Consider the following 72,089-nt stretch of genomic DNA (forward strand, 5'->3'; position numbering starts at 1 on the left):
GGTGTTACATACGTTACTTATCAAAATCACAATCGAACACACTACGCAAACTATTTGAACGCTAACCATTATGCATGTATTACGTGACTAAATGAATGCTTGTTGATTGGGTTTACACGTGGAATGCTGTCTACCTGCCTTAACAACGTAGTACTATAGTTTGGACTCAGCACCCGTTCTCACGGGGGTTGTTAAGGACAATTACTTGCATGGATTACGGTGGTAATCATGTATTGCAAACCGTCTCGGACGGTCAACCCGCAGTCATTGGTATCGATAGGTCCATGTCGATAATTAACATGCTTCGTTTTCGTCTGTGTACGTGCTGGTTATGCGTAAACTATTTCGAATTCTATATGCTAATATCAAACTTGTATGCTCACCTTTACATTATATGTATTGACTTTATTTTAACGTATGTGACAGGTGTTTAAAATGTTTGCTTGCTAGGAAAGCGAGGCTAGAATAAAGCTCTAGAGGCCCCCAACAAATAGTTGTTTGTCAGGAACGAGCGACTAGAGCATAGTTGTCTGTAGATCTTGTCAGGCTGGGTCTTTAGGAGCATTTGAACAATATTTATGTATTTATTTAAATCTGAGTTGTCGGAATAATTGATTGTATTATTTGGGATACGGTATGGGACGTATCATTTAACTGAATAGTATTAATAGTTGTTGTAGAAACTTCTGGACGATCTGTTTCGCTCAGTGCCATGCCCCGATGATTCCGCCATCGGTTGGGGTGTGACATCAAGCAGCTCTTACTCCTGCTACTCACGCACGAGCCTGCTTCACATGTGGTGATCCTAACCACTTCACAAACGTCTGCCCGAATCGAGTGGTGAAGCAAGAGCCATAGCAGCAACCAGCGCAGCAACAACACCAACAGCAGCAGCCTCAGCAACAACAGCCAGCAGCCCGCGGAAGAGCATTCAACATCAATGTCCGCCAGGCTCAAAAGGACAACAATGTTGTCAATGGTACGTTACTTGTCAACGGTATTTATGCTTCGTGTTTATTTGATACTGGTGCCGATAACTGTTATGTGTCGTTAGAATTCTAAAAGCTCCTAAAATGTAAACTCGCTAACCTCCCAACGACGTTCGACATAGAAATTGCCACCGGAAGAACCGTCATCGTTAGTTCTGTTCTCCGTGATTGTACTCTTGAGCTCAACAATCACGTCTTCCCGATCGACCTTATCCCGATGCAGCTTGGTAGTTTCGATATCATAGTAGGCATAGATTTTCTTCGCGAAAATCGTGCTGAAGTGGCTTGTTTCGATAAGATGATTCGTTTCTCTCTCACAAATGGCGACCAACTCTGTGTTTATGGTAAAGTATCATCAAAGGACCTGAAACTCATGTCGTGCATCCAAGCAAGCAAGTATCCTCGCAAGGAATACAAAGCTTTCTTGGCACACATCGTAGTAGCAGAGGAAAAGGAAAAGAAGTCAATGGAAAAGGTACTTGTGGTTCGTGATTTTCCGGCTGTCTTTCCTGACGATTTACCTGGTCTACCCCCGAGTCGTGATATTGATTTTCGCATTGACCTCATTCCTGGAGCTAACCCTGTTACTAAAGCCCCTTATCGGCTCGCTCCGTCTGAAATGCGCGAACTCTCGAGTCAAATCCAAGAATTGCTTGATAAAGGCTTTATACGCCCTAGCACATCTCCTTGGGGTGCACCTGTCCTTTTCGTCAAAAAGAAGGATGGATTGTTCCGAATGTGCATCGATTATTGGGAACTCAACAAGCTAACTATCAAGAACCATTATCCCTTACCCCGAATCGACGATTTGTTTGACCAATTGCAAGGCGCTACGTGTTTCTCGAAGATCGATTTACGCTCTGGTTATCATCAGTTATGAATTCAGGAGGAAGATATACCTAAAACCGCTTTCTGAACCCGTTACGACCACTATGAATTTGTCATTACGCCCTTTGGACTTACCAACGCACCCGCGGTTTTCATGGATCTGATGAATCGCGTGTGTAAGCCTTTTCTCGACCGCTTCGTCATCGTGTTTATCGATGATATCCTTATCTATTCGAAATTGAAAGCCGAACATGCGCAACATCTATGCTTGGTTCTCGAATTACTCCAAGAGAATCGACTCTATGCCAAGTTCTCCAAGTGTGAGTTTTGGCTAGAGGAGGTTCAATTCCTCGGTCACATCGTCAATAGTCAAGGTATTCACGTCGATCCCGCGAAGATTGAGGCAGTTAAGAGTTGGATTACACCAAAATCTCCGTCTGAAGTTCGTTCTTTCCTCGGATTGGCGGGTTATTACCGCCGATTCATCGCAGACTTCTCTAAAATCGTCGTTCCGCTTACCTCTCTGACACATAAAGACAAGCCTTTTGTTTGGGGAACTGAATAAGAGACTGCCTTTCAAACTCTCAAGCATATGCTCTGCAATTCTCCTACCCTCACGTTACCTGACGGAAACGACTACTTTGTGGTCTATTGCGATGCCTCTAACCTCGGTCTTGGTTGCGTTCTCATGCAACGGGACAAGGTTATCGCGTACGCCTCTCGTCAGCTCAAGATCCACAAGAAAAACTACACAACCCATGATCTCGAGCTTGGTGCAGTTGTTTTTGCGTTAAAGATTTGGTGACAGTACCTTTACGGTACTAAGTGTACGGTCTTCACCGACCATAAGAGCCTACAACACATCTTAAACCAGATGGAACTGAATATGCGCCAACGCCGATGGGTTAAACTTCTCAACGATTACGACTGCGAGATTCGTAGCAAATGTCGTTACCGACGCTCTCAGCCGGCGAAGCTATTTGCATAGCATTCGTGATGTTCAAGCCCAGCACGACCTCGAAGCTCTAATTCATGACGCCCAGCACGCCTGCTTCATTGAGAACACCTTGAAAGAGGAAATGAAGAAGTACGGTGCTAAAACCCAACTTGTCACCAAATGAAACGGTATCTATTACTATCTCGATTGCATCTGGATTCCAAGTCGTAATAACCTTCGGGAGATATTATTGACTGAAGCCCACAAGTCTCGATATTCCATTCATCCCGGTGCCGACAAGATGTACCATGACCTTCGTCTTCGGTATTGGTGCCCTGGAATGAAGAAGGATATCGCCATCTATGTTTCGAACTGCCTAATTTGTTCGAAAGTCAAGGCTGAGCAACAGCGACCCTCTAGCTTACTCGTACAACCCGAGATCCCCATGTGGAAATGTGAGAGTATAGTTATGGATTTCATTACGAAACTTCCGCGCACACCATCAGGTCATGATAGCATTTGGGTTATCGTTGATCGTCTTACTAAATCTGCTCATTTTTTGCCGATACGGGAAGACTTTAAGGTTGAACGATTAGCACGAATCTACACCGACGAAGTCATTTGTCCACATAGGACACCTCGTGATATCATCGCTGACCGCGATGGTCGGTTTACCTCACGCCTTTGGAGATATGCTTCGCTCGTGTGTTATAGATTTTGGTGGTAATTGGGATTCGCATTTACCTTTAGTCGAATTCTATACAACAACTGTTATCACTCTAGCATTCAAATGGCACCATTTGAGGCATTATATGGAAGAAAATATCGATCGCCTATTGTATGGCACGAGATTGGAGATGCGCAAATTACCGGTTCTGAGTTATTGCAAGAAATGATTGACAAGATCCTCCAGATACGAGACAATCTCTTAAAAGCTCGGAGTCGTCAAAAGAGTTACGCCGATAAACGCCATAACTCCCTTGAATTTTACGTTGGCGATTACGTACTCCTAAATGTTTCCCCTTGGAAGGGAGTGATCCGATTCGGCAAGAAAGGAAAGCTCGCGCCTCGATACGTTGGACCCTTTAAGATTCTGGAAAGAATTGGCAAAGTGGCCTACAGACTCGAATTACCGGAGGAACTCAGCAACGTACACCTGACTTTACATGTTTAGAACCTCAAAAAGTGTCTAGCCGAGCAGAATTTACATGTACCTCTTGAGGATCTACAAGTGGACGAAACATTACGCTTCGTGGAAAAGCTAGTCGAGATCATGGACCGAGAGACCAAGAAACTCCGACGCTCACGCATTCCTATAGTGAAGGTTTGCTGGGAAGGCAAACACGGCGTCGAGTTCACTTGGCAACTCGAAAGTGATATGAAGGCTAAATACCCACAGCTTTTCGTTATGCATGCGCCTTAATTTCAGGATGAAATTCCATAAAGTTGGGGAAGCTATAACAACCCGATTGCTTATCGCACGTTTGGGTGTTACATACGTACCTATATCAAATCACCTGGACACACAACGCAAACACTTTTGAACGCTAACCGCTCTCGCATGTTATACGTGTTATTCGATGAATGCTTGTATGTTATGTTTACACAATGATTGTTGCCTGACACCTTTGCAACGATAGTACTATAGTTTGGACTCGGCACCTGTCGTGGACGGGGGTTGTTAAGGGTTTTACTTCACGTGTCACAATGGTGATATGTGTTGCGTATTCTACAACTCGCAGTCATGTCTATGCATATTTCATTGTCCATAAAGGTAGTGTCGCCATATCTTCAAGGCAAAAACAACTGCACCAAGTTCAAGGACGAGCGTAGTGTAGTTCTTCTCATGCATATTGAGTTGCCTTGACGTGTAAGTGATAACCTTCTCTCGTTGCATAAGGACACAACCAAGGCCAAGGTTTGAAGCATCGCAATACACGACGAATTCGTCGTTACCATCAGGAAGAGCTAGGATAGGAGCATTGCAAAACATGTCCTTGAGCGTTTGGAAAGACTCCTCTAGTTCAGGACCCCAAACAAAAGGTTTATCTTTTTGAGTCAAGGAGGTAAGAGGGACGGCGATTTTCGAGAAGTTGGAAATGAAACGACGATAATAACCAGCTAGACCAAGAAACGAATGAATTTCAGACGCAGACTTAGGAGCAATCCAGTTCTTCACTGCTTAAATCTTTGCAGGGTCAAAGTGAATACCAAGTTCGTTAATAATGTGACCAAAGAATTGAACCTCTTTTAACTAAAATTCACCCTTGGAGAATTTGGCGTAAAGACGTTCAGCGCATAGAAGTTGAAGGATAAGACGCAAGTGTCGCTCGTGCTCTTCTTGAGTCTTGGAGTAGATGAGAATATCGTCGATGAAGACGATCACGAAACGATCAGAGTACGCTTTGCACAAGCGGTTTATCAAATCCATGAAAACTGCAGGTGCGTTGGTCAGACCAAAGGGCATGACCACAAACTCATAATGATCATAGCATGTTCGAAAGGCGGTTTTGGGTATATCTTCTTTGAGGACTCGAAGTTGATGATAACCGGAATGGAGATCAATCTTAGAAAAGCAAGTTGCCCCTTGTAATTGATCGAAGAGATCATCAATACGTGGAAGAGGATATCGGTTTTTGACAGTAAGCTTGTTGAGCTCACAATATTCAATACACATTCGGAATGATCCATCCTTCTTCTTGACGAATAAAACGGGAGCGCCCCAAGGAGAAGTACTAGGGTGTATAAAGCCTTTATCAAGAAGCTCTTGAAGTTGGCTCGAAAGTACTTGGATCTCAGAGGTTGCTAGACGATAAGGAGACTTAGTGACAGGCATAGCCATAGGCACTAAATCAATGAGAAAGTCAACAGAATGAGCAGGAGACGGACCAGGAAGATCATCGGGAAAAACATCGGGAAAATGATGTACAACAGGAACGTCACTTATGCATGGGCCTTTGTCCTTCTTTTCCACAATGTGAGCGAGAAAGGAGAAGGTACCCTTGCGCAAGCACTTGTTCGCTTGAGTACATGACATGACTTTGAGACCTTGAGAAGGTTTCTCGCCATATACGTGTAGAGAATCACCATTTGGAAGAGGAAGACGAATGAACTTGTCAGGACAAACAACTTTAGTACGAACTCGCCTAAGCCAGTCCATACCTACTATGACGTCGAAACTACCCATTTGCATAGGTATGAGGTCAATGTGAAACGTATGATCATTGAGTTTCAATGAACACTTAGAGAGAACGGAATTGATAGTGACGAATTTACCATTTGGCGACTTCGACAGTGAATGATCTAGTCAACTTAGAGCGTTTACACTTAAGCATAGGTTTGAATTCAATAGATAAAAAACTCTTATCTACGCCAGTATCAAATAAACACAAAGCATAGACATGGTTGACAAGAAACGTACCAGTTATAACATCGTTGGCATTGATGACGAAAGCTATACCTCGAGGTTGTTGTGGATGATGCTGCTGGTGTTGTTGTGGTGGTTGCTGAGGTTGATTGCGTTGGGGGCAAACATTGGCAAGATGATTAAGATCGACACACTTGAAACATGCTCGCACAGGGGCGGCTTGGGGTTGAGCTTGGTTCGGGGCAGGGTTTGCAACAATAGCTTGGTCTTGGGTAGGCATTAGGTTAAAGTGACATCAATTGGCGAAATGCCCGAACCTGTTACAGGTTGCGCATTTTGCGACACGGGGTGTTAGCGAGATAGTGGTAAGAGCATTGGTTACACTTGGGCCACGACCCAGTGGAGTTCCTCTTTGATGGTTCAGGGTTTGAGGTAGGAGGAACAGACTGTAAAAGTATCGGGTTTTGCGGAGTGATGACCACACAGTTTTGACTAGAAGCCTTCCGCTTCTATTTCTTGTTTTTCTTGGGTGGTTGAGAGGGTGAGGGTTCAACGGTGGTGATGTCGGTGGTAGCTTGGTGTGCATTCTTCGTTGAAACCTTGTCGAAGGTTCCATGAAGAATACAATTGTTGTTGAGTTCAACGGATATACAGAATACATCCTCGAGGGTTTTGGGGCAGGCATACGCAACATGGTTCATCAAGGCGAGTGGAAGGCAGCGAATGTATTTGGCAACGGCTTTGGGGATGGTGTCGACTTGACCAGGGGCAGAGAACACTGAGTTGTTTGAAGCGTGCTGTTAGACTAGCGTTGTTGCTCCCAACTTGCTTCAAATTCCAAAACTCTTTTTCGAGTTTTTGAAGCTTGTGGGGAGGACAAAACTCGTCCTTCATTAGTTGCTTCAGTTCATCCCATGGCAAGGTGTGAGCTGCGTCGTTACCTTGTTTGTTACGCTCGGAGGTCCACCATTCGAGAGCCCTCGAACGGAATACCCCTGTAGCGTCCAGGGTTCGCAGGTTGTCAGGACACCCGCTTTGGAGGAAGGTGAGTTCGATAGCATCGAACTAGTTCATCATGGCGGTGGCACCATCTTTCCCATTGAACTCGAGAAGCTTACAAGCCATAAACTATTTGAACTGGAACGTCATTCTAGGTGTTTCCACCTTCGAGTCGACGGAACCATGGGGTGAGTCATCGTTGGATTGGATTTTACTAACAATGTCAGGTAGGATCTTGGCCATTTGCTTGGCCATAAACTTCATACAATCCTTCTTAGACATCGTGTTGGAGTTGGAACCCTTCTTGGTCTTCTTGGACGTATCGTTGGACGACATCTAAAGAATCGAAAGAGATGAAAAGGATGAGACTTGATCATAACTTAAAATAAAGTTTTGCATGTATAAGCATGTAAGTATCATGTATCACGTAAGATTCACATAAATTGCAAGAATTTAACAAGTATTCACAAGTATAGACACATAAGAATGCGTAAAAGAGTATAAATTTAGTTTGTTCACGAGAATTATTATTGTTTTTGATTGCGAGAGACGTGTGAATCGTGTAACGGTTTTCGAAATGAACGAGGTAACAAATATAAAATCACATATAAATTGAGATAACATAAAAGAGAGGCTCATAAAACATTGGATTGTTTCGGGTTTAGAAACGTCGACTATTCCAAAGTGAATCGAAAGTTCTTTCAAATTAGGGAAACGTGCTTTGGCCTATAGGTAAGATACTCTCATCGATAAGCGATCAACGGTATCTTACCCTTCCAGTTACTACACGTCCCTAATTGATTGAAACAATCGAAACTTTGGCGGGATTGAAAATCGAGGAATGGGACTTAATCGACAAAATGCGGGTTTCACCCCTAACTTGATGATTTCGTACCCTAGGTGTGGTTGGTACTCGTCGGGTCAAAATTTAATTTCGACCCTTTGACTAGGGTCCACTAGAATTTGAATTGGAAATTTACCATCAAGATGTGGATTTCACTCCTAACTTGATGGCGTAATTTCATGCAAAATAAAGCATAAGCGGAATGAGAGTCATTTACCAAATTACGGGTTTCACGCCTATTTTGGTAAACTCGTCTTGTTTGTATTATGAGTGTCTTCAAGTGTATTGTGTAAAATGTCTTAGGAAAGACATGTTGTAAATATTAAGACAAAAAGAAGAGAAAGAAGCAAGTAGGAAGAAATAATAATTTTAACAAGTAGCAAGAATGGTCAAAAATAAGGTACTTACTATAGACTAGGTCGAACATGGCAATTCTACCTAATTCCCTATAGTTATGGCTCTGATACCAATCTGTCACACCCCAACCGATGCCGGAATCATCAGAGTGAGACGAAATAGATTGCTCATCACACATAACACTATTTTAGACAATAATTAAGTTCAAAACCGATTTCATCGATAATCAAAATTGTCAATAACATTACAAGGAATTCAAATTACAACAACAAAAGACAAGTACAACATGTTTAACATAACAAAATAATCAAATCTAGTATTTCAAGCGTGTTTCTAAGTCTTCCCTACTAGATTCGTCATAACATCATCAACCACCTGTAACATGTTAAAAATAAAGTCTCAACGCAAAAGCATTGGCGAGTACACAAGTTTGTAAATATATAGCATAAGTATAAAAGAATTTACTCGAATCCACATGGAAATTGTATACAAGGTAAACTAGCATGCAATACTAAATGTCAAACCCAAGTGTCCACAAGAATTATAAGTGTCCCTCGCCACAAAAGTAACAAGACTATTTATAAATAAAAAGCTTAACAATACCCCGACGGGCGGCGTGCTACTCCTATAGCGCTATAAATGTTAAGTTTGGGCTAGATAAGTTAATGACAAGTAGCAAAGTATGAATCTAGCATTAACCTAAGTATAACCAGTAGCATGTATAACGGACTGAGAATATAAAGTATGTTTGTGTGTGTTTTGTGTAATTTGTAAGTTAACATGTTACAACCCAAATTGTGTAAAAAGGAAAATGGGTCAAGTGTACTCACGGTTTTGCAAGCTTCCACTTGGTAATTCCGTGAAGAGTTAGTTGTTTGAGGATGGAACACCGAGTTCTCCTACATGAGGAAACATAGGTGTGTGAGTATTCGGATGTTAATGGAGGATTCAGATTCGGAATTTAAAGAACACAAAAGTATGTATATGAGAAAGTAATCATCTAGGTTTAAACACTCGTTTTTGACACTATGAATCCCGTATGGGTTAAAGTGATTTCATGGGTTAAGATACCCATTAGAATCGTAACGAGAGTAAGTCCTTAGATAATATAACTTATTAACATGACAAATAATCAATTGATTATTATCAAGGGTTCGGTTATGTATATATATTATACAGTGTATGTAATATGTCCAACATGTTTATCATGGATTTCATAGAAGTCATGCATGTAGGTAGGAGGATAACCTTCCTTAACCTCTTTCGTAAGATTCACCAATGCACAAGTTGTCACAAGGACAACTCGGATGGTCATGAATGAAATGGAGAGGAAATGTACATACTATACTATGAGGAAATCATCAAATGAGGTGGTGGATTGAAAGTAGGATTGTCACACCCCCAAAATCCACCTGCGGAGTATCACCGCTTGGGAGCGTGACATGACCAGGATCAAGCCACCAATCATATAGAACCATGTATAAAGTAAAAGTAATTGTATTAAACCAAACCCATCCATATGAAAGGTGTTCCAAAACATAAGTATCATATCAAAGTTTAGCGGAAGCAAATGCATAACAGCCCAATCATAAATAAAGTGTGTATTTGTCAAAATGTTCAAATCAAAGTAAACACGATCCTTGTCCACAACGACCGCGCCTCCCTGTGCAAGCTCCAAGTACCTAACGTCCTGCAAGGCATGTAACAGAGGATCAACAACTAGTTGAGCGAGTTCACAGAAAGTAAATGCGTAAAAGTAAGTTCATGAGTATCAGGTGGCTCTACTGGGCCGATATTGGTTTCTATTGGTGGGGGCTTCTCATGTTATTTATCCACTAGACTATGCGTAACTATAAGTGTTCTTCACAACCGAGAACAGTAGCGCGTATGGGGTTTACGTAGGTTTTACGTAAGTATCCTTCACAACCGAGGATAGGAGTACGCGGGGGTTTACGTAGGTTTTACGTAAGTGCCTGACACAACTGAGGCAGTAGTGAGTATAATAAGTTCACGTAGGTTTTACGTGAGTATCCTTCACAACCGAGGATAGCGAGTGGCATAAGTATACGTAGGTTTTACGTATGTGTCCTGCACAACCGAGGACGATGGTATGGTAGTCTAGTAGTAGTGTATGTACGAATCTCGTCAGTCACATTCCTTTAATCCCATTCCCAAGCCCTTGGGAATCCCATGCCTTAGTAAGGGTGTGAACTCACCTTGGTTTGCTCGGTATGCTAGGTTATGCACTCACAAGTAATCAATCAAGTCCTATTGTATGCACATATAATAATCAGTTTCGAATTTGCAATATTTCACATGTAATCTATGTTTCACACAAATGTTCATCACAGTTTGTACTATCATGATCATTGATTCACCTTCTTGGGAGAGTCGCAGTCTTAACGATGTTAGCAACTTATCAGAGTTTACAAACATAACAGGAATGATACAGTCACGCCGTTAACTAACTAGCAGGATATACTAATTGAGTTAACAACAGTTAACCACCTACATAGTCATGCACGTAACTTAACAATGTTAACAACTTAACAGGTTCAATCTTATATTCACAGTTGTCACATATATCATATAACAACTTAACACATATTCGTGGTTCCCTTTTTTTTTAACAACACACAAATTGGACAGAGGCTTGCCCTATAAAAGAACTCGGACGGACAAGCAACAAAGAGCTCGGACCCTCTTTCATTCACGTTTAACTTCGGACAAGGGGGGGTAGGGTTCAAAACTCGGACCTCTTGTGCTCTAGGGATAAAGGTCGGACAAGTAGTCATGGGGGTCAAAAGTCGGACCCCTTATCACTGCCAAAACTCGGACCAAAAGGTTGGGGGGGGGGGGTTTCCTTCATAACATTCGGACAAGAGCCAGGCCCAAAAACTCAGACATCCCTTAAGATCACAATCGGACTCCCTTTATTGTGGATAAAGTCGGACTAGGGCTTCAAGCCCAATACTCGGACCAATAACACAACAGAACTCGGACATATCATGAAGAAACTCGGACCTTGTGTGGATGGATTAGAAAAACTCGGACATGGGGAGGGGGTTAAAAACTCGGACCCCTCACCCATTCCTTAACAAAGTCGGACTAAGAGTTTTGCTCTTAAAACTCGGACAAGCATTAAATGAAATTCGGACAAGATACAAGTGAATCACTCAGACTCTATGTTTATATCATGAACTCGGATCTAATTGTTTTCATTACAAACTCAGACAACTATATGTTTACAAAGTTCGGACTAGGTACATCATAACAAACTCGGATTACATGATAACAAAACTCAGACTTTTGAGGTATTTATATAAAACTCGGATGGCATGATAACTTGTTTAAAATTCGGACTAACATGCTATTATAAAACTCAGACAAGAGTGTTCAATAAAACTCTGACTAAAAACAACATACATACGAATGTTCAAGTTCAACGTGATTATATCAGTTACGTTCCTATATTCATACGATCTTAAAAACCCTAATTACATTGTGGCAGTCTAGCATCAATCCGATTATCATTCAACAGTTATAGCATGTAAAGCATCTTGACATTAAGCAGACGATTACACCACTGATCAATATTATTTCACAACAATCAGATTTCAATCGGTAGCCACAGAACTATCATATATGAAGAACTAGGGTTTTTAACATGAATCACATAATCAAGAATCAAGAACAACAACAATTCATTAACAATTACCTTGGATTGTTTCTAGATGGATTGGTAATCAACTTGATGCAAAAGAACTTGTGAATCCAAGATTGATGAGAAGATGGTTGTAGAGAGGATTAGGGGAGGTGAAAGTACGTGTTTTGATTCTTTGTGAATGATTAGTGAATGATTAGGGAAGGGAATTAGGGTTATGAGTTGTTAAGGTTTCACTATTAACCCTAAACACCCTTAAGTATTATTTATTATAGTTTCAACACCACATTCCATTATTTGACAAATCTTTTACAAGTAGCACATAACCATGCACAACCACAAAACACTTTATTGTATCAAAACGTATACAGTTTCATAGCAAACCAATTGTGCAAGTAAACAACTAAACAATAACAGAACGTGCAATAAATGCGAAATAGAAATCTTGGAAATTCGAGTTGTCACATTATCCCCAACTTGAAAGAAATTTCGTCCCGAAATTTAGCATGCAGTTACTGAGGAAGCTAGATAAGCTGTATTGTTCACTGGTTTTCCTGGGGTGTCACATCATCCCCCCGTTGATTTGGAATTTCGTCCCGAAATTCCGCAGTAGTAGCTTCAGTCTCAGTAGTGGATGCGTTGGTTCCGAATAACTGGGGGTACTTTTCTTTCATTTGGTCTTCGCATTCCCAGGTATACTCTGGGCCACGTCGGGAGTTCCAACGAACTCGAACAAAAGGGATTCTCTTGCTTTTGAGGACCTTAACATCCCGGTCCGTGATTTCAACTGGCTCCTCGACGAACTGCAACCGCTCGTCGATAGTGAGTTCCTTAAAAGGAACTATGAGGGTCTCATCTGACAGGCACTTCTTCAGATTCGACACGTGGAATACGTTGTGAACTGCACCGAGTTCAGCTGGTAGGTTTAACTTGTAGGCCACTTTGCCTATTTTCTCAATGATCTCGAACGGTCTGACATACCGCGGATTGAGCTTGCCTCGTTTACCAAATCGAACCACACCCTTCCAGGGTGAGACTTTTAATAAAACCCGGTCCCCGACCTGAAATTCCAAAGGCTTCCTACGCTTGTCCGCGTAGGCTTTCTGACGGTCGTGTGCTGCCGCCATGCGTTGTCGTATTTGCGCAATCTTTTCTGTGGCGTCCACTACAATCTCCGGACCCGTGATCTGACTATCCCCCACCTCTGCCCAACAGAGAGGTGACCGGCATTTACGTCCGTACAATGCCTCGAATGGAGCGGCTTGTATGCTGGTGTGATAACTGTTATTATACGAAAACTCCACCAAAGGGAGATGCTTTTCCCAGCCGTTACCGAAATCAATAACACATGCCCGAAGCATGTCTTCAAGAGTTTGGATTGTTCGTTCAGATTGCCCATCCGTCTGAGGATGATATGCTGTGCTCATGTCTAATCGTGAGCCAAAAGATTTGTGCATTGCTTGCCATAGCTCTGACGTGAATCGTGCATCCCGATCCGAAATGATGGAGGTGGGCACCCCGTGCCTCGAAACAACTTCTTTAAGATAAATGTCTGCGAGAGTGGAGAACTTATCCGTTTCCTTTATAGCCAGGAAGTGTGCAGACTTGGTGAGTCGATCCACGATCACCCATATGGTATCATTCCCACGCTGAGATCTAGGTAGGCCTGTAACAAAATCCATGGAAATCTCTTCCCATTTCCACTGTGGTATCCTGGGTTGTTGAAGTAGGCCCGCTGGTTTCTGATATTCCACTTTGAGCTTGGCACATGTCAAACACTTGCCGACGTAAGTAGCAATGTGGGCTTTCATGCTAGGCCACCAATATGTTGTTTTGAGATCGTGGTACATCTTATCCGACCCTGGAAGTACCGAGTAGCGGGACTTGTGAGCTTCGTCCATTACCAGCTCGCGTAAACCGCCAAAAAGTGGGACCCAAATACGCCCCGTTACATAGTAGGCGCCGTCTTCCTTTTGTTCCATTCGTTGCCTTGAGCCGCGTAAGGCTTCAGCTTTGACGTTTTCGGGCTTCAATGCTTCCATCTGAGCAGTTCGTATCTGTGCGGGAAGATCAGACTGAATAGTGAGCTGCAAAGCTCGTACACGCCTAGGTAGAGTGTCTTTCCGACTGACAGCGTCAGCCACAACATTGGCCTTGCCTGGATGGTACTTGATGGCGCATTCATAATCATTAAGTAACTCGACCCATCGTCGTTGACGCATATTCAATTCCTTCTGCTTGAAGATATGCTCGAGACTCCTGTGATCGGTGTAAATTATGCACTTGGTACCGTACAGGTAGTGTCGCCATATCTTAAGTGCAAAAACAACAGCTCCCAGCTCTAAATCGTGAGTCGTGTAGTTCCGTTCATGAACCTTGAGTTGACGAGAGGTGTAGGCAATAACTTTATCCCGCTGCATCAATACACAACCAAGCCCCTGTATCGATGCATCACAATAGACGACGAAATCATCCGTGCCCTCTGGCAATGAGAGAATAGGTGCGCTGCATAGTCTATCCTTCAGATACTGAAAAGCCGTTTCTTGTGTATTACCCCAACGATAGGTAACACCTTTCTGTGTCAACATTGTGAGCGGCTGTGCGATCTTCGAAAAGTCTTTGATGAATCGTCTGTAATACCCCGCCAAACCCAAGAATTGGCGTATTTCTGTTGGTGTACGCGGTGCAGGCCAGTTCCTGATCGAATCTACCTTGGATGGATCGACATGAATCCCATCCCTGTTCACCACATGGCCTAGAAAGTGGACTTCACGAAGCCAGAAGTCGCATTTAGAAAACTTGGCGTACAATTGCTCCTTTCGAAGAAGTTCCAAGATAAGACGTAAGTGCTGCTCGTGTTCCTCCTGACTCTTGGAGTAGATCAGAATGTCGTCGATGAAAACGATGACGAACTTGTCAAGATAAGGTTTGCACACCCTGTTCATAAGATCCATGAAGACTGCAGGCGCGTTCGTAAGCCCGAATGGCATGACAAGAAACTCGTAATGACCGTAGCGAGTTCTGAATGCTGTCTTGGAGACGTCCTCATCCCGGACTCTCAGCTGATGATACCCTGACCTTAGATCAATCTTGGAATAGTAACTCGACCCTTGCAACTGGTCGAATAAGTCGTCAATACGAGGAAGGGGATAACGGTTCTTCACTGTGACTTTGTTCAGTTCGCGGTAATCGATGCACATCCTGAATGTGCCATCCTTCTTCTTCACGAATAGCATTGGAGCTCCCCAAGGCGAAGAGCTTGGACGAATAAAGCCCTTATCCAAGAGCTCTTGCAGTTGCTTTGATAGCTCTTCCAGTTCTGATGGAGCTAAACGATACGGTGCGCGAGCTATAGGTGCTGCTCCTGGAGCTAGCTCGATTTGAAACTCGACCTGGCGATGAGGCGGTAGACCAGGTAAATCTTCAGGGAACACCTGAGGAAATTCGCGTACAACTGGAATATCCTCTATTCTTTTCTCCTTCGAAGCTGCATCAGTAACTAGTGCCAAGATAGCCGAATGACCCTTTCGTAAACATTTCTGAGCCTTCAGGAAAGAGATGATGCCAACCACTGCACCACTCTTGTCGCCTTGAACTTCGAGAGGTTCCTTACCCGAACGAGGAATACGAATGATTTTCTCCTTACATAGAATCTCTGCCTGCTGCTTAGATAACCAATCCATGCCGATGACAATATCGAAACTACCCAGAACTATAGGAATAAGATCGATGGAGAAAGTCTGACCAGCTAAGACAATGCTACAACCCTTAACTATCTGTGTGGCCTCTACACTTTTACCGTTTACTAACTCTACAACATGCTTGGTGTTTAGGGGTGTGGGTGCACGTTTTAACAATTTACTCATTTTCAAAGACATATAACTCGTATCCGCACCCGAATCAAATAAAACTGTAACATAAATATCGTCGAGAAGACACTTACCCATAACGACGTTGGGATCATTTCTGGCATCACCCTGCCCCAACACAAACGCACGTCCCCTTGCTTCATTGCCATTGTTGTTCCCACCGCTGTTGTTGTTACCAATCTGTCACACCTCCAAAATCCACCTGCGGAGTATCACCGCTTGGGAGCGTGACATGACCAGGATCAAGCCACCAATCATATAGAACCATGTATAAAGTAAAAGTAATTGTATTAAACCAAACCCATCCATATGAAAGGTGTTCCAAAACATAAGTATCATATCAAAGTTTAGCGGAAGCAAATGCATAACAGCCCAATCATAAATAAAGTGTGTATTTGTCAAAATGTTCAAATCAAAGTAAACACGATCCTTGTCCACAACGACCGCGCCTCCCTGTGCAAGCTCCAAGTACCTAACGTCCTGCAAGGCATGTAACAGAGGATCAACAACTAGTTGAGCGAGTTCACAGAAAGTAAATGCGTAAAAGTAAGTTCATGAGTATCAGGTGGCTCTACTGGGCCGATATTGGTTTCTATTGGTGGGGGCTTCCCATGTTATTTATCCACTAGACTATGCGTAACCATAAGTGTTCTTCACAACCGAGAACAGTAGCGCGTATGGGGTTTATGTAGGTTTTACGTAAGTATCCTTCACAACCGAGGATAGGAGTACGCGGGGGTTTACGTAGGTTTTACGTAAGTGCCTGACACAACTGAGGCAGTAGTGAGTATAATAAGTTCACGTAGGTTTTACGTGAGTATCCTTCACAACCGAGGATAGCGAGTGGCATAAGTATACGTAGGTTTTACGTATGTGTCCTGCACAACCGAGGACGATGGTATGGTAGTCTAGTAGTAGTGTATGTACGAATCTCGTCAGTCACATTCCTTTAATCCCATTCCCAAGCCCTTGGGAATCCCATGCCTTAGTAAGGGTGTGAACTCACCTTGGTTTGCTCGGTATGCTAGGTTATGCACTCACAAGTAATCAATCAAGTCCTATTGTATGCACATATAATAATCAGTTTCGAATTTGCAATATTTCACATGTAATCTATGTTTCACACAAATGTTCATCACAGTTTGTACTATCATGATCATTGATTCACCTTCTTGGGAGAATCGCAGTCTTAACGATGTTAGCAACTTATCAGAGTTTACAAACATAACAGGAATGATACAGTCACGCCTTAACTAACTAGCAGGATATACTAATTGAGTTAACAACAGTTAACCACCTACATAGTCATGCACGTAACTTAACAATGTTAACAACTTAACAGGTTCAATCTTATATTCACAGTTGTCACATATATCATATAACAACTTAACACATATTCGTGGTTCCCTTTTTTTTTTAACAACACACAAATTGGACAGAGGCTTGCCCTATAAAAGAACTCGGACGGACAAGCAACAAAGAGCTCGGACCCTCTTTCATTCACGTTTAACTTCGGACAAGGGGGGGTAGGGTTCAAAACTCGGACCTCTTGTGCTCTAGGGATAAAGGTCGGACAAGTAGTCATGGGGGTCAAAAGTCGGACCCCTTATCCTTGCCAAAACTCGGACCAAAAGGTTGGGGGGGGGGTTTCCTTCGTAACATTCGGACAAGAGCCAGGCCCAAAAACTCAGACATCCCTTAAGATCACAATCGGACTCCCTTTATTGTGGATAAAAGTCGGACTAGGGCTTCAAGCCCAATACTCGGACCAATAACACAACAGAACTCGGACATATCATGAAGAAACTCGGACCTTGTGTGGATGGATTAGAAAAACTCGGACATGGGGAGGGGGTTAAAAACTCGGACCCCTCACCCATTCCTTAACAAAGTCGGACTAAGAGTTTTGCTCTTAAAACTCGGACAAGCATTAAATGAAATTCGGACAAGATACAAGTGAATCACTCGGACTCTATGTTTATATCATGAACTCGGATCTAATTGTTTTCATTACAAACTCAGACAACTATATGTTTACAAAGTTCGGACTAGGTACATCATAACAAACTCGGATTACATGATAACAAAACTCAGACTTTTGAGGTATTTATATAAAACTCGGATGGCATGATAACTTGTTTAAAATTCGGACTAACATGCTATTATAAAACTCAGACAAGAGTGTTCAATAAAACTCTGACTAAAAACAACATACATACGAATGTTCAAGTTCAACGTGATTATATCAGTTACGTTCCTATATTCATACGATCTTAAAAACCCTAATTACATTGTGGCAGTCTAGCATCAATCCGATTATCATTCAACAGTTATAGCATGTAAAGCATCTTGACATTAAGCAGACGATTACACCACTGATCAATATTATTTCACAACAATCAGATTTCAATCGGTAGCCACAGAACTATCATATATGAAGAACTAGGGTTTTTAACATGAATCACATAATCAAGAATCAAGAACAACAACAATTCATTAACAATTACCTTGGATTGTTTCTAGATGGATTGGTAATCAACTTGATGCAAAAGAACTTGTGAATCCAAGATTGATGAGAAGATGGTTGTAGAGAGGATTAGGGGAGGTGAAAGTACGTGTTTTGATTCTTTGTGAATGATTAGTGAATGATTAGGGAAGGGAATTAGGGTTATGAGTTGTTAAGGTTTCACTATTAACCCTAAACACCCTTAAGTATTATTTATTATAGTTTCAACACCACATTCCATTATTTGACAAATCTTTTACAAGTAGCACATAACCATGCACAACCACAAAACACTTTATTGTATCAAAACGTATACAGTTTCATAGCAAACCAATTGTGCAAGTAAACAACTAAACAATAACAGAACGTGCAATAAATGCGAAATAGAAATCTTGGAAATTCGAGTTGTCACAAGGATAGCCAAGGCTTCCAAGTAATCACACTCATACCAAGCACAAGTCTTGTTACAAGAACAAGCTTGGAAGGTTACAACGCTTGTGGGTTAAAAACCCTTACAAAACATAAAGTTTGGGGCAATAAACACCTCCGAATTTGTGTGAAACAACCTTGGTTAAGCTCACTAATCATGGGTTTGATTAGTGGCATAAGAAAACAAGTTTGTTTGAAGAAAAATCAAGTTTAAAGAATGTTTATAAAGATTTCTTCCAAAACAGAAAGTTTGGGCCTCAAAATGGTGATGTTCCACCTTGGTTTTCCATGGAAAACCTGTGGAAACACTCCTAGAGGTGTTCCAAGCTTTGTAGAGGAAGAAGAAGTGAAGAAAATGGAAGAAAGGTGAGTATGAACTCACTTTTGTAATCTGCCTTGAAGCTGACTTTAATATGAGAATTTGCTGCTGATTTAGAGTGTTTTGAGTAAGGGTTGAAGTGTTTGTAAAGTGGAAAATGAGTGGGAATGAGGTGGGTTTTATAGTTGAGGTTTAGGGGAGTTAGGTGGTGTTTAAATGCAAGAAAAACAACTAAACAAACACATTTTCGGCCAATCCATGAGCTGCCAACGAGATTCTATGAATTGTGGGGGGGGGGGGTTGCGGGCCACGACAAGGGAAGGGGGAGCCAGTCGCGGGGCGCGACGGCTTGCCTCCGAGAAACTTTGTTATTTTTTTGTCATTTTTAGCCCCTAGAGTTTATGTATGTTATGATTTAAGGGTATTAAGTGTGTTATAAGGTGTTTTTAAGTATATAAACATATGATTAAGTATAATATAAGTATGTGAATCGTAAGTAAGTATCACTGATGTATAAACGTGGATAAAAGCATGCAAGTTGGGGGTACGCATGACATGTATTTGTAATTTCATCACTTGTTTTCAAGAATCATGAACAAGATATCAATGTAATAAGAATTCAAGTCGTATAAGCATGCACGAATATACAAGGTATAATTTGTATGAAATAAAGAATTTTATTATGATCCAAGTCTCGGATTTTACAATGATACAACGAAATACGTTTACAAGGAAATACAAGCTTTCAAAAATAGAAATACAAGACAAGCTTTCTAATTAAGGAAAGTTACAAAAAAGCAGGGTGTTACAATGTCACCCCTAACATACGCCTCTCGGACAATTTCTCCACTCGATATGTGTACAATCGATGCTACCGAGCATCCCTGGAAAATGCCACTAGCCTCATGTGCGGCGTAAATACGTGAGATGTCGTGTCTCATCGGTTTACGTAAAAACTCTTTACCAAACAATTTAATGACCACGTTACAAAAAAAATTGCAGACATGCACGTGAAGTTTTGTCCGACATAGCTAAGTATTCATCAACTTGATCGGGAGGGTTACCTGTCGCTAGTTGGCGAATGGCGGACGTGCATTTTTGTATCGGCGTGAAACTTCGTTTGCCCCTCGCGTCGTAACGTTCTTGAAACCGTTCTTCAGTTAGTTGGTTCGATGTCTCCAACAATCTTTAAAAATAATTCTTTTGGTAAATGAAACCGATCTCTAAACGTTTCGGCATTGTAGACCGGATTCTTCACAAAATAATCGTTCATTAACACTTCTTTGGCATTTTCACGATCATGATCTACCATTTTCTTCTTTGGGCGGTTCGAACTTGCTTCAAGTTCGTTATACACCGACTCGAAAAATTCAACCGTCTCATTGTCGGAAGATGATTGGCTATCGCTATCGCTGTCAATTGGAAACGAAGAAGTAGGAAAATCTATTTGTGAAATATGTAGAATGTGTGATATGTGTTTGTGTTTTGGTGTGGGTGAAATGGTATAAAAATGTGAAGTATATATAGATTGTTTAAAGGGTTTTTTTTATTTATCAACGGTCAAAAGCACAACGGTCAACACAAACAACGGTCGAATTTGAAAAGTTTAACGCGTGAAAAATACAACGCGTTGTAACATTGACGCGTGATACTTTGGGGGTGGCGGCGGTGTTTTGTTTCAAACCACGCGTGATCCGGGCTTATAACGGACCGCCCCGGGTCCTCTTATATATTTTAGATCAAACCAACACATTTTTTGTAATCAATTAATACACATTTAGATGTACATAAAATGCACCAATATTATTCTTCTATCTCTTTCTCATTTATTTAAATATTCTCTTGAATTGTTATAAAAATTGGCAATAAGTTTTATACAATTAAAGGAACCTATACACTCTAGGTGGATGTTCAATAATTGTTGAAACCATCCAAACCAAGCAAAAACACAAAACATTTTAGCGAAATAACGGCATTTATTTGGAAGTATGTAGGTTTTGTATACGTTTCTCGTACTTATATAGCATACCATTTACATAACTGAACTAAGGTGACATTTTAGGGGGTGTATAACAAACCTCTTTACCTATACAACAATGAGGGATTCGACTAGATGTCGCTGCGATTGAATCTGTATTTGTTTCATCACCTAAGAATGGCGTATACGAAGCCTTTTTAGCTTTTAACAAACTCAGTTTTCCATCTATGTAGTTCATCTTATCAAAGAGTGTGTGCCTTGCACTTACAATGCCTGAGAATCCCAATGGCATCGGTGAGTTAGGATCGACAGCTTCATCCTCGTGACAAATGTCTCCAATTCTAGCGAGTATGTTAAATGCCAAGTTTCCAAGAACCCGAGAATATGCTTCTAAAATCGCGTAGGCGATATCCTGTATACACGTCATGACTAATTAGTAATTCAAAAGCTAGAGGTGGCAATTTCAACCTATTTGCTTGTGCCAGTCAATTTGGTAAAATAAGAAAATGTAGCTAAAAGTGGAAGGTCAAATGGGTCAAACAATAAGAATGTCGTCTAAACCTATTTTTAAGACATTATGCTTTCAAATCATGCTTAAGAAAATAATTAGTTGTAAAATTCATAAAAAGGGGTGACAATTTCTAATACAGCCCATTTAACTAAACATGTCGACCTGTTTAATTAAAGAGGATGCCCGCCAACCTGTTTACGCGCTGTTTAATCCATCCACCAACCCATTTAACACATTTACAACTTGATTAGAAGTCATTTACAACGCGCTTGACTTGCCGTGTCCAGGTTCAACGATTCAACCAGACACGATTGACCCCCCCCCCCCCCCCATATAAAATCGAATCAAAAAGTGTTCACGGGTCAACACAACCTATATGGCTTGTTTTCAACCCCCAACTAAAAAGTGACATATTTCAACCCAACCCCATTTTGACCCGTTACCCAGCCCGTCCATCTTGCCACCTCTACGAACCAAGCAAAATAAAAAACGTTGCATGTGGATGATTTGCTCACCTTTCCGTATTGGATTTTCATGACATGGAGAAAGGATTGAGGAAGGTTTGGGTATCGGTTTCTAATTTGCTGCATAAGAACTTCAGCTCGGTTTATCAGAAACTCGATCTTATTGAGCTCCGAAGGATCTTTGAAGGACCATACTGTTCTTGCTGGAGATTTAGTGCTGGTTTTTTGTATCGAGACTCTTTCTTTCCATGCGTATATTGCGGCTTCTAGTCTGTTAATGGTTACCAGGGCATTGTGTTCAGACTTTATGTTAAGTGAATTCAGCATTCCTACAGCTGAGTAAGAGGCTGTATTTAGAGTCCTATAAAGATCATCACCAAGGTTTGCCTTTCCAGACTGTAAATGAAAAATGAAGCCGTTATTATAATTGATTATCAAGCACTTTCAACCCGTTTGACTGGGTCAACCAATTCTCCCTCCCGCTATATTTTTCTATTTGAACCCGTTTGAGATTAAACACAACCCAAATCAACATATTCATATGCTAAAGGATGGTGAGTGAGGATAACTAACCTTAGGAAGTGCCTGTCCAATGATCTTTGGTATAGGCATTTCAGCCAGGATGGTTTCATTTATAGATTTGGCAGCCTTGAATATTTGGTGAACCAATTTCGCCTGATTCAGCAACCTTTTCCTCTCGCCAACAGAGAGTCCACCTACGGGTACTCGTGGCATTGGAAGCCACCATCTTTCGCCTTCTTCAACACTCTTGTTTTTTCCTTCTGATCGGCTACCTTCTTCATACCAATGCTCGGTATTTGTCATTGTATCTAGCATTTCCTGTCAGCGTGTGTATGTCAAGTTGTCAACTCAACGATTTACGCAAATGGCTAAACTGGCATTTCGAACGAGTTGAATCATATTGTTTTTAGCATGGTTGAGTTGACCCGTAATTTTTTTCTGTTTGTCTACCTTTTGTGAATAGCAATCTAATTATTAAATTGAGTAGAGTACACGGATGATCCCTGAGGTTTATCAAAATTTTGGATTTGATCCATAGCTTTCCAAAAGTACACGGATGGTCCTTGTGGTTTGCACTTTGTAACGCATTTAGTCCTCAACCAACAAAGGTAATGGTTTTAGCAGGTCTAAGTTAGAGACTAAATGCGTTACAAAATGCAAATCACAGGGACCATCCATGTACTTTTGGCAAAGTTGGGGACTAAATACGTTACATAGTGTAAACCACTGGACCATCCATATACATTTGGAAAACTAGGGACCAAATCAAAAATTTTGGTAAATTACAAACACCATCAGTGTACTTTACTATTTTAAATTAGAAGGATTTAATAGGCTCTTTACAAATAGTTTTTTGCTCTCTTTACAAACCAGTAGATACTACAATAGAAATCATTGGACTTTTGTCACAAGAGGTTTCTAGCATGAGCTGCATATGCCAGACGCCTCTCTTATGCGTTTTATTCTTGATTTATACCATGTTGAAATAATTTGGGTATAGGGACATGGGTGGCAAAATGGCCAACTGGGTAACATGTCAAATTTGGTAAAATGTTGAAATATTTTGGGTCCGTGAGAACATGTTTTTATTGAAATTTGTAAACGAAATAGCGGAGTAATTTAATGAAAAACAAAAACAAATCAACTCTACATTTACTATACTACTCTTATAATAAAATAAACAGTAATTAAAAGAAAAGAAAATTCATTGGTTAAATTTTGTTCTTTTTAATATAATGTCAGCAACATAAGAGTGAATAAATAAAACATTAAAACAAAAACATAAAGATATGTTCAACATTAAAATTGGAAACATAAATAGTGAAATAAGTTAAACATTAAAGAAAAACAAAACATGCATCATTCTTGAAACAATTGCCTTCAAAACATAAGTGTATCTAGATATTATCCTTTTCCCAATCAAGAACACCCCGTTTTCCACCGTGTAGACAAGCAAACTTGCTTCTTTCTATTACACGTACAATATCATCCTCTTCCCAATCATCGTCATAACTAACAATCTCAATCACCTCGTACCATTTCTAGTTCCTTAGTGCTTTAGACATCTTGTTGCTTCTTTCAACCTTGCGAACCTAAGAAAAAAACATGTCATTAAAGTCAGGGTCGGGTCAAAGCGTTTGAAGGCCTAAGGCAAAATTTAAATGTGAGCGCCTTTCCGGTTACTAACTGATATTTAGATATTTTAAGTACACATGAATGAAATAGATACCTCATCACATGCCGGTCCATTTTTTATTAATGTTTTCTACTCCTCATCAACCAAACTGTTAAGGCTCATTTCCTATAATAAGAATTCAATCAAAAGTGTTGTCCATGGAGATATCGAGAATAATTAATTTAAAGTAATAGTATCAACCTGATCACATGCAGGTCCATTTTGTATCAACGTTTTCTGCTCCTTGTCTACCAAAGTGCTAAGTTCCATTTCCTGAAATAAGAAATCAATCAAAATTGTTGATCATAGAAATATCAAGATTAATAAGTTTACACTAAGAGTATCAAATAAAAACCTGATAACAACATTCTGATCCATTTTTATCAACGTATTTTGCTCCTCATCAACCAAACTGTTTAACTAGATTTCCTGAAATAACAAATCAATTCAAATGTTTATGATAGAGATAGCGACAGTAGCAATTTCGTAAACAAATACTTTTACTAACCTTTGTTGAAGTGCGTGATATAGTTGCTGATGGAATTTGATTTTCATTGCTAGAACACCCTAGGTTGCTAGAATTAATGAAAGCTATACTTTGCTTCTTTTTTGCCAAATGCTTGACAGAATTAGCTTTAGAAATTAATGATTGAATTTGTTAAATGCAAGTGCATTATATAGCAATACATCCTCTCAACTGACCCATATTTTTAGGAGTTAGTTGGAGATAATGGGTCTTAAAATAAGGAGATAACATGCTGAGAAGTGGAGATCATGGGCATAAAAATGTAAAGCAAAACCACCAGCTGAGAAACTGCAAATAACTGCCCTGAACTGTCATGGGAGCAGTTTTTTTTTGTGAGTTTAAACGACTCAGATTTCATCTCAGCAAAACCACTACACCCATGCCCTAAATAATTGGTAAATTGGTAATTTTGTTGTAGTAGTAGTTTTTTTTTTTTTTAATCTGGAACATGGGGTAGATGATGATAACATATGTAAATAATAGTATTTTGTTAAAATTATGATTTCTACTATATATATTTTATATAACACATCCCTTTACGTTATACATAGAAATTAATGTATAGTTTCTAAAAATTATTATTTTTACTGTATATGATAATTAGTCTTTTTGATAATAATATAAAAACTGATAATAATCATAAAACTTTACCCAAATCAGAACTAGGGTTTCAAGATTTATATGTTGTAAATTATTCTCACGCTTGAATGCTTATATTTTCCCATATGTTTTTAAAATTTTCGGGTTTCAAGATTTATATGTTGTAAATTATTCTCACGCTTGAATGCTTACATTTTCCCAATGTTTTTAAAATTTTCACATTTTTTACATGTTTTATTAACATTTTCATTTTTATATTTTCAAGTTTTTAATGTTTACATTTTCCCAAGCCGACAGTATATATTCTAGGTTGTATTTATCACATGTTTTTTATGCTTTTCCATATCTAGGTTATAGATTTTAATCTTCGTTATGTAAAGTTCACATGTTTTTTATGCTTCTTCATTTTCCAGGTTGTAATTATATATAATTATCACTGCTTGTAAACATAACTGCAATTTTTTTTCTAATTTTGTTTAGATTGAAATTAGAAAGTGGTTTGATTTTTAGTTCAAAAGCAAAATGGGTTGTTAATGAGATAGTAGTGGAGTAGTTGGGGAAAGACTTGTTATTCCTTGTGACCCAGGTTTGACTCCCACTCTCCCTATTATTTTCTGCGGCATCCAGCTGAAGGGAAAATACGGGTGGCGCCGGTTCGTCTTGGATGGGAGACGAGGTTTTACCGATTATTCAACTGTCGTGCCTTCGGGCGAGTGGAGGTCGGGTTTCCGTGCATCTAGGAGAGCCAAGGGGCTGGCGGTGGTCGAGTAGTCGATCTTGGCCACAACGCCCAGTGTCACGGTGGTTGGCTCGTCGTTCCTTGGCGTTAAAAAAAGCAAAATGTGTTTTTAAAAAGTCAGCTTTCCACCTTAGTAACTGCTCCTAATTTATGATGGACTTATAAATCCCCCCTTTTCAATAACTACAACATAACCGGTAACCGTGCCTATTGAAATTCAGGAGAGAGTAAAAGTGGGATTTTAACTTATATGGAAGTGGAGATCATGAACAGAAAAATGTGGAGCAAAACACTAGCTGTGAAACTGCAATTAACTGCTCTGAACTGCTATCGGAGCAATTTTTGTGAGTTTAAACAGCTCAGATTCATCTCAGCAAGATCTAATGGTGAATATTAATTTGGAAAGTGATTAGACTTAATGGGCTTAATATATATAATTCGTATGCCTTGCCTTTATTCCCATTTCCCACCAAACAATCCTGTTTGTGGGCCCATTGTCACAGAGTTATTCTTGAACTCTCGTGCGGCATTTAGAATACTTCTAAGTTCAGCCTTTTGGATGAGTTTGGTTATGTATAACAGCGGAAGTCTTTGCTTGTGAGGATCACAAGTATGATTTTGTAGTGCGATACTACAACAAAGATGGTTATGTATTACTTGAACAAAGTTACAAGTACAAAGTGTTTACAAGAAGTTGGTTATGAATAAGTTATGAGGGGGTTGTGTGGGGTGAGTACAAATGTGGCCTCACATCCCTATTTATACTAGTTGGGAGCTGATCTAGATAGTTTTATATCTAGATCATTCCCTTACAACATTCTACATAATATTATCTAGATAGTTCTTCATAAATATCATGCTTCATTGATGAATTTCTAAAGTCTTCTAGGCTGAATTTGAAGGCTGCTTTGACCAGCCCTTCCCAGCATTTTCTAGAGCTTTCTTGGTTTGAAGTTGGTCTTTATTATGCTTCCATGGTGTTGGAACAATGTGGGTTGTTCCGAATCCTTCCGGGTGACTCTAGACGTGACTAGATGACCCCTGAAAGTTCTAGAAAGCTGAAATTTTGTGCTGAATTTTGACGGGACGTGACACCATGGTCATTTAATTCTCAACCTTTCAACTATTTTCTTCTTGTATAATAAGAGCCCATTACTTTGTAGTCTCATTTTAACTCTCGAATGATCTGCACAAAGTATTCAAACAATATCTTTTTAGTTTTCTTTTAATTCTGATTTATCAATTACAATATCTAATGAAACTAATTTAATCCATTCTAACCAATTCATTTAATTATTCACTCTGAGTTTTGCAACCTAAACAAATTCAGCACCATTAATATGTTAATGTAATCCACAATTATAAATAGGTAAATTTTTTTTTGAAAGGTTTATAAATAGGTAAATTGGATTTAAATAATCTCAACTTTCTCAATTTGGCTGATAATAATCCCAATTCAGTTGTTCGCCGATAATAATCTGAACTGGTCCACTTTTGGTGGATAATAGACTGCGTTTAAAATAGCTTAACGGAGTTAAGTTTTTTCCGAATTACAAACCAATGTTTTAGGGATTTTGATTATAACGAGGATACGAGTTGACTGATGTAAAATTTAACTCGAAATACTGTCCCAAACGACGAAAATGGTGCTTCAATTCGGGTGTTTAAACTTCCAATTAACAAAAATCAAGTCGTTTGAAGCATCGTTTAGAGGTAAGTTTTACATAAATCGACTCGTATCCTCATTCTGATCAAAATCCCTAAAACACGATTAGTAATTCGGGAAAAAAAAAACTTAACTCCGTTAAGCTATTTTTAACGGCGGACTATTATCGGCCAAAGTGGACCAGTTCGGATTATTATCGGCAAATAACTGAGTTGGGATTATTATCGGCCAAATTAAGAAAGTTAGAATTATTTAAATCTAATTTACCTTATAAATATTAAGTTAATGTTGTATTTTTGGGTGTTTAGCTATGTTTCTTTTCTAAACCTAAGGTCTTGCGTAGTGGGGCGGTATGCCCGGTCATGGCGCCGGCATGGCGCCGGGCACACCAAAACGAGCGGCGCCATGAAGGAGAAAGAAGAGAGGGGCGCGACCTCCATAGCGGCGTTACGATTGAAGTTTGATTTTTTTTTTTTTTGTATTTTCTGGTTTAACCCACACTCAAACATATATATATACATCCAAAGAAGAAGAAGGGGGGCTCTCTTGTGTTGCAGGTTTCAAAGGTTTCAAACAAGGGTGGGGCTCTCTTTGCAGGTACACGAAGAAGGAAGAAGAAATATTTTTAGGGTTTTTTTTTATGGGCTTTGGGCTGGGTTGGGCTTAGCTCAAAAGATTTTGTGGTTTTTTTATTTATTTATTTTCAGTTTTTTAATTTATTTTTCTGTTTTTATTTTTTTAAAATTTAGACTAACATTATAATTTTTTTAGCAAACAATCAGTTTTTTAATTTATTTTTCAGTTTTTTGTTACTGTAATGTTTTTTTAAGTGTATTGTTTTTTTTATAAAGTTAGAAAATAATTAAAAAAATTAGAAATTAATAATTGAGTAGTGATTAGGCGGGGGCTTTATGACTACGGCCTCAAATTGCATAACGTCACATAAAGCCCCTTGCTGACGTGTCATGCCACATGTCGCATAACGCGCCCAAAAGGGCTTTATGACTACACATGGCCTAAGAATATTAAAACAAGTTAAGAGTTATATATTTTAGATCAAACCAACACATTTTTTGTAATTAATTAATACACATTTAGATGTACATAAAATGCACTGATCAGTTTATATCGTGAGAAGAGAAGAATTAGTGATGAAGAAGGAACATACAAGAATATGTAAAAACTAAGCTCAATTTTCAAGAAAGAAAAGTCTAAAATACAATATTATCTTATTATTAATATTATTTTTAATTGGTGAGCAGTAACGTATCAAATGAAAAGTGTGTGGTGTACTTGAAGATTTCTAGACAATTACTTCAAAATTCGTTTTGTAACCCCTTGTATAAGGGTGTAAGGGGCGTAAATCGGGGAGTGCCGCGGGGAGTGATTTTGCCGATAGGCAATGTGCCGCCGTTCAATCGGTGAGTGAGAGAGGGGGATGAAACCGGTGGCGGCTCACCGAGAGAGAGGGAGGAGAGAGAAGGCGCAGGTCCAATCACATCTTTTCTTTTCTTTTTTTTTTTTTAAAAAAAAAAAACCAATTAACCTAAGAGGGGAGTGGCGCCATCAAATTGGGGTGTTAGGGGAGTTTAAGAGGGGAGTTGACGTGGCACACGGGGATTGGTTTGGCGTAAGAGAGGGGACTCACCTATTAGGTGAGCACCCCCTTCACCCTAAGGGTTAGAGGGGTGCTCCCTTCTAGATGAGTGGTAAACTCAAATCGGATCCAATCAAATTTGTCCATGTCAACACCCCTCTCCAACTCTTCTCTTGCCCTTAATGTGTTATTAATCATAAAGGATGGTTTCACCCAAACCATTTAAAAAAAAGTATGATTGGTTGGAAAATAGTAGAGCTCACTATACATCTCTCTCTCTCCTCTTCCCTCCTCTCCCTACAAGAGGTACACTCCCCGCACCCTAGCTTGTTGCACGGTGAGGGAAGGGTCGACGGCGGTGTTGCCGCGTGGTGAAAGCCCACCCCGCACCCACCCTGTTCATGAAAACAGAGTCTAAATGTTTATTTTCTTACATTGTAAAAAAATAATTGATATACTTTGTAAATGGTAGTTATTACATGATAAAAAATAAGGGGAATACATTAGTGAATATAAAAAAAAAAAATTCTATTGTGACTCCTAGTTGATCACTGCATCCACCCGAATCACATGTTTGTGTGGTATTATTCTTCTCTCTCTTTCTCATTTATTTAAATATTCTCTTGAATTGTTATAAAAATTGGCAATAAGTTTTATACAATTAAAGGAACCTATACACTCTAGGTGATGTTCAATAATTGTTGAAACCATCCAAACCAAGCAAAAACACAATACATTTTAGCGAAATAACCGCATTTTATTTGGAAGTATGTAGGTTTTGTATACGTTTCTCGTACTTACATAGCATACCATTTACATAACTGAACTAAGGTGACATTTTAGGGGGTGTATAACAAACCTCTTTACCTATACAACAATGAGGGATTCGACTAGGTGTCGCTGCGATTGAATCTGTATTTGTTTCATCACCTAAGAATGGCGTATACGAAGCCTTTTCAGCTTTTAACAAACTCAGTTTTCCATCTATGTAGTTCATCTTATCAAAGAGTGTGTGCCTTGCACTTACAATGCCTGAGAATCCCATTGGCATCGGTGAGTTAGGATTGACCGATTCATCCTCGTGACAAATGTCTCCAATTCTAGCGAGCATGTTAAATGCCAAGTTTCCAAGAACCCGAGAATAAGCTTCCAAAATCGCGTAGGCGATATCCTGTATACATGTCATGATTAATTAGTAATTCAAAAGCTAGAGGTGGCAATTTCAACCTATTTGCTTGTGCCAGTCAATTTGGTAAAATAAGAAAATGTAGCTCAAAGTGGAAGGTCAAATGGGTCAAACAATACGAATGTCTCTAAATCTATTTTTAACACATTATGTTTTCTAATCATGCTTAAGAAAATAATTAGTTGTAAAATTTATAAAAAAGGGGTGACAATTTCTAATACAACCCATTTAACTAAACATGTCGACCGGTTTAGTTAATGAGGATACCCGCCAACCTGTTTACGCGCTGTTTAATCCATCCACCAACCCATTTAACACATTTACAACTTGATTAGAAGTCATCTACAACACGCTTGACTTGCCGTGGCCAGGTTCAACGATTCAACCAGACACGATTGACACCCCCCCCCCTATATAAAATCGAATCAAAAAGTGTTCACGGGTCAACACAACCTATATGGCTTGTTTTCAACCCCCAACTAAAAAGTGACATATTTCAACCCAACCCCATTTTGACCCGTTACCCAGCCCGTCCATCTTGCCACCTCTACGAACCAAGCAAAATAAAAAACGTTGCATGTGGATGATTTGCTCACCTTTCCGTATTGGATTTTCATGACATGGAGAAAGGATTGAGGAAGGTTTGGGTATCGGTTTCTAATTTGCTGCATAAGAACTTCAGCTCGGTTTATCAGAAACTCCATCTTATTGAGCTCCGAAGGATCTTTGAAGGACCATACTGTTCTTGCTGGAGATTTAGTGCTGGTTTTTTGTATCGAGACTCTTTCTTTCCATGCGTATATTGCGGCTTCTAGTCTGTTAATGGTTACCAGGGCATTGTGTTCGGACTTTATGTTAAGTGAATTCAGCATTCCTACAGCTGAGTAAGAGGCTGTATTTAGAGTCCTATAAAGATCATCACCAAGGTTTGCCTTTCCAGACTGTAAATGAAAAATGAAGCCGTTAGATTGTATATATTATAACTGATTATCAACCACTTTCAACCCATTTGACTGGGTCAACCAATTCCCCCTCCGGCTATATTATTCTATTTGAACCGTTTGAGATTAAACACAACCCAAATCAACATATTCATATGCTAAAGGATGGTGAGTGAGGATAACTAACCTTAGGAAGTGCCTGTCCAATGATCTTTGGTATAGGCATTTCAGCCAGGATGGTTTCATTTATAGACTTGGCAGCCTTGAATATTTGGTGAACCAATTTCGCCTGATTCAGCAACCTTTTCCTCTTGCCATTAGAGAGTCCACCTGCGGGTACTCGTGGCATTGGAAGCCACCATCTTTCACCTTCTTCAACACTCTTGTTTTTTCCTTCTGATCGGCTACCTTCTTCATACCAATGCTCGGTATTTGTCATTGTATCTAGCATTTCCTGTCAGCGTGTGTATGTCAAGTTGTCAACTCAACGATTTACGCAAATGGCTAAACAGGCATTTCGAACGAGTTGAATCATATTGTTTTTAACATGGTTGAGTTGACCCGCAATTTTTTTCTGTCTGTCCAACTTTTAGCAATCTAATTATTAAATTGAGTAGAGTACACGGATGGTCCCTGAGATTTATCAAAATTTTGGATTTGGTCCCTGGCTTTCCAAAAGTACACGGATGGTCCTTGTGGTTTGCACTTTGTAACGCATTTAGTCCCCAGCCAACAAATGTTATGACTTTAGCATGTCTAAGTTAGAGACTAAATGCGTTACAAAATGAAAATCACAGAGACCTCCATGTACTTTTGGCAAAATTGGGGAAACAGAAGTAGATTAGATTTAAATGCAAGTGAAGAGATCACCTACAAGAAGCAAGGAGTCTAACTTCTGTAGAGCCGGAAGATTAATGTGAACATCTGCACGGGCTTTTGGTCTCATGATCTGCTTCGAATTCAAATACATATACAATATGACACATTTTATTTTCTTTTTACAGAAAACATAAAAAATAATCTGAACACGTTTGAGTAAGGAAGGAATAGATGCCTCTAGAGCCCGGCCGTTAGCGCCATATTGCTTAGCAGGAACCAACTCGACCATATAGTTAGTAGGGGCAAGCAACCATTCCATTTCTCTTCGCCACCTGTCCTTTCTGTCCTCTGGTAGAGGCTCTAGTTTCCATAGCTCCCCGAAAACAGATTCTGTAATTGGACATACACACATGTTTTAAGTTAATTTTCACTAATGATTTACTGTAGTGGTATTAAGATCTACATTTTGATAATGACTATGTTATATGAATAAATCCATGTTGTAAAAGATAGTGCAATTACTGACATGACCTGAAACACGAGTATAATGAGGTTTTCGATTATCATGTCTTACCCATGTAAGAAACGTGTCGTGTTTGAGTTGGTATGTTCAACCCGTTTAGTTAGACGTTCGTGTTGACTTGTTCAAACTTTTTAATTACAACCCCCAACATATTTGAACTGTGCTTACAAAGTGTTTTTTTTTTTTGGTAAATCCTCTTGAGTCTTTAAGTGCTAAATTAAACAAGAATTAACAACTAACTCTATGGTATATAAGAGAAAGGGAAAGCTTACGGGCGAGCTTCGTTATGGAATTGGACAAAGCCAAAGCAGAGGAGTGACCCTTGCTCCCTCCTGTAGTATCTTCACCCAACAAGAGTTTTGAAAATGTTTCTTTCATTATTTCCACATGGCAGATTTGTGACAATGGTTCATCTTTTGTGATACCATGTCGTGCGCTTTCCCATTCATCCGGCTTTTGATCATCCCTTTTCATTATCATCCAATGAGAAGAAATTGAGCCGTAAACATCAGTGACAGAAGAAGAGTTTGAAGCATCTTCATCAAGAGAGTCAGTTGGACATTCATCTCCTCTAGTTGTAACACTTTCATCCTCACAAGAGTTAGCACTCTGAATGCAGCTTTCAAGCCCATTATATGTCACAATTCCTGAAACTTTTATTTTGCTTGGTTCAACAGACCAGATCAAGAAATAATGTAAATTCATAATCACGTTATGATATTTGTAGATCATGAAGTTACTATTGTTGATGCATTGTTAACTATACATTAACAATTCGCATACTGATTTACCAGATCCATCATAATCATGTTATCGTATTCGTAGATCATACATTAGATATGGAGTTAGCCCTGAGAATGAAGCTTTTATATGCACATATAACTTTTTGTCCAAAGTCCAAGTCCTTTTGGTGTCATGACTTTTATAAGCGCGCCTCAAAACCTTGAGGAGGTGCGGTCAAAACTGGTTGAAATTAGGTATGTAGGACTGTAGGAGATTTATATGTATAAACTACTAAATGGATTGGCTTACTTAATTAAGGGTTATTGGATCTTATTACCCCCAACTATTCGCTGTTAGCCGCTGTCACCCCCAACTATCACTTTGACGCTCGTCACCCCCAACTTAACATTTAGTGTGTTCTGTCACCACGTCATTAACTGATCACTAACTTTTGATCCAGTTACTATACTTTTAAGGCACCATAGGGATCTTAGGAAGGTTTTAGGGATCTTAGGACACCCCTAAAAGTATAGTAACAGGATCAAAAGTTAGTGATTAATTAATGACGTGGTAACAGAACACACTAAGTGTTAAGTTGGGGGTGGCGGGCGTCAAAGTGATAGTTGGGGGTGGCATCAGCCAATAGCCAATAGTTAAGGGTGATAAAATCCAATAACCCTTTAATTAAAAGGCAAACACGTATATGAGATGAAAGAGATGCAACTTCTGGTTATACATAAAGCTTATTTGGTTGTACATAGAGCACACCTCATGTTTTTTTAAACTAAGGCTACAAGATATTTTAATCTAGAGGTTGATGTAGAAGATAATGATCGGATCAAGTTATAAGAGTATATAAAAGGAGAGGGTTGGTAACATAAATCATATAATTACCATCTCTATAATAATGCAGATTCTTCAGTAAAAACAAACACATGCTGCAAGTGTTGTAGTTGCATATAAATATGTTAGTTACTAGTTCATATAGGAAGTAGTAGTAGAGGGTGTTGAACTTTTTTTCATCTGATAAAATAATTAGAGATAAAAAATATGGGCAGAAATTGTGAAGATTATTTTAATATAACAAATTAATACACAAAAAATGTTTAAGGAGACAAATACATGTCTTGAATTTGCCACCTGGATGATTGACTCAAAACCAAATCTTAAGAAGTAATTATTATTATTTAGCTCATATTTTTATATATTGTTTTCCTTTTTGCTGGTTAGCTTTTTCCTGAAGGTATAAATCACAATTTTGTTTTCCCAAATTTTATTTTTTTTTTTATTTTTGTTTCATTTGTAAAAAACGTGTGAATGGTGGATTTTATTAAATTCACTGAAATTGTTGTTTTACACGATTTGGCAACGACTACCAAATTTATTGGATTTTCATTAAAATGTAATGGTTTATGCGTTTAGAAAATTATCATTTATTCCTTTAGTTCGCTCTACATCGTGTTACAAGAAATATTGTTGGTTAGAGAAGTTAGCACCAAGGCAATAGCATTAAAGGTTCAAGTATGGGTTTGGTGGCATCAGACAACAGGTCACGGGTTCCGAAACAGACGATAAAAACTGAACCAAACTATCAGTTTTCTGTCAGTTTGGTTACTTCGGTTATGGTTCGATTAATTTTTTTTCTCCTTGGAACTCTAAAAATCAAGAAAAATGGTGTTTTTTTGGTGAAAAATATAAGGAAAGGGTAAATGAAAAGGTAACAATGGGTGAAGCTTTTAAGGGAGGGCCCAGAACTTTTCGCTCAGTAGTGGAAAGTATGCAGTTTTCATATAGAAATTTTTGGGCGTATACGTTTTCGACCCCAGTTTTATAGAAACTTTTAGGTCCGGTGACTTTCGCCCACAGTTTGAAATCTCAAGCTTCGCCACTGAAGGTAACATGGTGGGAATCCAACCAACAACTAGGTTGTTTAACAAGTATCCAAAACCAAAAGCAAGAAAATGACTAGTGTGTCCCCAGCCCCCACCACCATTTGGGCATCTTCAAGTTATTTCCTGTGTGGGTGTGGTACAACACCACAAAGAAAAGAAATTAGGGGCCACCCTCTGTATGTCGGTCAATTATAGAAACATAAAAATAAGAACCATGCAATCTTCATGGGTGGATGTATTCAGCTGGTATATCACCATCACTTTTAAGTTTTCGAATTTATTTACCTTTATTGTCCTCACCACTAACTTTTGGCCTATGTAGTTCTTCTCTGACCCAAAAAGTATCCTTGTTTTTTCGATTTATTTTAGCTTTTTAGTCTATGATAAAAAAAAAGAAAAAGAAAAAAAAATTAATTTTTTTATCGAAATGGATATTTTTTAATTATCCTATGCATGCTTGCCAAGTACATCAAAACAGAAGGTTTACGGGCAACAAGCTGCGCCTCCTTTCTGAATTCCAAACCCTAATCCACCAAAGACAAAACCTCGTCCCCATTAGGCTGAGCAATTGTTGTGGATGACCCGTTGGACTTTGGTCAGAAATTTGATAGCTTCTGGCGTTAGGTTTTTATATTTACTATCATAGATTATAGACTCTCCATGTAGGTTTCATATTAGTACAAGTTAGGGATGAGCAAATCAGACCCGATATCGAACCGGTACCGGTACCGAATTTACGGACCGGGTACTTTTTTGGTACCGATTCGGTACCGACTTTTGACATTTCGGTACCGGTCAGGTACGGTACCGGTTCGGTATCGGTATTTACTGGTTTTACCCTCAAATATCGGTACCGGTACTGAACCGTATCGAACCGGGTATATTCGGTACCAGTACCGGTACCCACTTTTGGGGATTTTCGGTACCGGTACCGGTTCGGTACCGGACAGTAGCTAGCTCATCCCTAGTACAAGTTGGTTCACGGTTCAGTTTTGTTAGTTTGACAGTCCATCCACAGTTTGAAACGGTCTCTTAACCTTTATCATTTTTCTTTTTATGATTGAAATACGTTATGCATGTATTATATTCATAAATCATATTTGTCATTCTAAATTTTTCAATACAAACTAACCCGGCCACCCAACATCACCAGTTTGTTTTATCGTTTCTTGAAACTGTAATTAGCGGTTCAGAATAGAATTTTTGTTAAAAGTGGTCAAAACAGGACCGGAAGCAACCCTCTAGAAAAGATAAAGTAGGTTGCAAAAATTATATAATATAATGATAAAATCAATACATTTTCATTTTAGACAGAATGTTTGATTATAAAGAAACACCCAACATGTACAACCCTCATAACCCCATACATGTAGGGTTATACGACACGTGATAAATATGTAAGAAAGAGGGTTATATAGCTTGAGTGTGTAGCGGGGTTATACCCCTTCAATTATACATATATATGTATGTGTATATATGTGTGTGAGAGAGAAATTTTTTGGTGGTGATGCTATGCATATCCCGGCGCCATGGGGGGAGGGCGGTGTTCCGGACGCTATGGGGCGTTTAAGCCCAATATAACGCTATATGATCCCCATTACGCATGGCTTAAAAGGTAAGGAAAACTTGTTTTTATGAATTTCAAATATTGACTTAGACATTTGATATGATTGGTAGGATATAATAACAATCAATAATGGAGTTATGAGGGTTTCAAAACGATATATATAAGTTGTTACTTTCAAGTTTCAACGACCATACACAGTTATGTAACAAAGACAAGACAATGATATATCTTATTGTAGGTCTTACAGAAATTGAATAACATAATTTCAAATTTCACAGGTATAAATATATTTTCTTTTATTCTTAGTTTACGAGTTGATATGTTGTGTTTAATTAAACCGGTTACTCCATAATCCATGCACGGTGTGTTTATCAAACGAGGTATAAATCACAACCGTAAATTTAATTATTTTCAACTTGTTGCCCGACTACCTACCATTGCTTTGTAATTGCCCTTTTTCGTGTGGAATGATATTGACGTCGGTTTACATGAAAAAAAAACTGGTTTAAAATTAGAATTAATAAAATTGAAAAATATAAATTTTGTAACGTCAGTTGTTCGCCAACCCATATAACCAATTTTTTACACTTGCTTGAGTTATTCAGATATACGGGTGACGAGTCATGTTCGGTTACACAAATTTAAGTGTGTCTGAGTTAGGGTAATGTTTATGATACTAATAGATATATGAGTCGTGTTCATGTTCGTCAATTCAACCTGACGCCCCTATATCAAGTGTGTGTGTGAGAGAGAGAGTGTACCGTTTGGTGGTGGTTGACCAAAGTCGATGCTTTTGTTGATTTCTCTATTCCATGTACAACAAGCGAGCTTCCTCCTCAACAACACCATCTTTAATGGATTATTGAAATTTAGTTTATGTATCCACAAACTTTCGAACACGAATAGTAGGAATCAATGCCTGCATTACAACAACGGTCCATAAGATTTTTGGTTCTCTTAGGTATGTCCACTCTTCTATACATACTTAACTTTGGTTTCAAGCTTAAAGAGCTATAACAAAATTCAACCTTGAGTTAACATAATTGTATTAGTTGTCCAAATCACACAAAACAATCATCGTAGGTGCTAAACCGGTAATGTTTGTGGCTGCTAGGTGCATCTTGATTATGTAGTTAATAAGTTATCGGTCCTCTGCCAAGATATCGGTACCGATAATATTAGTAATATTGACCAATATATCACAGACATTCTAGATATCAGTACCTTTCTTCTTAGTTCTACCGTTCGTTTTTCTTGTTGTTGATGCAACAAACACGAGACCAAAGATGGTAGCCGAGTTGGTTAGGCAAAGAGGTTGAAGGGTTCAACCTTGCCTAACGCAGGTCGCGGGGTCCCCCCACGTTTGCAAAACGTGGAAGGAGGTTCACTAGTATGTAATTGTTGTTTGCTGAGAGTTCTTTCTCCGAGACGTGCTCGAATCCAGAAGTGAAACCAAACAGAGTGTGTGTGGTGGATGTGATAAGGAGTAACTTGAGAGTGAGCAAGTACTCCACGAATGACCAGAAATGAGGGAATCTCAACTGATCGAAGAATGTCTTTTGGGGTGAATGAGCTGTCTTCTTATAGGGGAAGACATCTCCTCAAATAGTATGTACAAGACTAGTAAAACCTGTTTGCAGTGGAGGGTTTCCCCTTTTGGGGTTGAAGGCTTTTGTCCCCTGGATAATAGCATGTATTGTGCAGACCTGCTTTGCTTTTGCGAGCGTGGGTTGGTGAAGCGAGCTCAGATGTGATTGATTACTGTTCCCTCCTCGCTTTTCCCATTTCACAGCTTTTCAACCATTGAACCGTTTAACCCTTTAAGCACTTGCATGTTTAGTCACTTTATTTAGTCTTGGGCTACCCCCGTCATCAGCCCCCCAAGTCAGAGGCTTTTGGGTAGTATACTCAAAGACTTCTGACTTTTATGCATGTGTGTTATTGCTTGAAGGTTTCAATGGTTCGTTGCTTGATGGGTTGAAAGGCTGAAGGCAGTTAATATTTGAATTTGAATTTTAAATGATTGACAGTTGATTTGATTGATGTATGGCAGTAGATAGGGTGGCGGTTTTGCAGAAGACATTAATTACTTTTTTGCCCCTATATTAACTCGTTTTATATTTTCCTTTACTGCCGTTTCATTTTGCATCAAGTGTTTTCTGCAAATCTCTCCCCTTTCTTTCGAGGTTAGTGTTTGTTCATCCTTTGCTTTACTTTTGCTTCATAATTTTCTTTCAAAAATGGGTGCCCTTAAGGATTTAGCAAGATCCTTTTCCCGGTTAACCCAAGAGGAAGTAGAGTTGTTTTGTAAAGATTATGGCATTGGGACTGAATTTACACCTACTGCTCCTGCGTGTGATGCTTCGGTTGATAAATGTCCGGCTGGTTCCATCGCCCTTTATTGCCGTCACTTTGAATTTTCAAACCTTCGCTATCCGTTTTCTCTGTTTGTTTTGAATTTGTTAGAGTATTATCGGGTTTCCTTTGGTCAGATTCATCCGAAGGGCATGGCTAGGGTTTTACACTTCGAGGTTTTGTGCCGTGCCCTCGGATATGATCCCTCTTTATTGTTATTCCGTCGCTTTTTCCGACTCGCCAAGAATGGTGATTGGTTTACTTTTGAAGCATCTAAGGTTGATTCTGGCCTTATTTCATCGATGGTTACCACGCTTGGAACTTGGAAGAATCGTTTTTTCTGGGTTTCAGACACTATTGTTCCGTTTAAAACTGTGTGGCGTCACCCGGATGCTGTTCTCAATGAACCGGAACCCCTTGAGTCTGATTTAAATGATGCTTTTCTGCAATGTATTCGTAAATGCCCTGCGAGGGTTCGTCCCTTTCCTGAGCATTTGCTGGTTCTATTAGGGGTTAGTAAGTTGTGGGAAAAAGCTGACCGGGATCCGGTTCTGATGAGAGATGGCACGGGTATGCATTTTTGTTTTCTTTTTTCTTTTATCTTTCAAATTTTTGTCTCATGTTTTGTCCGTTTGTTCTTTGCAGTTATGTCTGCCTTGGATTTCATCAAGAGTGATGACACTTCGGACGTTGTGTTTGAGGATGCTCCATCTGTTCCGGGTGAGAATGTTGTTGTTAGGACTGCTGAGCAAAGGTTTGAGGGTGGTGGGTATGTTAGTGTGTCGACTGTGAAAGGTTTCTCTAAGCCTCTTGCTCCCAAGGCTTCAACTCGACGATCTACTCGTCGTTTGAAAGCTGCTCCTCAATCCACCTCTACTGAACCGGTGGATTTGAGTGATGATATTGAGGAGTCTGAGGACCAAGGTGTTGAGGCGGGTTCCGAAAGGGAAGGGAAGTTAGTTGTTCGTGACAAAAAGGATTCGGCCAGAAAGGTTGCTGCTACACCTGTTCAAGGTTCTTCGAGTATGGACGTTGAAGGGTTGAATCCTGATGCCGTTTATGTGCCAAGCTGGTCGGTGAAGGTTGATGATAGCTTTAAAGATGCTTCTGTCTGTGAAGAGGCCCTTAGTCATATTGCTCCTCCTTCGGTTCACAAGACTATCTCTGAGATGGACGATGATGTGATGCTATCCCGGATGATTCTTAGTACTTGCAACCTTGCAGCCATGCTTCCTCAGGGGGTTGCTCGTTTTCGCCAAAGGATGCGAGAGTATGAAGACTTTTCCAAAAAGAAAGATAAAATGAAGTCTTCAACGGCGTCAATGAGAAAGGAGATAAGCAGCTTTGCTGAGAAGGAGGAGGCTTGGTCTAAGAAGGTTGAAGGCTTATCCAGGCAGCATGAAATTGAAATGACTGATTTTAAGAAGAACTTCGAGGCTGATCGGTTGAAGCTAAAGGCGGACAGGGAGGCTTTGTCTGTTGCCCAGAAAGCCTTTGATGAGGAGAAAAAGAGTTTGAAGGCTTCAGTGTCTCGTGCCACTAGCGATAACCAGTGGTTGATTGAGCAGGGCTTTCAACAGGTTGTCACTTACCTACTTCACTCTACTGAGTTTAATTCTGCTCTTGGTGAAGTGTATACAAAATTGCTCAACTTGGGAAAACACCAAGGTCTTGTTGCTGGTTATAAACTGCATGAAGCTGGGCATGCTCTGGAAAAGTCTCCCTTATTTCGCCCGGATTCTTCTGATGTATTCAAGAGCTCAGTTGAACAAATGGAGAGGCTAACCTATCCCTATGTTCATCAGATTTCCTCTTGCTTTGGTAAGCCTTTATCTGTTTTACAGGATATGAAACCTGAGGGTCTGAATGAAAAGGTGTGTGCTGAGGTTTTGGGCTCCCTTTCAAAGAAGAGATCTTATTCCGGAGATAGTGATGATACCCTTTCCAGTCTGCCTGATGCTTTAAAGGATGTTGGTTTAGAGGCCTCCGCGGTTGGTGGTGGTGATGGCGCTAAGGCCAAGAAGTCTAAGAAAGCCAAGAAATCCAAAGCTGAAGGTTCCAAGCCTTCTGCCATCTGACATTTATTCGTAGCTTTCTTAGCAAAACACTTTATGTCTGTAATGTTTTAAACAATATTAGGTTTTCAGGAACCCTTAAGGTTCCTGTTGGTGGTTTGTTGGGCCTGTATGGCCATTTGAACAATAGTTTCTCTTGCAAGTTACTAGAACTTGCTTTAACTCTTTTCTGAAGGTCTCTTATGACCTTCCTAGTTATGGTATGATGGTTATTATGTTACTTGTGTTATGTTTGTTTACTTGCTTTGCTTGATTTGTTCAGTAGGCTCTTAACCCTTTAAGCCTTTTGGTTAGCCGCTTTTGGGTTGAAGCCTTCAACGTTTCGAGCTTATTATCTGGGTTGCTTGAAGCCTTGATATCTTTTGGTTTGGTTTACATGTTTTATTGATGGGCCTGCTTATTTTCCCTTTGTCAATTATCATTCTTTCTTAGCCTTGTCAATTGTTGAGTTTACTTTGTCTTTTGTTTTTTACACTTTAAAGGGTTCAGTGCTGCAGACACTTAGCCTTAGTGTTTATGAACAAGAAGACGTAGTATTTATCCTTTTCATTATTTCTTTGTGATTTACTTGATTTCGTAAGCCTATTTGTTGATTGTATTTCTAAGACTTAAGGAACGATTGGTGTAGGCTGTTCAAACCTGTCTATGAGACATTGTTATTTTCGCTTAATAAGTCTCATGGATTTGTATTGATTTAGGAACTCACCCCTTATATAGGTTCATTCAACCCTTGAACCTATTGAGCGATATGGCCTGGGAGCTCATCCCCTTACATGGCCCTTGCCATGGAGTTTTTTGCTAGGTTCTCAACCTGATATTATGATAGAAAGACAAGTTTGATAAATCAACTTCATTCATTCAAGCAATACCTGCTTTTTACAAAAGGTTTTCATTTTGATACAAACTAAATTTTCTGTCTACACATAGAATTTTCTCAGGGTTTTTCCGTTCCAATGCCTTGGAAGCCTTTTGCCTTCTGAGTCTGCTAGCTTGTAGGATCCGCCCTTGTGTGCTTCGAGGATGGTATATGGACCTTCCCATTTTGGGCCTAGCTTCCCTTGATTTTCCTTTTTGCTAGCTTCATTGTTTTTGAGGACTAGATCCCCTGGTTTGAATCGTTCATTCTTAACCCTCTTGTTGTAGTAGGCTTCCATCTTTTGTTTGTATTTGGCTTCTTGTATTGCCGCTTGATCTCGGGCTTCCTCTAGGAGTTGAAAGTTCAACATGGTCTCATGTTGATTTGTTTCGGGATCCATGTTGACAATTCGTTGGGTTACAACTCCTATTTCAGCAGGGATTACGGCCTCGGATCCAAATACCAAACTATAAGGTGTTTTCTTGTGACTTGTTTTTTCGGTTGTTCTAATTGCCCATAGAACGCTAGGCAATTCTTCCAGCCAATTGCTTTCATATCTTCCCAATCTCGTCTTGATGCCTTCCACAGTACTTCGGTTGGCTCTTTCGACCTGGCCGTTTGACTGCGGGTAAGCCACTGAGCTAAAGATCTGGTTGATCCTGTATTCCTTGCACCAAAGGCTGAAAGGTTTCTCAGCAAATTGCTTTCCATTGTCGGTGACAATTACCCCCGGCAACCCATAGCGGCAGATGATGTTTTCCCAAATGAAGTCTATGACTAGTTTTCCTGTGATCTTGGCAAGGGGTTTAACCTCTGGCCACTTGCTAAAGTAGTCGATTGCTACTAACAAGAATTTTACTCCCCCTTTGCTTGGAGGGAATGGCCCAACAATGTCCATTCCCCATTTATGGAATGGCCATGCCGAGGTTATTGGAACAAGATCATGTTTGGGACTTCTTGGAATTGGGGCATGGATTTGACAGGCATCACATTTTTATAATTGTTCAACGGTGTCACGGTGCATCGACGGCCAGAAATATCCAAGGTTCATGAGCTTTGCGACCACCGACCTAGCTCCAAAATGAGCTCCGCATATTCCTTCATGTATTTCCTTGATCAAATACTTGCTTTGTTCGGGACCAACACATCTTAGCAAGGGGGCAAGGTAACCTTTTTTGTAGAGGGTTTCTCCTTGCAACACATATTGTCTTGCTTTGATTTTAACCCTTTCGTCTTCTATTTGATCATTGGGTAGTTCATTACTTTGGAGGAATTTTTTGATGGGAGTCATCCAATTTGGATCTTCCTCGGTGACCACATCTTGTACTTCCAATTCATCAATCGATGGGGCCTTCAACACTTCAACCAACACCTTTTTAGTGAGGTGGGCGAAGGTCAGGGATGCTAATTTACTCAAGGCATCGGCCTTTTTATTTTGAGACCTTGGAATTTGCTTGATGATGCATGTTTGGAAGGTGTTCATTAAGTCCTTGGACTTCTCTTTATATCTCCTCATGTTGGGTTCTTTAGCAATATAGCTGTCGTTAACTTGGCTTGAGACTAGCAATGAATCTGTGAACACTTCAAGCTTCTGAACTTTCATTTCATTGGCCAGTCTTAAACCAGCGATCAATGCCTCGTATTCAGCCTCGTTATTGGTGGTCTGAAAATTAAAACGGAGGGCATATGTAAATTCTAACCCTTCAGGGTTGATTAGAACTAAACCGGCTCCTGACCCTTCAACGCTTGAAGCCCCATCAGTGAATAATTTCCAGGCTTCAGGGTTGGAGGGTTCAGTGGTTGTGGTGTTTACTTCGTCAACTATTTGGCTTGGGACTTCTACCAGGAAATCAGCCAGAACCTGAGCTTTAATGGCTTTTCGTGGGACATAGGTGATGTTGTGTTCACCTAGTTCCACTGCCCATTTTGCTAGCCTTCCAGAGTTTTCAGGTTTTTCAAGCACATTCTTGACAGGTTGGTCAGTGACCACTTGTATAGGATGTGCTTGGAAGTACCTCCTAAGCCTTCTAGCTGTTTGAACCAGAGCTAGGGCAAGTTTTTCGAGGGGAGGGTATTTGGTTTCAGCTAATTTTAGAGTTTTGCTGAAAAAATAAACGGGTACCTGAGCCTTGTCTCTTTCAATGGTGAGGACTGCGCTGATGGCTTCGTCAGCAATTGAAAGGTACACCGATATTACCTCCCCGGTTTCTGGTGCTGCAATATCTGGTAGGGAGGCCAAGTGCTGCTTCATTTGATTGAAAGCTTCTTCAGCTTCATCAGTCCATTTGAAATCCTTCTTGTCTGAGCAGTTCTTGAGCGTTTTGTAGAAGGGCAGAGATCTTTCGGCCAATTTTGAGGTAAAACGCTTCAAGGCTGCAAGCTTCCCATTTAATCTTTCAACCTCTTTCTTGGTTCTTGGTGGTTTAGCTTCGAGGACAGCTTTTACCTTGTTAGGGTTGGCCTTGATGCTTTGCTTTCCGACGATGTGACCCAAGAATTTTCCTTCCTCAAATCCAAACGAGCATTTCTCCGGATTGAGCTTCATGTTTACCTTTCTGAGGTTCTTGAAAGTTTCTTGAATATCGTCAAGCATTTGGTGTTCCGTCTTGCTTTTAATAACCAAGTCATCAACGTATGCCTCCATGTTTTTGCCGATTTGGTTTTCGAAGGCCTTGTCGACGAGTCGTTGATAGGTGGCACCTGCATTTTTGAGGCCAAAAGGCATCTTTTGATAACAAAAGATACCTTTGTCTGTGTGAAAGGCTGTCTTTTCTTCATCCTCCTTCTTCATGAGGATTTGGTGATACCCTTTGTATGCATCAAGAAAGCATTTAAACGAATATCCTGTGAGGGAATCGACCTTGAGATCAATTTCCGGTAGCGGGTAACAATCTTTGGGACAAGCTTTGTTAAGATCTTTAAAATCTATGCACATTCTCCAAGAGTTGTCGGGTTTCTTGACCATAACCGGGTTTGCAACCCATGATTGGTACTTGACTTCTCGGAGAATGCCGGCCGACACAAGTTTTTCAACTTCTTGGCAAGCTGCCAGGCTTCTTTCGGGTGCCAGGCTTCTTTTCTTTTGGACCACCGGTTTGACATCCGGTGGTATTCTTAACTCGTGCTCGGCAATGTTCCGAGGGATCCCAGTCATATCTTCAGGACACCAAGCGAATACATCACTGTGATGTGTTAGCAGCTTTTAAAGGTATGAAAGGGTCTCCTGGGAAAGGTTTGGGTTGACCCTTATTCGTTGCTCAGGGTATTTAGGGTTTATGACCAACCCTTGCCTGTCTTCCTCACTGTTCGAGCTTTCACCCTCAATTATGTAAGCTTCCTGCGAGGGTTGAAGGGTTGCTATCCCCCTTTCAGTAGGGAATTTGACTGTGCCATGGCCAACAGACACTGCCATGTAAAATGCACATTGTCCGGGCCTCCCTATGATTACGTCATAACTTGAGGGGATGTTGATAACCACAAAGGTTAATGATTGGGTTCTCTCTTTCGATCCTTCGCTGAAACGAACATCAAGGGTTAGCTGCCCCAGAGGCTTGAGGGGTATATCGGCGATACCTTTTATGGAGGCTCCGGAAGGTTGAAGCCTTGAACGTTCTTCATTGCTTAAACGGTTGAAGAACTTTTCGAACATGATTTCAGTGGCTGCCCCTGTATCTATGTATGCTTTACATGTTTGCAGTGTTCCTACTGTGGCCTCTACCACAAGGGGACTGGGAAGCGGGTTCTTCTTCGTAGGGGGGAAGCAAACACACTGAAGCTCCCAAGCTTCCAACCGCTGCCTTTTGTGAGGAACCTTCTCATCAGAGTACACCATATTGACTTCCTTCCCTTTGCTTTCAGCCATCTTGTCTCGAACTCCTTTTACCAAATGGGCGATTTCTCCTGACTTAACAGCCTCTTCAATTCTCTTTTTTAGTTGGAAGCAATCGTTGGTGTGGTGTCCCTTTTCTTCATGAAACTCGCAGAATTGTGTGGAGTTCTCATTTTTTCTGCTTTTGGGGAGAGGCCTGGGAGGTCTAAAGTTTTGTTTAACTTCTTCTGTTGCCAGGATTTCCTGAGGGGTCTTGGTGAGGGGAGTGAAACTTGTGCCTTTGTCTCTGCTTGGAAGGTTTCGACCTTCGGTCCTTCGTGAGTCTGAACCTTTTAGGCGCCTGTCGTAGGAGTTGAAGTTTCCCCTTTTTCTAACCGGGCTATTGCTTCGCCAGCCGGACCCTCTTTTCCTTTGTTCCTTGATGTCTACAGCTTTCTCTCCCCGAATGTGAGCTTCGACCCTTTCAAGGGCTTCTTCCAGGGTTTTGGGCAGAGATTTGTTGAAATCTCGTGTGAGGTACTTAGAGGTTATGGCATTCATAAAGCCAGCCACTCTCATTTTCTCATCTGCCCCTACATAGGTCAGACCTTCCTTCTTATATCGTTCAATGAAAGCTCGAAGACTTTCATCATCACGTTGTTTTATCTGGAAGATTACTGTTGCGTCTTTGACATATCGCCTTTGCTGGGAGAAGTTTTCCAGAAAACCCCTGCTGAGATCATCAAAGCTTCGAATGCTTTGAGCAGGTAGGTCGTTGAACCAGATTCTGGCGGATCCAACAAGAGTCTGCATGAACATTAGGCAACATTCAGTGTTTGACCATTTTTCTATTCGAGCTGCACCGGTGAAGATCTGGAGATGGTCCTCGGGATCTTCAGTCCCACCATACGTCCTGATGTGGGTTGGCATCTTGATCTTTGATTGAAAATCATAATCGGCTATCTGCCTTGAGAAGCATGAGAGGTTGCTTGGCTTATAGGGTTTAGCCAAGTCCTCTTCAGGCCTTGTATCCACGTTGTTACTATTGCCGTGATTCCCCTGAGTGGCTAGCACTTGATTAATGAAGTGTTGCCACGGGAAGTTGGCCATCATTTGGGACATCATATTGGGTATGAGGTTGAAGCCTTGAAGGCTTCCTGGACCACCCGAGCAGTTTATTCCAAGAGGGGTGCTAGTAACAGCACTTCGTGCTAAAGGAAGCACGGACAGAGCTTGCTCCCATGTGGTTGTTAAAGAAGCTGGATAGCTTGTCACCGGGGACTGTAGGAGCTGGTCAAGCGTTAGCTCATGTCCCAGAGGAGTACCACTAGTAATTGGTTGGGAAGAGAGGATAGGATGTACCGTAGGATTTGTCATAGTGGACAGATAAGGGTGAGGGTTTGGAGGGTTGCTGGGACCAGCCTCACTTCTTGTGGTAAAAGGAGGTAGGGGTGGCCCGGGAGACAGCGTTGGCTCAGGTTCGTCATAATCTAAACGAATCCTTATACCCTTTTCCCTTTCTTTACTCACATGTTGGTTAAGAAGTGACCTTAACTCGAGGAAATTATTAGCGACCCCCTCGGGGGTAAGTTCAACACGCGCCGGGGTGTCAGATACACCGACATTGGGCGATGGAGCCTCGGATCTGGATGGGGTTGCGGTGTTGAAGGTAAGGAACTCGGGTGTGCTCCCCGGAGTCGAGAAAGGTGTTGTTATAGTCGTATGAGCTTGGCCACTACCCGGGGTGGAAGTGTTAGGGATCTGGTTCACTTCTCCCGGAGATCCACTTTCAGACATGGTGACTTTGAGTGAAGAGAGCTACACTACTAGGTCTTTTTTGAGAAGAAATAGCGGCGTAGCCCCACGGTGGGCGCCAACTTGTTGATGCAACAAACACGAGACCAAAGATGGTAGCCGAGTTGGTTAGGCAAAGAGGTTGAAGGGTTCAACCTTGCCTAACGCAGGTCGCGGGGTCCCCCCACGTTTGCAAAACGTGGAAGGAGGTTCACTAGTATGTAATTGTTGTTTGCTGAGAGTTCTTTCTCCGAGACATGCTCGAATCCAGAAGTGAAAGCAAACAGAGTGTGTGTGGTGGATGTGATAAGGAGTAACTTGAGAGTGAGCAAGTACTCCACGAATGACCAGAAATGAGGGAATCTCAACTGATCGAAGAATGTCTTTTGGGGTGAATAAGCTGTCTTCTTATAGGGGAAGACATCTCCTCAAATAGTATGTACAAGACTAGTAAAACCTGTTTGCAGTGGAGGGTTTCCCCTTTTGGGGTTGAAGGCTTTTGTCCCCTGGATAATAGCATGTATTGTGCAGACCTGCTTTGCTTTTGCGAGCGTGGGTTGGTGAAGCGAGCTCGGATGTGATTGATTACTGTTCCCTCCTCGCTTTTCCCATTTCACAGCTTTTCAACCATTGAACCGTTTAACCCTTTAAGCACTTGCATGTTTAGTCACTTTATTTAGTCTTGGGCTACCCCCGTCATCACTTGTTATTGCTGGTATTAGTGTTTTAAGTTTTAATTGTTAGTTGTAACTGTTAAATGTTAGTGTTTTAAGTCTTAGTCAGTTCCTACTTGCTACAGTTATTAGTGTTTTGCGTGTTGCAAAAAAGCTTAATTTGTTAATGGTATGAGAGTATACTAAATTGTTAGTGTTATATATATATATAGAAAGTGTATCGTACAAAATGCCTTAACGTACGAAGCGGGGCTATGGCAAGTTTGCATGTTATAACCCCAGAAAGGAAATCTCGCTTGAAAAAAAAACCAAAGATAGCATGTTAAAAAAATCGCATGTTGCTGAAAAACAAAAATCGCATGTTCAAAAAAAAATCGGCATGTTGATACTGCATCTCGTACGCAATGTACGTTAAGACAAATTGTACAATAACCGGCCTCTATATATATATATATATATATATATATATATATTTAACATGATATTAAATTACCGACATCCCACCGTGATTACCGAAATCTCAATTATCGGTCCTTGACCGATATCCGATATTTTACCACATTAACTACTTAGCTTGATACGAATCCGAGCATGACACGAATCATGTTAGACACTGGGCTCAAAAATTGATGTGGTGATGAGATTGCATCACGCGATGTGATTCCACGATGCGGTTTGATGCGACCAGTATTTGAACAAAATGGACCGTTGATTGAATGGGTCTATGTTTTCTAAATATGATTTGAACTAATCTAACGACTGATTGAGCAATGAGTTTGAGTATTTGAACAAATTAGACCATTGATTGAACAAATTTAACAAGAGATGATAAGTACGTCTTATATTTTTATGTCTAAAGTTAAAAGGTTGAAATGTTATCTATAAACATCTTTTATGGTGGTCAAAAGTTTGAACTCTAACACGACACGCAAATGTGTGGTTGACACGAACACAACCCGTTTTACCTTTTTTACATATAAATACTTAAAAAAATTACAAATGGAAAAACAAAAGTATATAAACCAATTACATTTTCATTGTGGATTCTTATATCAATTTCTATTTTAAATTTTGTATTTTGACATTAACTTCACAATTAGTTTAAGTTGTGACATAAACGGGTTAAGCAAATCCAACAATGGACTTGTGAGGTTGACATGCCATATAGGGGCGGACCCACTATTTGGTCAACGTGGACGGCTGCACCCCTTGAAAAAAAATTTAGTGCATGTTTTAAGCAAAAAATACGACATCATCCCTTGAAAATATAGTTGAACACCTCATCCGCACCTCCAACAAATAAGTTTTGGGTCCACCACTGATGCCACATGCACGGGTTCGATATAAAATTGCCCCAGACTTGGTAACCAGTAATTTCGTATAAAAATCCTATGATGTTTTCTTTGGTTTAACGAACACAAACCCTAAATTCTCTTGGTAAGAGAAATGTAAGTGAAGAATATTGACTTATAAATCTACTCTATTATGACAAAACACACGTTTTTTTTTTTTCAAATTGATTGCAACGGGTGAGTTGGTACATTCATGTGGTCTATCATTACTAACTAGTGAACAAAATATAAGATGATCAAATAACACACGAGAAAATGTGGTTTGTAAATCTCTAATCATCAGCCTTTCAATTTCAACCAAAGATATCAAGCGATGGTAAGTTTATTCAACTTCTTTTTATGACATTCTTTTTCTAAATTGACATTATAACGAAGTAGAAAAACACTATCAAAGTATCAAATGGATCATATAATTTTGAAATAGTTGGGACAGAACCATAAGGAAAAAGTATAAAAGTTAGTTAAATGTCAATTTAGAAAAGGACACGTACCAATAAAAAAACATGGTGACACAAATCTTCATTCCAATAACCAAAATAACGGAGTGAGCCATATAGTTGTGTGTATATATATATATATATACACGAGGTTAGAATCTCATGTATTACACAAATTATATAAATGTAATACTAAACAATATATGTTTAAAAACCTCGTTTATTATGTAGGTTAAATAAATGTAATTTTATATATTGAATAAAAAAGTTATGTCTTTAAAGACAATGAATATAATTTTATATACCAAATAAAAAAAAATATATATCTTTAAAAATTTCGTGTATTACGTAGTTTGAATAAATGTAATTTTATATACTAAATAATAAAAAAAGTTATATCTTAAAAAAAATCTGTATATTACACTGGTTACTGGTTGAATAAATCTAACTTTATATGCCAAATAATAGAAAAATTTATTTGAAAAACTAACGGATATACTCGATATGTGATGATAGGTTGATAAGAAGATATAATGGTCAAACATGTTATTCAAGAAACAAATCAGCAGCCATTTAAGTGATAAATGTAAATTATATCTTTAAAAAAAACCCGGTATTATACGGGTTGAACAAATCTAATTTTATATATCAAATAAACTATTGAAAGTAATATGTAATTTGATTTATAACTTATGTAATAAAATCCATATAATATTTTTTTAATAATAAAAATAAATTATATATTAATAAAAAGTTTGGTTTTCGTAAAAAAAATAATTTTGTTTATTTAAAAATATTTTAAATTTGAAGATATGATAATATTTAATATTAATTTATTATTTATTTAATTAATTAATATAAGATAAGTATGTAAGAGAGGTGAGAAAACTCAAGAGTAGATGCCTCCATGTCACGTGTCACACGTTGATTTATTTTATTATATATAGATATAGATATAGATTTAATTTTAAAAGTCTAATAAATTAAATAAAATTAATCAGTTTCTCAAAGTCTATTAAATTGATTATTCATCAAGATAATTTATTAGAAAGCTAAACTATAATTATCATTAAACAGAAATTTCAATTACAAAAGGTAATATATCACACTAAAATTAATTGAATACATCCATTATAAAACGTAAACTGGACAGAATTCAATGGTATTTATCATTTGTGATGTTAAAAACTAGATGTGTCCACGTAACTATTCATATATAAATGCTTGAATATTGATGATCTATTATAATTGGGGTGTAATATCTCCATCACAAAAAAAAAAAAAAAAAAAAAAAAAAAAAAAAAAAAACCTTTAATGCTTTCAAACTAAAGTTTGTAATAATATTTAACTAAGATGTTTTTAATTGATGTCTTTTTATGTATAGAATAATATCTATTAAAACTTTGAATATGGTAAATATATGCCAATATGGTATAGCACAGTTGGTCAGGGGGTTTTCCACTAAGTGATTTTCTCTTGGGAGTTGGAAATCCAGTTGATTTACCGTTAAAAAAAAGGTAAATACATGCAACTTTATTATTAATTTTTATAATATTTACATATGATTTTTTTCAAGTGTTTAATGAAGAACAAATTATTAATTTTCATAATATTTACATATGATTTTTTTCAAGTGATTAATGAAGAACAAATTTTGTGATGGCCAAAACTTAACTCTAGAGATGGCAATTAGTATTCACGTACTCAGGATTTTTTAGTCATCATGTTATTATTCGAAAATGTTTGGTAATTTGGTGTCATTAACCATCGAGTACGTAAATCACATATAATAAACAAGTATGACATACTATATGACATATTTACGTAAATCACATATAATAAAGGAGTATCACATACTATATGACATATTTTTACACACCAGTGTTTACTGTTTATGCGTGTGGATTCCCACGTGTCTTGTGCAAACTTTCTTTTAGAGAGAAATCAAATATTGACAGACAGTCTATAGAATTTATAAAACCAGTCGATATAAAACTAAATTTTAAGGAAACACTTTTTTAACAACAATTCTTACACATAAAATCCCTTAATCTTTAAGTCCAGATATCTGAAATCATATAACTTTTTTTAGCGGCAAACACCATAAGTCTGTAACACCAAACCATTATAGGTGAAGGAAAGATTTTCTTAACAATTATTAAATGACTAAATCTTTAAAAAAGTAGTAAATGTTGGGGTAATTTAATTCTTCTACGGATTACAAATAAACTCATTTTTAAAATCATAATATAAACAGTAAGATTACCGACGATAGTAATATATATATTGGAATATCATAGCATAAAAACACTTAAAAGTTAGGTCAAAACATTACTTCAAAACAAATATTACAAAAAATAAATATATATATTTAAAAAATTAATATAGTTTTAAAAAAGTCTGGTTCTCAAGATCCTTTGGAACTACCACAACACAGATAAAAATAAAAACAAAGAAGATGATACTCACCGGAATCCAACCGGCACCGGTACCGATCATCATCGACAAAAGCGATGATCTCGTTTCATCAAAACTTGTTAATTAACCAATTACGATCAAAGAAAACAACAGATTTCGCAACCAAAATCATCACACATAACAGTTGAGTAATTATTCTCCGCAAGCAGCACACAAATTTGAAGATCTCGTTTCAAAACAACTACACGTGATCGGTTCGTACCAAGTGATTATCGATTAGAGAGAACGTTGAGTAATTTTGCTCGGATAACTGAAACCTAGAGGAAGAAATTAGTTACCTTAGTGATGAATGTAAGGCAGAGAAAATCGATACCGGCAATGCTCGTTTCATTCGAATCTGTTATGACGTCATCGCCATTGCTGTGTGTCAGTCAGTGTATTGGAGTGAGAGGGGTGGGTGGAGACGAAAGACTGAATGAGGAATTTGGTTTTGTAATGGTGTGAGCCTTGGATCCATTTATAGTTTGGGTTTCTCATGGATAGTCCGAATGGTATACGGTTGTTTTTAAATTCGTTTTTGTTTGCTTTTTTTTTTTTTTTAATATCTTATTATTTTGATATTGATTTTATTTATTGTCTATTTTAAGACCTACATTACAAGTAAGGTGAATCTTGAAGTCATTGTCAATGATCAAACATTCAAGCATGTTTCTATTTTTTTTTTTTTGAACGGGTAACGAATTTTATTAGAGCAATACCTGTTAACTAAAACGTTAACCTGATAATTTACAAGGTCCAACAAAATACAATACATCATACACCCACGCTACCTAACTCAAAACTACACCAATCATCCAACATTAACGATGAGCATTTCGCTCTATTAATATGGATTAACGATTAATCTAGATTAATCGTTAAGGTACGGACTAACGATTAATCTAGATTAATATGGATTAACTGGATTGTGATTTTTATGTGTAATGTTCATTTACATACAAATATATATATCTATATATATGTGTATGTATACATAAGGGATGGTTCAAATGAAAACCAATTTTATTGCGAAAACTCGAAAACTAACTAAAAAAGCCTAAAAAACACAATTTTTTTTTATTTTTTTTCAATTTTTTTATAAAAATCGCTAGTTTTGTTATATAATTTTTTTTTTCAAAAAAAAAATTATAGTGCACATGTGTAGTACACATACACATGTGTAATATTACACATTTGTGCACTATAAAAAAAAATTCTATTTTTATTTTTTTTAAAGTTTTTTTATATAATTTAAATAACGAAAATTGGTATGCAAAAAAAAATTTGGTATGTTTTTTAGGCTTTTTTAGTTAGTTTTCGAGTTTTCGCGATAACTATTGGTTTTCATTTCAACCTTCCCCTATATATATACATATGTGTATATATAGAGAATAGATCATGAGAAAACCAAAAAACTAACTAAAAAAACCTAAAAAACATACTATTTTTTGGAACTTTTTGTAATAAATCACCTAACTCACCCCCCAAAAACCTAAACCCCACACCCCCAAAAACCTAAATTCGCCCTTCCCCAAAAGCCAAAACACTCACCCCCACACATACACCCAAAAAACCTAAACCCCCCAACCCGCCCCCCAAACACCTAACCCCCCCACCTACACCGCCTCCCCCACACCCAAAAAGCTAATCTTAAAGCCTCAAAAAATCTAACAATTAAAGCTATGCTAAACTAAACTCGAAAGCTAACTCTAAGCATATAATGTACATGTGTAGCATATACATATAATGCACATGTACAATACACATATAATGCATAAATGCCGTACAACTTTTCTTTTTTTTGAAAAAAAGTTTTTTATACCTAAAAAGTAGCGAATTTTTGTAAAAAAATAAATTGAATGTTTTTTAGGTTTTTTTAGTTTTCTCATTTATATGTAGTTTTCTCATGATCCTCTCCCTATATATATATATATATATATAGGGTTAGGTTCATTTGTGAACAACCCCCTTGATAATGAACTGTGTGAACTAATCCTAGCTCTTGATTATTGTTATGGGTGAAATTCTGAGCCCATATCCTGAGAAATATCTTGGATTATATCTTGGGTATATGATATCTGTTCACATCCGGGATGCTGATTCAGGATATTGGTAACATCCTGAATGGTATCATCAGGATCACTAACGGATTATGTGCAGCTACATGGGTTAGAAGCTAGCAACGTTCACAAGGAATCATTTCGCGGAAGACTCAGTCCAAGTCGTTCGGATAAAGACGTTGAAGCCGCATTACTCGGTCTACAACGTTTACAATGGAATATTCGGAGCATCCCATATTTATAGGAATTTTCGTTTGTAATCTGTTACTATAAATAGGTGGGTATACCAGATCTAATAGGACATCACATCAACACTCACTACACTCTTACACTTGTTCTTTAGCAATTTTTACTCTCGCATTGTAACACTTAGCGATTCAAATGGAACCTTCTGACCAGGAGGATACTGCCTTCATGACACCAACATGTATTTATTGTTATACGGCTATGCCTTTTGGTTTGAAAAATACAGGTGCAACATACCAGAGATTGGTAAATATGATGTTTAAAGACAAGATGGGGGACACCATGGAGGTATACATTGACGATATGGTGGTAAAATCAAAGAAAGCCCAGGATCACCTCCAGGATATTAAAGGAGCATTTGATATCCTGGACCAATATAACATGAAGCTAAATCCTGCTAAGTGTCATTTCGGAGTAGGGGCAGGAAAATTTCTAGGATATATGGTGACCAAAAGAGGAATAGAGGCGAGCCCGGAGCAGATTAAAGCCATCTTGGATATTAAATCACCCTCAAATATGAAAGATGTTCAACGATTAACAGGAAGAGTAGCAGCATTAAACAGATTTATTTCAAGATCCTCAGAGAAATGCAAAGAGTTTTATGATATCCTAAAAAAAAACAAGAAATTTGAATGGGGTGAGAAGCATGAAGTAGCCCTACAGGATTTGAAGCAATATCTTTCAACTGCACCTCTACTGATGAAGCCTGAGAATGGTGAACCACTATCCCTATACCTTGCAGTATCAGGGAATGTTGTAAGTGTCGTCCTTGTAAAGGATCATGAAGGTCAGCAATATCCTGTTTATTATGTTAGCAAAAGTTTATTAAATGCTGAAACTAGATATAAATTTAGAAAAATTGATACTAGCATTAGTTATGGCATCAACGAAGCTTAGACATTACTTTGAGACATATAGGATTCATGTCAAAACCAATTATCCTGTTAAGAATGTGCTTAGGAAACCTGAGATGTTAGGTAGAATGGCTAAATGGTCAGTAAAGTTAAGTGCCTATGATCTAGTGTACGAACCTAGAAATGCCATAAAATCTCAGGCTTTAGCTGACTTTGTGGCTGATTTCAGTAGTGATATTCAAAATGAAGTGGACCTAGAAGTACAACAACTAGGAGAAACCTTAGAATCCTGGACATTATATACTGATGGTGCATCTAACGTTAGAGGAGTAGGATTGGGTATACTACTAAAATCGCCACAGGGGGACATAATACCCCAGGATATTAGATGTGAATTTCCTGCCACTAATAATGAAGCAGAATATGAGGCTTTGATTGCAGGATTAGAATTGGCTAAGAACATGAATATTAAAAATTTGCAAGTATATGTTGATTCCTAATCATTTTAATGGCTCCTATGCAGTTAAAGGTGAGAAGTTGATTGAATATCTCGATATTCTCAAAAAAATTAGCAGGATATTTCGATGTTTTTACACTTGAACAGGTACCAAGGGAAAATAATGTTGAAGCAGACGCTTTGGCAAATCTAGGATCATCAGTCAGGATACCTGAGGGAGTCCAAATACCAATACTTCATATCCTGTGATATCTCAAGGAAGGACACATTCCTAAAGACGAAAATCCTAAGGCATTTAGGATGAAGGTATCACGATTCACCATTATAAATAATGTCTTGTATAAGAAATCTCTTGCAGGACCATATCTAAGGTGCTTGGAGGATCCCGAAACTAAAGAAGTACTTCAGGATATACATGATGGGGATTGTGGTAACCATACTGGGGGCAGGTCATTATTCTCAAAGGTGTTGAGAACATGATACTATTGGCCAACGATGAGGAAAGATGATGCAGAATACGCTCGAAGATGTGATGCATGTCAGAGGCATAGTAACATACTACATCAACCAGCTGAACCACTATATCCTGTAGCGTCCCCTTGGCCGTTCATGAAATGGGGGATGGATATAGTAGGGAAGTTACCAAAAGCTCCAGGAGGAAAAGTTTTTATGCTAGCAATGACTGACTATTTTTCTAAATGGGTTGAAGCTGAAGCATTTGTCCAAGTTAGAGACCAAGAAGTAGTATCCTTCATAAAGAGGAATATCCTGACCAGGTTTGGAGTACCAGCTGAAATCATTTGTGACAATGGATCTCAGTTTATAAGCAAAAGAACTACTGACTTTTGCAAGAGTTGGGGAATCAAGATGATCACATCCACCTCGGTACATCCTCAAGCAAACGGACAAGCTGAATCCTCAAACAAGATAATTGTTAACAACTTGAAGAAGAGATTAGGAACCAAGAAAGGAAGATGGGCAGAAGAACTACCCTTTGTTTTGTGGGCCGATAGAACAACAATAAAGAGTGCAACTGGCCAGACACCATTTTCCTTGGTATTCGGAGCAGAAGCAGTGATCCCAACAGAGATGGTGATACCTACTGCGAGATCTATCCTCCAGGATCCTGGGCAGAATCCTGAAGCTTTGTGCCAGGATTTGGACACCATAAACGAGACAAGAGATGCAGCAAGACTAAGGATGGCAACATATCAACAAAGGATATCGAGAGCATACAACAAGAATATAAGGACTAGAAGATTCAAAGTTGGGGATTGGGTGTTAAGAAAGGCTTTTCAAAATACCACTAATCTTGCTGATGGAAAACTGGCTCCAAAATAGGAAGGACCATATAAGGTTGAATCAGAATCAGGAAAAGGAGCATACCGACTCAGGAGCATGGAAGGGGAAATGCTACCAAGATCCTGGAATGCTATACACTTAAAGCTCTATTTCAAGTAAGAATAGAATTTAATTTCTATCTCAGAATGGTATGTGTTCTATCTCTCTTAAATATATTTGAATTCGTTTATTATCTTGAACCCAATACAGACTTAGACATCGGAGGGGTGTTAGCCAAGCTAACACCCACCTTAGTTTACAATTGTTTTGCAGCATATGCTCCAGGATATGCACTCAGGATAACTCGAAAGATTAGAGGATTGGCCCCCTCTCTCACGTTTAAGGGATCCTGATCCCTTCAAAGGTTTAAAGGTTTTCACCTTTCTCACGAATTGGGTTTAAACACCCCGCCTGGAGCGCAAGTTATCCAGGGATAGTTCAAGGTGGCGGGACCAGTTCATGTAAAAGTGGCTGACAATTTCATTACTGTTGGCTATACCCTGGATCCTTAAGGTATATGAGGATTGATCACCCTCTCTTGCGAAAGGGTATTTTCATACTCTCTAAGGTTTAAAGGTTTTCACCTTTCTAAGTCTTGGAGTTTATACACTCTCGCCTGTAGCGCACGAAAACAAGAGTGCTTTCACACTCTTCTAAGGTTTAAAGGTTTTCACCTTTCTAAGTTTTGGGGTTTCCACACTCCCGCCTGTAGCGCACGAAAATTTGGGATTTTCCCCAGGATACTAAGGGTTTATCCCCAGTACATTAAGGGTTTATCTCCAGTAAAACTAAAGTTTTTAACAAGATTGCAAAGATATGACAAGCGGTGATTACACACGTTCTTTTGTGGATAAGAAGCTACGAAGTTTAATCACTAAGTGAAGAAATACTCAAGTATGTCATGCACTGATGCAATATCCTGCACAGACAGGGGACATCCATGTCGGAGACATTGCAAAGGATTCAAAGGTTAAGGTTGGAAATTATTGCCTAAGTGTTTCTGGTATGATTTATTATTCAAGTCTCGAAAACCTTATCTAAATGATCTAAGTTTTCTAAAAAGTCATATTTAACGAAGTTTTGTTTAACATATTGATGATAAAAGTATTGAACAGTATCCTGAACAGGATATTTGATCAGGATATTCAAAACATACCTTTCAAAATAAAAACATACCAACAACGAATAAGGCTAAAAGGTTAGTTTATTTTTATTGGTCCAAAAGATTGTATTCTTGGTTTCATCTCAAAAAGAGACCCATTCACCAAGAACACAATTAAGTTTTTAAAGCATAAACAGTTGAACGCTTCGTACTGAAAACACAGGATCCCTCCACCTTCAATTGTCAAACTATTCTACTTGCAGGAAATTAAAATTGTTCTAAGTGCAGGACGATCAGATGATTTAGACCCTACAAAATACAGGTATCATTAAAGACAAACTAACCAGGATACAGGTTCAGTATATGTGTACGGGATACAGGATCTGGATACTTACCTTATTAGGGAAGGAGATCTTGGGCTCGATGGATTCCATGAAGCCAAGGTCACCATAAGAGAAACCTTCGGCAGCAGCAGCAGAGGGCTTAGAGCTGATGGCAACATATGGTTCCTTTTTCACCAAGGCATGCTTAGAAAAGCTGTCAAGCTCCTCTAGATCAAAAGTAGCAGGGTCCTTGATGGAATCTGCGTAAAAGGGAGTAATTCTAATTTCATTACATGATAGTATTCTGAAGTAACCAAATCTATGCAGGAATATTTAAAACAGATATCCTTACCAGACATGTTGGAATGACTAAAAAATATATCCGTTGGAATCAGGATATCCAACAGTTATATTTTTGGGGACAATTGTTATGGGTGAAATTCTGAGCCCATATCCTGAGAAATATCTTGGATTATATCTTGGTTATATGATATCTGTTCACATCCAGGATGCTGATTCAGGATATTGGTAACATCCTGAATGGTATCCTCAGGATCACTAACGGATTATGTGCAGGTACGTGGGTTAGAAGCTAGCAACGTTCACAAGGAATCATTTCGCGGAAGACTCGGTCCAAGTCGTTCGGATAAAGATGTTGAAGCCGCATTACTCGGTCTACAACGTTTACAATGGAATATTCGGAGCATCCCATATTTATATGAATTTTCGTTTGTAATCTGTTACTATAAATAGGTGGGTATACCAGATCGAATTGGACATCACATCAACACTCGCTACACTCTTACACTTGTTCTTTAGCAATTTTCACTCTCGCATTGTAACACTTAGCGATCTGGTCAATATCCTGCACTGTATCCTGAAGTTTAAAGCAATAAGAAGAACAAGGCAACTGCGATTGTTAGCTCCCGAGGTTTTATGCCGGTGATCTAGATTGATCAAGGGCTTTCCTTGTATATCTCGTGTCACCCCCTTTACTTTTTGCTCACTGTTTGATCATAGATACAGCTCAATATCCTGAGCCGTATCCTGAATACTGTTTTTCCAAACAACTTAACCAACATATTTTCAACACACTTTTTAGCACACTACCTCACTTAACTAATTTGATCACTTAATTGCTTCGGTAATTTTTGACCAAAACAATTATCAATACACAAGTGTAAATTAATGGCCAGGATTTGATCAGAATTTGATGATGAAAATACACTAGTGTATTTTACGATTTGATGATGTAAATCAATGGTCAAGATTTATTCCCTCAGTTTACAAATACACTAATGTTCACTCTTGAACCCCACTCTATATATATAAAGACATACTCTATTATACAATAGAGATATGAGAGAGAAATTGAAATGTCGAAAATTTATGAGTTGTTTACTTGTATAGTTTGATGACAATAATAGAATCCATATACTAAACTAAGGGGGTGTTTGACCTAGCTTTTTTAACAAAGTTTATAGCTTTTTTAGCTTTTTTTTTTTTTTTTACAAAATAAGCTTAATTTGGTGTTTGGTTTAGCTTTTTAAGCTTATGCTTATTAGCTTATATAAGCTAATTTGAAGAAGCTTATTTGAAGATGGTTTTTTAGCTTATTTGAAGAAGCTTCTTTGTGCAAGGGCAAATGATATAAAATGAGCTATAAGCTAATCCAAACACTTAAAAAGACCTTATCAAATGATAGAAAATAAGCTATAAGCTACTTTAAAATATAAGCATAAGCCAAAAAATAAAAGCTAGGCCAAACACCCCCTAAATACAACCCCTAAATGATTCATAGGCGATAAACAAAAAGTCACAACTCATTTCAAAAATCAAACTCACACTTTTTTCTATGCTTAGTTCTCTCTCTCTCTCCCTCTCTCAAATTTCTGCACCATCCCCTCTCCATCGAGTTCTCAAATCCCATTTCTCTTGTCTCTCATTCGATTTCTGAATTCCACGACCCCATCTAGAGATGATGTGGTTTGTAATGTTAAAATCCGCGGACTAGGGTTTCAGCAGTAGGATTCTCGAGCAGATCGGTGGCAACCAATACGAGATCTATGTCACACCCCAACCGGTGGCGGAAACATCGGAGTGAGACGAAAACAAATCGCTCAAAGCATCATAACGCTAATTGTGACAATATAGTTTAAATCAAGATTTCATAAACACTAAATGTCATACAATAATTCAAAATATGATCCAAATTGTATCAAACATAATCCAAAACATTGTTATTCTAAGGTGTGTTTCTAAGTTCACCCTAGCTTGATTCTTCTTTATCTTGTCTATCAACCTGCAACATGTATTAAAATATGATCAACAATAATGTTGGCGAGTATACAAGTTTTGATACATAGCATAATAAGTTTAAAATGTTAAACATGCTCATATCCAACATGAATAATGTATACAAGTTACAAATATGCTGGACTAGTGTAAACTATATTTTAAACCCAAGTTTCCAACGCAATCGTGCCTTCCCTACATCGTCGCAACGAGAGGGGGTTAACATGTTTTACTTAACACTACCCCAAGACTCAAGGGCGGTGCGTTAATTCTGTAGCGCTATAATTGTCAAGGTAGGCTAGCAAAGTTAATGAGCATATAGATACAAGTGTACACATAGCATATAAGACTAACAAGTATCACATGTTTTCATGTTTAAATGTGGATAGAGTGTGATTAAAATAAGTTTCAAGTGTTGTGTATTTTGTATAGTGTACATGTTGCACCCAAAGTGTTTAAAACGAAAATGGGATCGAGTAGACTCACAGTTTTGCGTAGATTTTCCACGAAAACCGAGAGTGGAGTGGATGAAGTCTCGAGATTATGTTGAAATGGGTAAACGAGATATAAGATAATTGATATGAAAGTGGGTCGGATCAGATTGTTTAAAATATGAAATTAAAACGAAATTAAACACAAGTCAGTCCATTCGTACGAAGGGGTTTAGTCACTTCGTACGAAGGGAGCCTCCTGATTGGTACGAACAGGCTGTTAAAGTGTGATACGAACTAATTTTTTAACGCTAAACAGTAAGGTAATGATTTAAAACAGTAAATAGAATGATCGGGTGTAAAAACTATGGTTAAAAAAGAAATGAAAACAGCTCGGTTTGGTTGGCAGTGTGGGTTCATACGAACGGGCGTAGTCCCTTCATACGGACCCACTGGGTTTGTTATGAAAATCTTGGTTTTTATCAGATTTGGTTGAAAACGTTGTAGTATTTGTTTAATTTATTTAATCCAGTAGATAAACATTTAAATGTTGACAAATGAGTGTGTGAACAGAATCAAAATTAAAACCGAAAGCATGAACTAAAGTCCCTTAGTACGAACGGGCGTAGTCCCTTCGTACGGACCCATTGTGTTTGTTATGAAAATCTTGGTTTTTATCGGATTTGGTTGAAAACATTGTAGTATTTGTTTAATTTATTTAATCCAGTAGATAAACGTTTAAATGTTGACAAATGAGTGTGTGAACAGAATCGAAATTAAAACAGAAAGTATGAACTAAAGTCCCTTCGTACGAAGGCACTGTTCTTGATGAAATTCATGTTTGATCCATCGAAACAGATCATTTCTTGATGGAAATTAACCCTAATGCCAGACCCTTAACTATGAATTGAGTTAGGGTCTGATGGGTTCCCGATTCCATCAAGATCGTGTAATAATCGAAACGAGGATTTAATTAAGTTGTAAAATTTTATGAACTTTGATCCAATCTCGTATAAGTGATGCTCCACAACAGTTTGCCTAGTCAAAACGAGTGGAAACCATCTTCGAGATAATTAGGATCAAAGGTTTTTGGAGAAAGTTTAGGGTTTGTGATATAAAACTCAAGAAATGAAAGTGAAATGAATAACAGAAGACGGGAGGAATTCTTACAAAGCCTCTGATCGTCAACAACAATTCAAGAGTGTTTGCAAGAGAAATGGTGAATTGGAATGAGGGGATAAGGCCTCTATTTATATATTGGAGGGTACATTGGGGTTTCCTAAGATTTAGCAATGATTGAACAGTTACGAAGGGGACTGGGTTCGTACGAACCGGCCTGGCTTCGTACGAAGCCATATTTTTTCATTGTTTTGGTTTTATACTTCAATTATTTTACGAGTTTTAATTAGTTTAACGAGTATCAAGCATCAATGTGAAACTAAGAGTCAAGAATCAAGCATAATATAGTGTCCAACAGGTTAATTTTGAGTAAAAGTTTGCACATAAGTCTAACACGGATAACATAAATTAAAATAACTTCGTTTTCATTATGATCAATAGTCTTGGATTACAAATTGAAACGGAATAGAATACAACGAGAGTACAAGTGTCTAAAAATGGAAAGTACAACATCACTTGCCAAAATAGGAAAGGTACAAAAATGTAGCGTTACAGTCTCCCCTACTTTAGGAGATTTCGTCCTCGAAATCTAAGAGGAAGGCTGAACGAAGAGTGAGAGTGAGGTCGATCGGGAAAACATGGTCGATGAGGGTGAAAAAACAATTGCAAAAAATAGAGTCGACGGTGAGGGACTTGCCACGGGCAACTTCGATTGTGAATGACTTAGGTAGCTTAGAGCGTGTACAATTTAACATGGATTCAAATTCAACGGACACAAAGCTTTTGTCCATACCAGTATCAAATAGTATAGAAGAATAATGATTGCTAACGAGAAACGTACCATTAACGTCTTCATTCTCTTGGTTCAACTGAAGACATTGTGGGCGAAGGTGAGTGGTATCTCCATACTTGTAGCATGCTCTGACATTTTTTGCTAGCTTTGGGTTTGGAACTTTCGTTTCCTGCCTTCGCTGCCATCCGCCAAGGCTTCGGTGTCAGTGGTAATCTGGTTGGCTAACTTGGTAGAGGTGAGTGTTGAGGTCTGCCTATCTCGAATGCGGTTGTTGTTTAGGCTAGCTGCAAGGCGATAAACTGCCTCGATGTTGTCGAGCTTTGATGCTACGATGGTGTCACACATGGTAGAGGGTAGGCCATGGATGTATTTCCTGATCATGCGATCAGTAGTGGACACCAGGTGTGGTACGATAAAGCTCAGTTGTGTGAAACGAGTGGTGTAGGCAAGATTGTCATCTCCAATTTGCTTAAGAGCCCAAAACTCTTCTTCAAGTTTCTGCTGCTCTTGAGCAGGACAAAACTAGTCCATCATTAGTTGCTTGACTTCGGACCAAGGTAATGGGCTTCTTCGTTGGAGCGGATATTTCTTTCATTGGTCCACCATTCCAAAGCTCTGGCTTGGAAGACCCCAGTTGCGCTACGAGTTTTGAGATTCTCATGACACTCGCTATTGATGAAAGTGACCTCTATGCTATCGAACCACTCAAGCATAGCTGTCACCCCATCATTTCCAGTGAAAGGCTTAGGATTGCATGCTGAAAAATGCTTGAAGTTGAAAGAGACAGGTTTGGGTTGGTCAACCTTTGAGTCAATAGAGGAATTCGGGGTAGAAGTGTTGATCTTGCTGACGATCTCAGGAATAACATGTGCCATCTGTTTGGCCATAAATGCCATCATCTTCTTTAGTGAGCTGGTCTTAGACCTCTTGATTGAGTTTGATTGACGGCTTGACGACATCTAAAGGTTTAAAACAATGAATGGATGAGACTTGATCATAATGTTTTGTTTAAGGAAATTTGTTTTCATGAATGCATCACATAGTACATAATGTTTAAATAATATCACATAGTATAACATGAATTTCACAGTGTAACATGGAAAATGAAAGCATCATAAATTTAGTTTGTTCGCGAGATATTATTATTGTTTTAGATTGCGAGAATCGTGCGATTTGTGTCTCCAAGCTTGAAATGAAATAACATACAAATGTAAAACACATTAAAATTGAGATAGCATAAAAGAGGTTTAACGTAAAATTGAATTGTCATGGAACTTAACATAAGACTATTCCAAAGTAAATCGAAGTCCTTTTCGAGTGAAGGATACGTGCTTTGGCCTAATAGACAAATACTCTCATCGAGAAGCGACTAAAACGGTATTTGTCCTTCCAGTTACTACACGTCCATAATCAATTGGGAGAATCGAAACTTTGGCGAGATTGAAAATCGAACAGTGGGACTAGTTATCAAGATGCGAGTTTCACCTCTAACTTGGTAACATCGTACTCTAGTGTGGTTGGTACTTATCAATTGATAAGGGTCCACTAGAATATGAAATGGAAATTTCCTTCAAGATTTGGATATCACTCCTAACTTGAGGGTAAGTTTCATGCAAAATACAAGTATAGCTGAATGAACGTCATCACCAAATGTGGGAATCACCCCTATTTTGGTGAGTCGTTTCGATTGTGTTATAAGAGTGTCTTCATCAAGCCTCCAAGTGTGTATTGTGTTAGCCTTAGGAAAGGCATGTATATTTAAAGATCAAAGAGAATAGATAGAAGCAAATAAGATAGAAGGCAAGTAGTTTTAAAGAACACGTAGTATAATGTTCCTAAACTATAGACTAGGTAAAAGCATTCCTACTTTTCCTAATTCCCTATAGTTATAGCTGTGATACCAATCTGTCACACCCCAACCGATGGCGGAAACATCGGAGTGAGACGAAAACAAATCGCTCAGAGCATCATAACGCTAATTGTGACAATATAATTTAAATCAAGATTTCATAAACACTAAATGTTATACAATAATTCAAAATATGATCCAAATTGTATCAAACATAATCCAAAACATTGTTTATTCTAAGGTGTGTTTCTAAGTTCACACTAGCTTGATTCTTCTTTATCTTGTCTATCAACCTGCAACATGTATAAAATATGATCAACAATAATGTTGGCGAGTATACAAGTTTTAATACATAGCATAATAAGCTTAGAATGTTTAACGTGCTCATATCCAACATGAATAATGTATACAAGTTAAAATATGCTAGACTAGTGTAAACTATATGTTAAACCCAAGTTTCCAACACAATCGTGCCTTCCCTACATCGTCGCAACGAAGAGTGGGTTAACATATAGATAGGCTAGAAAGTTAATAAGCATATAGATACAAATGTCAACATAGCATATAAGACTAACAAGTATCACATGTTTTCATGTTTAAATGTGGATAGAGTGTGATTAAAATAAGTTTCAAGTGTTGCATGTTTTGTATAATGTACATGTTGCACCTAAAGTGTTTAAAACGAAAATGGGATCGAGTATACTCACAATTTTGCGTAGATTTTCCATGAAAACCGAGAGTGGAGTGGATGAAGTCTCGAGATTATGCTGAAATGGGTAAACCAGATTATAAGATTACTGATGTGAAAGAGGGTCAGATCATATTGTTTAAAATACGAAATTAAAACGAATTAAAACACAAGTAAGTCCGTTTGTACGAAGGGAGCCTCCTGATTGGTACGAACGGGCCGTTAAAGTGTGATACGGACTGATTTTTTTAACGCTAAACAGTAAGGTAATGATTTAAAATAGTAAATAGAATGATTGGGTGTAAAAACTATGGTTAAAACAAAAATGAAAACAACTCGGTTTAGTTGGCAGTGTGGGTTCGTACGAACGGGCGTAGTCCCTTCGTACGGACCCACTGTGTTTGTTAGTGTATACGTCTGTAGCTTCTGTCAGTATGTAGTCATGTTTTGTAATGTTTGTAAACAATATATGTATGTATGTATGTTAGATAGTTTAGTAGATCAGGATATGGCGCGTAAATGATTAAGTGCTGACTTTTGTTGACCATGCTAACCGATCGGCTAGCCCAGCCAATCGGACAGGCAAACCGATCGAACAGGGTGTTCGATCAAACAGCATGTCAGCCGATCGGCTAGCCCAGCCGATCTCTGATGCTACTGCCTATAAATAGCTAGCCAAACTGTTCATTTGTAACTTTTGCTATTTTGACTCTCTGGCGAACTCATGTTAGTCTGACCTTTCAAAGGCGCTCGTGTACTTTCAGATTCGATTAATGAAAGATCAGACAGTTGTTCAGAGTTGAATTTGTTATCGTATATTTGTAGTTTGATTCAATGAATTCCGCGCATTGATCATATCCGATTCATCTAAGTTCCAGTCGATCAGATCCTGTGAAAAAGGGACCTACAAGTGGTATCAGAGCTTCAGGGAGCTGAATCGAGATCTACGACGACGAATTCACCGGAATTCGAGCTTATTTTGCCAATTTAGAGACAAATTTCACCGAAAATTTGTTATTTCTGCCGATTCGACTCAAATTTCCGGTGAAATTTGACAGATTCTTCTACTTTCTACTCAGATCTAGCTTTGTTTCTCATTGTGTCACCATAAAATCAGGAAAACTTAAAATTGAGAGTGATTTTACGGTTAAAATTTGATAAAACTGCTATAGATCGGTTCGCAATCATTAGAAGTATAATCCTTCAAGTTTTCATAACAGAATTCGCCCTAAAACTTGTTCAAATTCATCAAAAACTATGAAAAACTGTTCTTGGTTGCTGATGTCAGCCGTTCGCACGACCTAGCTGTTCTTAAGACTTGCTGAAATCATCAACTTGATCAAACAAGCAATTCGAATGACTTGAGTTACAGTGCTTACAGATTGTGTTGCTTACATCATCAGTGTTAGCCGATCGAACAAGTTGATCGATCGAACAGCATTGTTGATAATTGTTATTTTTTTGCTTACGTCATAATGCTAGCCGATCGGACAAGCCGACCGATCGGACAGTAATTGATTGCTGTTACATTTATCTGTTTGACATCCAATCGAACAGGCTGATCGATCGAACAAGCCTATCGATCGAACAAGCTAACCGATTGAGTGTGTACTGTTCGATCGAACAAGTCATTCGATCCAAGTGCATTCGTGTTAGAATTTTGAAAATTACAAAGATTCTTCTAAGTGTCTGTTAAACTGTTTCAGGTATTTGAAAATGGATGAGTTTATGAATCCTTTCAGTGACATGTATGCATTCACTGGAAACTCCGGAGATGATACATCAAACTGAACAAATGAAAATTCTCCGAGTGCGAAGAAGACGTTGTCCGATGCCTTAAGCGTAGAAAGCGCGTATGGTACATATAACAAACCACCAAAGTTGATGGCGATCGAAGAGTATAACAGGTGGGCCAAAAGATTTGATGAATGGTTAAAAGCATTCGCGTACCCGAGCTGGAAAAGTTTAAAGAACGGCTTCAACAATGGAAGAGTAGATTATGAAAATCTGACAGAAAGTGAAGATATAGAAAATTTTGTGGCTGAGCAGAAGTGCATAGCATTGATACATCAGTCAGTGAGAGACGATATAATCTCATTGATTGAATACACAAACGCAAAAGATCTTTGGGAAAAATTAAAAATCAAATGTGTTGGTACTGCTGAAATAGTCAAGAACAAAATGAAATTATCGAGAAAAGAATTTGACTTGTTCAGATGTTTAAAAAATGAGTCTGTTTCTAAAATGATTGAGCGATTTGGGCATCTAAAGCTGGAGCTGGCAAGACATGGAGTCATATATTCTCGAGAAGAGCTAGTCGACAAGCTGTTTGATTCTTTACCAGATGACAAAGATTGGCAATACTTTGCCCTGATGTTAAAGAACACGATAAAGCCGGAAGAGTTGACGGTTGATCTGCTAATTGAGAGACTAGAAAGTCATGAGCTGGAAATAAAGAAATTGAACAAGGTCAATCACTCATCGTACCAGCAGAATATAGAGCTGTACTATAGGGGTAGTGTGATCCCGAAGACAAGATCCCCCAAAACAGCCTTTTCAGCAGAAAGCTCACAACCGACGAATCAAGAAAGCTTAAACAGTGGTTTTCATGGAGGAATGTCATCCAATGCTTCAAGTCAAGGATCATCTTCTAGTACTTCAAGTCATCAGCAATCAGCACCAAAGAATGTATTTCAATGCAACATCGCTGTGGATTTGAAAAATGGTCAAAATTTCAGTAAGGAGTCAGCAAAGCAACAGATGGTGTTCTTAGCCTCTGTGCTAGAATCATATGAAAGTCTTGTGGCTGGGAAGATAGGCAACACCAACCTAACAAAAGAAGACTACGATCAGATCGATCCAGAAGAGATGGAATTGATCGATATAAGGTGGTGCATGGCCAGTGCTGTAAGAAGAGCGAAACGTTTCATGGAAATTACTGGAATAAAGTCTATTGGTGGACCATCTACCAAGTTAGGCTTTGACAAGACAAAAGTGACGTGTTTCAAGTGTAAACAGAAAGGTCACTTTAAGCGTGAGTGTCGAAATGCTTATGTTGATGATTCTAAAAATCCATTTAGAGAAGATTATTACAAGAGAGCGATTTATCATCAGAATAAATCAGAACCGCCCAGGATGAAACAGCTTGAGGATACCTCAAAAGAAAAATCCAGAGCTCTCGCCATGATTCATGATGACAAAGGGTTTGACTGGAACGATTTGCTACCAGAAGAAGATGCGGTTGGATACGCTTTTGTTGCAAAAATTGTTTCTTTTAAGGACAACAGAACGGAAGAAGAAAAGTTTATCAACAGAATAATGAAAGCCCAAACAAGAATGAGCAGAATCTACAACACTTATAAAGAAGCGAAAAGGGCAAAGAGATGGGATGCAGACAGAGAGTGTTACCTTGATCCTCAAGGAAACATTGCAGTTGATCCAGACTCCATTAGTGTCGATGTTCTCATTCAACAATTTGCTGATGAAGTAGAAGCCAGACAGAAAGAATGGTGGGGAGGTGTTGAAGAGAAAGTAGAAGAGAAAGATGAAAAAGAAAAAGAAGCAGAGAAGAAGCAACAAACAAGGAAGATTGATGATGGGATCATAGATACATCACAAGAGTTTACAGCTGAAAACCTGATGAAGATGGCTGACAGAGTTCTTGCTGCAAAGGAGCTAGAGGTAGTTTCTAGTTCTGGAACCAAGTCAAAAATGTTGATGCACAATGTCTAAAGCCTGCGTCTTTGTGTTGCTAGTTTCATGTATAGGGTCCAGATAGGTCATTTTGTATAAGTCCAGGGGGTCAAAATGTAATTTTATGCTTTTCATGTTGTAGGTTCGCTTATGTGGCATGTGTCCACAAAAGCGAACCAGCCAATTTAGCAGGTCCGCTCTTGTGGACATGTCACATAAGCGGACCAGCCGAGTCTATAAATACCCCTGTTGTGTCTTCATTTGTAACGTCGTCTGGAACTCCACGTCGAACTGCTGTCCGTACGGCAAGCGTTATCAAGTGAAGAAAAAGTATTTTAAGTGTGAATTCTCTGTTTCTACTCCATTCTTTTACGGTTTTCATTGTATCATGCTGAAAATGTGTTTCCGCCACATTTTCAGTAAGCACTAGCTCTGATTGACTCACTCGAGAGGTCAAAACTGATCCTATAATTGGTATCAGAGCCAGTTGCGAGTTAGTTTGCTAGATACGAAGCTTTTTACACGGACTTTTGTAGATTTGAACTGTTTGAACGGTGGAAATGGACTGAAATTTGGACAACAGGTGTGAAATACACTAATAACAAACCCTTGAAAGATTCGGATCAAAATACGGCCTAAAAGTGACATAAAAACCCTCGTGAAGTAGGTTCGCGTATTTGTCAGTCTTGTGGTTCGCTTTTCTGGTCCGCTCCAACGTACAAATTGTGCTGGTTCGCTCCTGTTTTTTGTTCTGGTCCGCTCGAAATGTCTGATTTTCTTGGTGGTTCGCTCGTTCGGTTCGCTTGAACGACAATTTTCAGGTCCGCTTATTGGGTATTATACTGGTCCGCTCAAAAGACAGTTTGCTGGTTCGCTCAAGAGATCACTGTCTGGTCCGCTCCAAGTGAATATTCTGGTTCGCTCGAAGTACACTCTGGTCCGCTCTTAGTGTTGACTCTGGTTCGCTCCAAGGTACATTGGTGGGTTCGCTCATTGTTACAGTTGTGGTTCGCTCCAAGATCACCGTGGTTCGCTTATTCAGCCAGCGTGGTTCGCTTATTCAGCCAGTGTGGTTCGCTTATTCAGACTGTTTGAAAAATTCTTTCGTTACGACTGAAAATGGAAAGCCAAGATTTTTACAACATGTTTGCGGGTAGTGGTGGAGTTACTCAGAGTCCTGCTAGCATCATGCAGAATGTAAATCTGGAAAATGAGCTTGGAACGATGCAGAAACCTCCTAAATTGATGAGTTTGGATGAATATTCAGGATGGTCCGGGAGATTCAAAAACTGGGTGTAGGCCAACCATCTAGAGTGTTGGATAAAAATTGAAAGGAAGTATGTTCCTCCGGTAGACGGGTTGAATATGTTGAAGACCATTGCCAGTCTTACAGATGCGGAACAGGTCGAGTTCAAAGCAGTAAAGAAGATGGTTAGCATCCTGCAGCAAGCGATAAAAGAGGATATTCTAGTTCTGCTACAGCACGATGATAGTGCACAGTCGATATGGCAAGCTTTGGAACAGAAATTCAAAGGCAGTGCGTCGATGATCAAGAGTAAGAAAGCACTGATAAAGAAAGAATTTGATATATTCACGGGAATTAAAGGTGAATCGACAAAGCAGCTTATCGAGAGGTATTGTCACCTGGTGGTAGAGATGAGAAGGTTGAATATCGAAAAGACGAATGAGGAGTGGATAGACAAGTTATGTGATGCACTTCCCTATGAGGAATGGGGAACGTATTTGATGATGTTGAAAAATAGTTCAGATTTCGTGAACTATAGTTTGAGCGTGTTTATAGAGAAAATTGAAGCTCATGAGTTGGAGTTAGTGAAAATCAAGAAGATGAATTCAGCGAATATGCCACAGGATGTGTCTTTGTATTACAAGAATAGTCCGGCAGCTATTAATGTTCAGAGTCCGAAGATTCAAACCGGGTTCAGTGCAGATAACACTTCATCTGCTGCTCCAAATGCCTATCAGTCGAGTCAGT

The 72,089-nt window shown here is 38.9% G+C and overlaps 2 protein-coding genes and 1 long non-coding RNA gene across 8 annotated transcripts; all 3 read right to left on the reverse strand.

Annotated features, from left to right (window-relative positions):
• Window positions 1-21,064: 21,064 nt before the first annotated feature.
• LOC110871206 (rop guanine nucleotide exchange factor 14) lies at window positions 21,065-22,926 on the reverse strand. The gene is made up of 3 exons (XM_022120100.2): window positions 22,635-22,926; window positions 22,113-22,457; window positions 21,065-21,498 (listed from the first exon to the last, which is right to left on the reverse strand). Exons 1-3 carry the CDS (start codon window positions 22,896-22,898, stop codon window positions 21,154-21,156), a joined length of 954 nt encoding a protein of 317 aa, XP_021975792.1. The 5' UTR covers window positions 22,899-22,926; the 3' UTR covers window positions 21,065-21,153.
• A 902-nt stretch (window positions 22,927-23,828) lies between these two features.
• Window positions 23,829-25,314, reverse strand: LOC110871207. Its single transcript, XR_002553556.2, has 5 exons — window positions 24,767-25,314; window positions 24,614-24,687; window positions 24,460-24,531; window positions 24,313-24,384; window positions 23,829-24,175 (listed from the first exon to the last, which is right to left on the reverse strand). It is a non-coding gene; the product is annotated as an uncharacterized LOC110871207 (long non-coding RNA).
• A 4,808-nt stretch (window positions 25,315-30,122) lies between these two features.
• LOC110873077 (rop guanine nucleotide exchange factor 14) lies at window positions 30,123-53,328 on the reverse strand. Of its 6 annotated transcripts, XM_022122004.2 has the most exons (9): window positions 53,145-53,296; window positions 52,858-53,047; window positions 37,799-37,956; window positions 33,128-33,508; window positions 32,568-32,722; window positions 32,388-32,462; window positions 31,701-31,967; window positions 31,169-31,513; window positions 30,123-30,557 (listed from the first exon to the last, which is right to left on the reverse strand). In XM_022122004.2, exons 3-9 carry the CDS (start codon window positions 37,884-37,886, stop codon window positions 30,213-30,215), a joined length of 1,656 nt encoding a protein of 551 aa, XP_021977696.1. In that variant the 5' UTR covers window positions 37,887-37,956; window positions 52,858-53,047; window positions 53,145-53,296; the 3' UTR covers window positions 30,123-30,212. The 6 variants fall into 6 exon arrangements, with proteins under 6 accessions (XP_021977696.1, XP_035832578.1, XP_021977698.1 ...); XM_035976685.1 differs by lacking the exon at window positions 52,858-53,047 and having other exon boundaries at window positions 53,180-53,328; XM_022122006.2 differs by lacking the exon at window positions 52,858-53,047 and having other exon boundaries at window positions 33,128-33,502; window positions 53,145-53,301.
• Window positions 53,329-72,089: the final 18,761 nt, after the last annotated feature.

Source organism: Helianthus annuus, chromosome 8, assembly GCF_002127325.2.
Source record: "Helianthus annuus cultivar XRQ/B chromosome 8, HanXRQr2.0-SUNRISE, whole genome shotgun sequence".
NCBI lineage: Eukaryota > Viridiplantae > Streptophyta > Magnoliopsida > Asterales > Asteraceae > Helianthus > Helianthus annuus.

What these genes read in the sequence shown, in the direction of transcription:
- LOC110871206 (XM_022120100.2), bottom strand. Translation starts at nt 22,898, where the DNA reads ATGCTAGATACAATGACAAATACCGAGCATTGGTATGAAGAAGGTAGC. An exon ending in TTGGACAGGCACTTCCTAAG is followed by an intron (nt 22,458 to 22,634) that starts GTTAGTTATCCT and finishes TTTCATTTACAG; the next exon opens with TCTGGAAAGGCAAACCTTGG. An exon ending in TGAAAATCCAATACGGAAAG is followed by an intron (nt 21,499 to 22,112) that starts GTGAGCAAATCA and finishes ACGTGTATACAG; the next exon opens with GATATCGCCTACGCGATTTT.
- LOC110873077 (XM_035976685.1), bottom strand. Translation starts at nt 37,886, where the DNA reads ATGGTGTTGTTGAGGAGGAAGCTCGCTTGTTGTACATGGAATAGAGAA. An exon ending in TGGTCAACCACCACCAAACG is followed by an intron (nt 33,509 to 37,798) that starts GTACACTCTCTC and finishes GCAAAATAAAAG; the next exon opens with TTTCAGGAATTGTGACATAT. An exon ending in AGTTAGACTCCTTGCTTCTT is followed by an intron (nt 31,968 to 32,387) that starts GTAGGTGATCTC and finishes ACACGCTGACAG; the next exon opens with GAAATGCTAGATACAATGAC.